The sequence below is a fragment of the Cyprinus carpio genome, chromosome A18, assembly GCF_018340385.1.
Source record: "Cyprinus carpio isolate SPL01 chromosome A18, ASM1834038v1, whole genome shotgun sequence".
Lineage (NCBI taxonomy): Eukaryota > Metazoa > Chordata > Actinopteri > Cypriniformes > Cyprinidae > Cyprinus > Cyprinus carpio.
Genome location: NC_056589.1, coordinates 8,621,082 through 8,693,170, shown reverse-complemented (window position 1 = coordinate 8,693,170; position 72,089 = coordinate 8,621,082). Strand labels below are relative to the sequence as shown.

Genomic DNA, 72,089 nt, shown 5'->3' with positions numbered 1-72,089 from the left:
ACCAATGTTCATTTGCTCCCTATTATTTCATTTTTTTTGAGGGATGATGGGGGGAAATCAAAAACAAATTGTTATTAGTGATATTTGATTAAATTTTTGGGACCTTGTGCCACATTTAAAGGGGATTTTCACCCAAAAAATGAAAATGGGGGTTTTATTTGTTTACCCCCGGGGACCCCAAGATGTAGGGGATTTTGTTTTTTTCAGTGAACAAAAACCCAAAGTTTTTTAAAAAAAAAACCGTTGAAGTCTTTCACCCTATAATAGAAGTGAAGGGGCAATACGGTTTTGGGGAAAAAAATCAAAAGGTTTGACACGAAACGACCCAGTTGGCAAAAAAACAAAAACAGTATTTAAATTTATTTTTTTTTTTTTTTTTACCTCTGTTTCACTGAAATTTGTCCAAACGGTCCGGAGGAATTCTTGTTTTTTCTTCAGACGGGCTTCTTTTTTTTTCTTGTTTTGGGCGGTTTCACAGACATAAGTCCCTTACCCCCAAACCAATCTCTCAAATGGCCCAAATTAAACCCTCAAAATTTAAATTTTGGTAAAAGGGGAGATCAATGGTCCATTTTAGGAAGCGGGCCCAAAAAGACTTAAAAGGGTCGTGATCCCCGAAAGGGGGGAAGACGGGGCACGCTTTGGGGGCCGGCTTTTGAAATTGCCCTAGGACATTTTGGACTTTGCGGCGAATCAGGGTAAAAAAAAATATATTAAAACTGTTAAGTTTCTTGCACAGACCCGACCGTTTTGTGTCTTTACCCCCTCGTTTATGTCAGAGACCCCGGGTTTTTAATTGGGGGGTTTTTTTTTGTGTATTTTTTTTGACTCTCAAACCCGTGTTTCCCCTTTAAAATTTCCCTTTTTAAAATGCCCGAAAAGGGAGTTAAAAAATTTTTTGTTTGTGTTTACGAAGAAAAAAAAGTCCCCCCTAATCTTGGTTTGCCCGGGGGGTAAGAAGTTTAAAAACACCCAAAATTTTCATTTTTTGGGAACAAATCCCTTATTTAAGGTGAATTTTTTTTTTTTGGGACTTCATGTTAATTTTGTTTGGGCTGTAGTATGTATAAGACACAAAATTTTTGGGCCAAGTTTTTGTTAATTTACATTGCACATTTTAGGTAGCTACAAATGTTTGGGAAATCCTAAAAAAAAAAACCCTGCCCCCTTTAAATAAAGAAGTGGGTTGAAACAGTAAAAGTGAAAGATTTTTAAATTTAAATAAAAAGAATTTATTCAACTTACAAAGGTAAAACTTTTTACCAGAAAAGAACAACCCGTTCCTTCAGAAAAAAACAAACCCGTGTTTTTTGGGGTTTGCATTTTCCCCACACGCAGAAACAAAAATGGCTTTTCAAAAATACACCCTCCGGGCCCAACGGTTTTTAAAATTTAAAATAGCACAGTTGACATGGTGGGCCCGCAAACAGACAGAAACACAAATATGATTTTAAAAAAATATCACATACATCAAACTAAATATACAACTATTCCAGCAGTTATGCTAAAATCAAAATATAAACTAAAAGTATTGTGTTTGTACAAGCTATTGTCGAATCATTTTTATATTTATATATATATATATATATATATATTTATTCATTTAAACTATCACTTACTACTCGCCACAAACAGCCAGACATTCATTTGTAAATAACAGTTTCCTAATAGAGGTTTTCATATTTATATTTAGTAATTTCCATGAATGGAGACTTAGTAGATATAAGGTGGAATTTGGACATGAAAAATAAATAAAAAAACAAAAAAAACAAAAACAAACCTATTCAGTGTTGCACTCGTCCCAGACATCTAAAACGCATCGCCACATTCTAAAATTAAATATAAATACAAGAATCTAGAAGAACAAACTAAAACTAAAAACGAGCAAACAAACAAACAAATATTTTGTGCAAAACCATGAAGCGTTTTCTGTTCAAAGTGATGAAATTTCTGGGCAGAGAGATGAAAAGGTCAAAAAGCGTCATTTCCAGGAGCAAACATCATCATCTTGCATGGAATGTTTAGCTGTTTCATGTTGCTACAGAAACAAAGCGTGTCAGCGAAGCGTGTGCGTGTGGAAGGAGGAGGTGTGCCTCTGGGGCCGCGGCGCGGTCGCCTGGGCGCCAGGGAAGGTACTCTGCCATTTTTACACTCTGCACATACATTAGCTTAATAGGAGAAAGCGTGCAGTAAAAACATCATTAATCCAACAACTGGACTTACACTGATATCAGAAGCACAGTGCTGGTATTTAGATGCTAAAATGGGCAACAAAATGAAGACACACACACACACATACACACTTAAAAATGGAGCTTTGAGCACTTTACACCGAAAGCACGACCAATAACCTGGGAATGGAGTCACGATGACTCAAACAACTCATGCATACGGCTTTCCCCTACCAACATTGTTATCTGGATTCATCTACAGAATGACAGTAGTCGGTCGTTAGAATTGAGGGACCTCATGCGTGTCTTCCAACATCTTTTGTGGGCGGGGTGTAAAGATATTCTGCAGCGCGGACATTTGTTACCTGTTTACAATTCACAGCTAAGGAAACGTGGAGTGCCCGATGAAAGCGTTGCGTTCTCTACGGGTGCTCCGTGTGTTAGAGGATCGGAATATACTGGTCGGGAATGTTGCAGCTGTCGGGAAGGACCCTCATTTTCAGGGTCCCGTCGGCTCGCGCGGTGAAGATCCGGTTGCCTGGGCAGGTTTCAATTTTCATCACGCCTTGGCCGATGTTTGAATATGGCCTGTTTAGCGTGCTCGGTGCTGAAGGAGTGCATGAGACCGCGGACCCGCCAACTTCCAGACCTGAACCAGAACAGGAATGCACTTTTTTCCTTAGCACCCAAAGTTTAAAAACCAAAAACCGAAAATAAAGTTTTATAAATCATTTAATCAATTCAATGTATTTTTTTTTTTTTTTAAATACACTGAATTGATTATACATTGGGGTATATTGACACCACATACAAATAAAAAACTGAAATGTACAGAAAAAAATTAAATGACAATTGCTTTATGCAATCTCACGTTTTTTATATGAACTTTCTAATGACATAATTTGTTACTGAAATATCAAATAACAAACATTTAATAGCTTATTCAACAGACACTCATTAAATATCACCACTGTTATGGCTTAAACAAATTATTCATTTTTTTGGGCCAAATATTTTTGATTGCCAAAATTTTGGTGCATCACTATATATTAGTTTTAGATATATTAGCCCAGGTTGATTGACGACAAATTTTTACCCATTTGAGATTACTGAATGCTGTTCAAAAGCGCTAGCAGACTTGCATTATTTCGCTAACACAGTAAAATATTGCATGCATTTTTTTTTTTTTTTTTTTTTTTTATAAATTGGCATTTTATGCTGGAGCAAGAGGTGATCTCAACACATTATCAAAGTTGTTTTATCATATGTAGTAAAAATAAATGTCCTTAAAATCAAAAACTGAAATGTTTTAGTATATGTACGAACACTATTCTGAATTCTTTACATGGCATAGGCTGAATAGAACAATTCAGTTTGTAAATGCATAATCAACAGAGATGTGTTACCAGCCTAAAGGCTTGTTTACGCACCCAGACAAGTATTCAGTGTTCAAAATTATATGTTATAAACATTTGAATGAACAACTGGTTAATGTAATCTGTTCAGACTGACAAGAACATTCACATGCTGTCAACGCAACATTCTTTCACTGAGAGGTGTTGTAATTTTCTCATTTTTCATTCAGGTTGTCTGACATTATTTTTTTACACATCTTCCCAGTCTTTTATCAAATGACAGAAGAAACACAGCCTTGGACAGAAACAACAAAAGATATGAGAAGCATTTCTCCTCCCATTTAAAAGCTGATAAACAACTTTAAAATTCAGCCCTAATTATTTATTTTTTGGAGTTATCAATGTTTTTAAAATAAATCTTTTTTAATGTCACTTTGCTTTTTATGTTTTTAGCATAAATATCCAATATAACAGCAACAGGAGATGCTTAAGATGAAGTGTGTCATTTAGGGGGGAATATACCTTCATGTTCCCTTCAGCTGAGCCCGGTGACAAAGAAGTCTTCAGTGGAGTCCATGGCCATTGCTTTGATGGTTGAATCATGTGCCTGGAATGTGTGGAGCAACTGTCTCTGGACGGATGTCAAAAATACAGACTAATCCCTTCCGTCCGCCCGCTGATGATGAGCTGCTGTTTAGGAGCATATTGAAGAACCGTTGCGCCGTTCTCATGGCACTGGAATGTGCTGAATATAGAGAGATACCAGAATAAAGAGGGAAGGGTTATATATATATATATAGATATATATATATATATATTTCGTATATATATATATATATATATATATATATATATATATATCTATATATATATCTGATGTGTGGTGTAGTATGTGTATGCTAACATATATATATACTTAATATATATATTATGCTTGTGTGTGTGTGTGTGTGTGTGTGTATACTATATACATATATATAAGATATATATATAATCAAATTTAAGACAGTTTAAGACATTTTTTAAAATTAATATCACATCCATACAGAACAAACCCATTCAATCTCAAAATAAATCATGTATCTCAGATTTCTTTTACATATTCAAGCTGCAAAACAGAGTAACAAAATTAAAAAATTACTTCAAGACATTTTTGTTTTCTCTCAATATGTTTTTTTTTAAAATCGGTTTAAGTACTAATATATTGATGCATACAAAATGACTGGTCGATCGATTTTTGATTTTGCTGCCACACACACACACACACACTACCTACACACACACACACACACACACACACACACACACACACACACACACACACACACACACACACACACACACACACACACACACACACACACACAAAGCAATAAAAAGATTATTGTACTAATATCAAAAAGTTCTAAATACTGAATGTGTAAAAAGTTGATCTTTGCCTTTCCCTTCTTTTTATTGTGATATGGCAGCCAAAAACGCCACACACATCCAGAGAAAACATAAAAATCATGTATAATGGAGAGACTTATTTTTGAAAATCTATGCTTTAACTATTTCTGTTCATCTTCTCCGTGATGGTGATAACATACTGCACTCTTATGGCAATCTGCTACAACATAAAAAGGCAAAACAAACGTAAAACCCTAAAGAAAATATTATCATAATTCATCGTCAAGAGGTAGAAGCATAAACAATCTCTTTGGATAAATGGAATGGTATTTATTGATTACAAGACGGCTCTGAATGATGCAATAATTGCCTAAATAAATAATAATAAGAATCTCCTTTGTGAAGTTTAATAATCACATTAGGCCATATCACGATTTCCATTACTTATTTAAGTGCTTTTAAAATACTAAAGACTATTGCTATACCATTTATGATTTTAATAAGAACTTTAAGACCTTAAACCTCGATCAAACTGAATTTAAGACTTTTAAATGAGCCCACAAGAACCCTGTAAAAATTTACATGACAGTACATATAATTGTATATACCTATAACTAGCAATAAAAGTCATCTTCAACAAACATAGTACAGGGATGGAAATTGTCCCATTCCATGCTTTTGTAAATGTCTGTGGTGTAGCTCTGGTATGGAGGTAGACAGTAATATTAAAATATTCCATCCGGTTCCTCCAGGGGTCCAACGCCAGACCGGAGTTTATTAAAAACTAAGCCATAAAACAACAAATTTAGAAATATTCATGATAAATGCTACACCACCATAATAAGAACATTAACATGACTACCCAAAACATGAACACCTATATTCAGCATTTAGATGAACTTAAAAGAGTGTGTAGAAAAATGTTCACCTAAAAACAAAACTTTTATTTTTGTACAGAACCATGCCATCATAAGCTAACACAAATTAAATAAAAAGAAATAAATATACTAAATCACCTATTCAACATATAAAAAAAAAAAAAAAAAAGAAAAACACTCTTCCCTTAAGAGTCTGTGGACTCACCGCGGTATCATATAGAGTTACTTGAGAGACTGAGTGTCCTATAAACAAACATTCCTGTGGGAAGAAAGTGCGAAAACATTTTCTTAAAAACATAACATAAAAAACCTTTTTATATGGACAGAAGAATAAATCATTTAACTGGACCTGCCATCGTTGGACTGTCCTGCTGTGGCAACTGTGACTGAGGATCGTGAATGAAGGCTAAATCACTGCAGCTTTTTTACTGTGATACATTGCCAGCTCTGGAAACAGACACACAGAGATGCTTTTATTATTTCATATTATACATTATTATTAAAAAAACAAGTATTTAACAGGTAAAGTAAGCTCTCATAAGTTCTGTATTATCATTTTGTTTGTAGATGCCAGGTTCTGTATATTATATCTACTTCAATCACACTGTTCAGTCACGCTATAAGGGTAGTTTGTGCCCACATAATGGAAAGGTTTGTGAGTACCAAGATAAAGCTCTTACCAAATAAGGTTTGGGGTTTGAGGAGGTCTGATTGACTTGCCAGAGGCTGAAAAGCCCTCACCATCTGCAACACCACACTGCAGACAGATGGCAAGAATGGAGATATTTAAAGCCACAGACAATAGTTTTCAACTGTATATTGCAAATAATTCATATAAAGGACAGAAGACACAACAGGATGACCTTTCTGAACAGATGTGCTGCTGTCTGGACTTATTACATAACACCACAGACAACAGTTAACAGCACTGACGTACTCACTCTATTCTATAAAGTCGACAGCACATGAACAGACACAAAATGAGCATGGAAATTATTATACACTACATAAGTTACAGTTACTGAAGGTCAAAAGCATTTTCATGGACAATTAACAACTTTTCTTTTAATATTTTTGTTTTAAAATATTAAATTATTCCTGTATTTTCAGAAGTCTCAGTGTCACAAGATTTTACAGGAAAAAAAGGCTGCCGGGGTTTGGGTTGGCCCCCAAAAGAAAAGGGCATTATTTAAAACAAAAAAAAATGTAACTTTTTGATAATTTAACATTTGTGTTTTAAAACCCATTTATTTAAAACTTACACCCAAAAGAAAATAAAAGGGTGCTTAAAAAATTTTTCCAAATTGGAATTGGGGGTTAAACCCCAGGTTAAAGCTCTTCCAAATTGTTTGGGTTTAAAAGGAGGCGGGGGGTTTTCCAACAAAAAAACCCTTTCCCAGTTTCAAAAAAAAATGAGCAGCGGGGACAAATTAATAAAACCAAAAGCCTTTTTCCAACCCCCTTTTATTTTGGGAAAAAATTCAAAAAGGGAACGGGAAGCCAAACAAAACCCCTAACAGTGTTTGTGTTGTTTTTAAAACACCACAGAAACGTTAAAGGCATGAATTCCCCCATTTCTTTAAACGAAACCAGGCCAAAAATCTTTTTTATCCCCAGAAATACCAACGAAAAAATTTTCTGGACTGTTTTTTTTAAAAAAAAAAAATTTTTCCTGAAAAATTTATGTTACCTTTAAAAATATTTTCCAAAGAAAAAATTTTAAAAAAAGTTCCTTTTTATATTTAAAAGCCCCTGCAAAAAACATTTATTTAAAAATTTGAAACCAAAAGGAATTAAAATCAAAAAAACATTTTTTGGGGTTTTACCTTTTGGGGAAAAACCTTCCCTTTTCCCGGGGTTAAAAAACTTTTGATCGGGTTTTAGCCTGTCAAAAAAAAGATTGTTGACGTTCCCAAAACTTAATTAATGCCAGCAGTAATCGGAAAAAAAAAGGTTTAAAAAGGGAGCTTAAAAACCCAAGTGTTTTTGGTAAAATAAAAATAAAGGTTGATGATGGAGGTTGTCCTTCCGCCACGTTTTCGGTTCCTCCTACCTCCAAAAATTTTACACCAAACAGAAAATCAGAGTTTTTTTTTAAACCCCCAACCACGGGTTTTGTTCTTTTTTTTACAGCCCAAAAGAAAAATTTTTAGAAAGGCTTTTCTTGGGTGTCATTTCGGGAACTCCCTTTTTAATATTCAGGGGGCTTTTCCCCACTGTAAAACCCTTCCCAATTTAAAAATTTTTTGTGTTTACCAAAATTTTTTTAAATAAATTTTTTTTTACAAAAAAATTAACATGAATTGGAAAATTTTTAAAAGTATTTTTTTTTTTTTCCCCTTCCGGGGGGTTATTAACGAATCCCTTGGGGAAGCTGCTTAAACCCAAAAACCTTTATCAGTTTCCATATTGTATGGTTAAAGAACATATTTTTTGCCTCGTGGAACCCAAAAAAAAAATTTAAAACCCTTTTAAAAATTTTGGCCCCGGGGAAAAGTTCCACAAAATAAGCATTTGTTGGCTTATTTCAAAAAAGGACCCCCCCTTTTAATAAATTTTTAATACAACTTTAAGAAAATTTAAAATTTTAAAAAATTAAAATTTATTAAAAAAATTTTTTAAAAAAAAATTGGCTTTTTTTTCGGGTGTTTTCCGTTCGAAATAAAAAACCATCTTTTAAAAAAATTTTAAAATATTTGCAATGCCGCAAAATTTCAAATTTAAAAACCCAAAATAAAATAAACAAAAACAAAAAAATCCAACCCAAAACAAAAAATTCCCCAAAAAAATTAAAAAAAAAAAAAAAAAAAAACAAAAAATTTAAAAAAAAAAAAAAAAAAAAAATCGTCCAACTAAACATTTCCCTTTTTAAAATTTTTCTTTTAATGTTGATTTATTTTACAAGGGTTTTTTTTTTTTTTTTTTTGAAAATTTAAATTCACATTTCAAAAAAAGGGTCAAAAAAAAAAAACCACCATCACCCCAATTTTTTTTGGGGGTGAAAAGCGGGCTAATTTTATTCCTTTTGTTGGGGGGGGGGGGGGGGGGGGGGGGGGGGGGGGGGGGGGGGGGGGGGGGGGGGGGGGGGGGGTTGGGGGGGGGGGGGGGGGGGGGGGGGGGGGGGGGGGGGGGGGGGGGGGGCAAAGGGGCGGGGGCCCTTTGGGCGTTTTGGGTGTGGTGAGCGATAATCCACATCATCAGAGTACAAAAGAGAAAAAAAGGACGTTCATAGTAATCAAATCTATGAGCTGAAGGGATTCAAAAAAAAACAGACGGGTTTGAGGAAACCCTGCGAGGACCCTTTTAAAGGTCCCCCGATCCAGGTGTAAGGCTGAGCTGCGACATGAGGGACAGGGCCACTTCCGGGACATCATGGGGTAAGCAGCACAAATTTTCATTATTGTTACCCTTAGATAAAAAAACACAAACCAAAAAAAATGGACTTTTAAAACATTATTGTTTTTTTTTAAATAAGATTTTACTACAGTATGTGATTTAAAAAGGGGCCCTATATGAAATTTTCAAATTTTCCTTTCTCTTTGGTTTTACAACTTTTGGGTGAATAGAAGACCCCAAAAGTTTGAAAAGGGACTAAAGTATCAAACCCCAAAGATATATTTTTTTATAAAATTTAAAGACTCGTCCGGGGCCTTTTAAAAAACCCCTTTTTTAAAACACACCCCCACATCTTTCCTCACAGGGGGGAAAGTTTGCATAATCTGCCCAAATGTTCCCTGAAAAAAAAGGGGGGGGGGGGAAAAAGGGGGTAATTTATTGTTGCTGCCCACTGCGGGCCCCCATTTTGTGCCCCCTTTTTGTTTCGTTGCGAAATCAAAAATACTTTTTTGGGGGCCTGCCAAAAGAGGCCCAGGGCCAAAAAATAAATTGGTTTAAGTTTTTTTTTACAAAAAAACTGTTCCAAAAAACATTTTAAACCCCAAAATTTTCAGATGTTTCGTTCATTTTTGGGGGACTTTTTCCTGATCCAAAGGGGACTAAATCCCGGCTTTTTCTGATTTAAACCGGGTCTGTAAGTACGTTTACATTTAAAAATTTTGGCCCGCTATTCAAAGGGGGTTTTTGGGGTAGTGCTTGTTGTTTTTTCGTTTCCCCGAAAACAAATCAGACGGGGTTTTTTTTTACAGACCCCAATGAAATGAAAAACCCTTTAAAAAAGTATAATCATTATAATCGGAATTATGTCCCCAGGGAGGGCAGCAAATGACCATTTGTAAGGGGTTTTTAATTAAATTTGGGTTTCGTCACGCCGGGAAAACGGAAACACAAAATTTTTGGGGGGCAATCAAATGCACGGATACGGCCAATAAAGGACCAAAAACCTCGGCTTTTCAGAACATGAACTTTGTAAAAATCATCGCGTTCAAAAAGGGGGGGGCATAGGGGAAAGAAACAAAAATTTTGGGTTCAGTAGGTGGAAATTTATGTGTTTTTTGAACCTTAAAAGGGGCAAAAACCCATTTCATTACCCAAATACAAAAAAATAAGGGTTCTTTTAACAAAAAATTATGCCCCCCTTTAAAAAAAAACAAAAAAAAATTTTGCGACAAAAAAAAAATTTGCATTTTATTATTGCAAAACAAAAAATTAGCCGTTAATGCCGGGGGATAAATTTTTTTTTTTTAAAGGGTTTTTTAAAATTTTTTTAAGCAATCCCCGAGGGGCGGAGCAAAGGGTTGGGCCACCCCCAATCACAACGGGCCTTTTTGGTCTTTTTTTTTCCATGACAAAAATTTCCCTTTTAAATTCAGCCCCCGAAAGTCTTTAGGGCCCGCATAAAAGGGGGGAACTTTTCAGCCCACCCCCGGGGCAGATGAGAGGGGAAAAAGAACTATGCTCATAGCAAGGGCTTGTTCAACTGCACGAAACAAATGTGCTGATGCTTTCTGTACCTGTAAATTTCATATAAAGGGCAGAAAAAAAACGAGACCCACGCAAGCCCATAGTTAGGTCGTGTCTTAAAGTCCCAAAAAAAAAAATTAAAAGCCCCTTTAAAAACCGTGCATGCTGTTTTTTGTTAAAATGATCACATCCTTTCTCTTTGGGTTTAAAGCTCTTGGTGCAAAAAAAAGTCGAAATCTGTAAAAACAAAAGTCTCAATCCAAAGAGATATTCTTTTAAAAGGGTTAAGAGCCCAACCACGGCCCCCAAACTGCTATTCAAACATTCCCCCCGTCACATCACGATGGGGGAAGTTTTGCAAATCACCCCCAAATGTTCATGAAAAAAGAAAGGGCGTAACTTTTTTCTCACTTTTTGCTCCCCGCTGCCATTGTTGTGAAGAAAAACTGTTTTTTTTCATTGTGAAAGGGAAAATACTTTTTGGGGGCCTTTCCCAAAAAAAACACAACTAGAAATCAGGGGGGTATGTTGTATTTGTAAAAAATCCCAAAAAATTACAGTTTGTGCAGCGCATTTTTTTGGAGGATGGGGAAACTGTTTCTTGAACCAAAAGGGCCTACAATGCGTCTGGGGCAAAAAAATTTTTCTATAAAGGGGGGGCATTTGCAACTTTGAAAGGGACGTCTACCCTTCGACTCACAGGGGAAGTATGTTTTTTATTTTTAAAAGAATTTGCCACTGATGATTCAAACCAATTTTTGGCAGTGTAAGTAGCGTTTTGGACTGTTGTTTTTTCCCGATCACAAATGCAGACGGGTTTTATTTTTAAAGACGGGATATGAAACGTTTTAAAAGGGTTAGAAAATAAGCCTTAAATCGAAATTTTATGCCCCTACTGGAGGGAAACCCAAATGAGTCATTTGAAAGGGGTTTTATTTTTTTTTGGGGTTTTGTGCCGGGCACGGCATCACAGTTGGAAAGGGGGCGTAACTTTTCCATCCCCCACGCTTGAGAAAAGGGGGCCCAAACCCACACGCACAATACACAGCGGGCCCAAATCAGCGATACCTCATTTTTTTAAGAACGCTGAGTTTTGAAAAGGAAGGGGAAGAAACCAATAATGTTTTTTTTGGGGGGAAAAAAAAATTTGTTTTTTTAAACCCTTAAAACTTTGCATTACCCCCCAAATAAAAACAAAAAAAAATGTTTTTTTTTTTAGCAACGACAATGACCCCTTCAAGAACTTTTGGAAATGGGTTTTAAAAAACTGCCCGGGGAGCGGGCCCATCTAATTTATCCAAACCCCAACATTCAACCGCCCACCCTCTTAGTAGAGCCCCTTAAGCCCTAGGGGGGCCCAGAATGGGTTAAAGGAGATGTGTGCGATCCACACCAATTTTCCACCCGCACCCTCTTAAAGTAATAGACCCCAAAAAACCTAAAAACCCCAGCTGCTTTTGGTGTCTTTTAATAAAAGAACAAAAGGGAAAAAAAAAGGGAAACCAATTTTTGTAGTTTAAAAGGGATTCATATTTTTAAAAGGGAAAAATTTTTGGGTGTTTGAAAACTTTATTCTTTCCGGAAATTTTTTCTGGAAATTTTTCATAGAGAATCAGAGTATTAAAGTACATCAAAATAAAAAAGAAGGCCTTTAACAAATACAAAAAAAAAAAAATACCCTGTTCTTTATATTTTTGTACTTTAATTTAAATATTAATGCGTTTAAAAAAAAAAAAAAGCCTTTTTGTTTTTAATTTTTAAAAATTTTAAAAACCCGCTTTTTTTTTATTTATTTTTTTTGGGGGAACCTTTTAAATTTTATAGTAATATTAGCTTTTTTTTTTTAAAATTTTTACTATAAAATAATTGTATTTGTATTTAATACTAGGCCTACCTTTTATTTTTAATAATATTACAACACATTATTATTTAGTTTATTATTTTATTAAAAAAAAAAAAACTAAATAAATGAAGTGCAATAATATTATAACTATTATTAATTAATTTTTTATAGTTATATTTATTGGGTCACGCTATATGCAGTGTGAGGATCAAACCAAATCTCCAGGTTCTCTTATGAGAACCAGGCTAAAAAAATGATGTGCACCCCTGACTATCTTAAATTTATTACAGTGTACAAAACAATCGTTCTGGCAACAAGATGAACACTTCAACTAGTACCACAGGCCTACTATTAACACTGAAGTCTTCCGGTTTCATTTTACAGTAAATACAGTCGAGCAAAACTAGAGAGAACGCGGCAATGTGATATGAGACATGAAAGAAATGCCAGCCTCAAATACACGGATGAGCTGTAGGATATCAGAGAGAATCAGACAATTTAAAGATTCGATCAGAACCATGTGAAACAACACAGAGAGCCAAGTTTCACAAAGAGGCCATGACAACATGGGCTGGCGCTCGTTCAGATACCTGGGGAGCCAGCAAACCTAATAGCAGATTAAACAGCTTGCAGCGTTAAAACCATACACTTAGTGATAATTCAGACACAGGAAGGATGTTGTCAAATTTGGAGCGAGCAACCCAAGATTAATGGTGAAGAGAAAACACATCATGACCTTCAAATAAAACCCTGAGAGAAAATCATGAGTTAAGACTTACGGGACTGGTTTTCCCTCACTCAGGACAGAGACCAGACTTGTACTTGTTCTAGATCTTTTGACCTTTTGTTTGCTCACCGAGCACATCCTCACAACTCATAGAATGGCACAGAGACTGTCATATGTATCTATATTATATATATATATCTTATCTAATGAAATTTGACATCATGCAGCTGTGCATTAACGATTTAATGCACACGAGAGGTTGAAGACCGACACGACCAAGCGGAGGGAATAACATTGGCCTCTCAAAGTGCATTCATCGTACTGCAACGCTAGCGGTGGTTATCTGCTGTATGCCATGGTCATTATTGCCAGCATTCACATATTAAAGATGTGAGAATAGTTCACAACCGAACATAAAATTAGGTTTGTTACTAATGGTTACCAATGTTATGGAAGCGCATTAACATAGAATGCGATTAACTCGACCTTGAAGTTTAACAATTATCAACACCTGCCAGCCATCGAGATCGCGTATTCAGACCGACATGCATATATATCATATATATATATTATATTATCTATATATATATATATATACACACACATCAAAATTATGCTAAAATTACTTCTAAACGAATATCGTCCCCTGCAAAACGCCGTATCATGATTTAACCCCCACATTTCAGTATCATGCTCGAATTACTCATATATATGACTTTGAATACTACTGAAGTCGTTTAAGTGTTATAGTTTGAGCTTTGGTCATGTTGTGGTTTGAAAATATCTTCCTAAAACTTTTCTATCAATCAATTATTTGTAAAATGTTTTTCGTATATTTTTATTATAGAAAGCATGTTTAATTATCTCTCAATAGCAGGAAAATTTCAGACCATGTGACTACCTGGATAACCGCACTGATTGATGTACGAGGAGGAAACAGAGCACACACCGACCCCACGCAAGAAGACAAAGTCTAAATGTCAAGACACCATTTGGGATTGTCCCAACACCGAGTTTAAAAACTCACTACACAAACAAATTTGCTTTTGTCCACTGTTTTGTTTTAAAAGCTTTGTGTTTTTTTTGAGTGCTCTTTCAGCTGGTTTCCCTGGCCTGTTTGCCTGCTGCTCCCACCATCTGAGGTGAAAAAAGCCATCATAGCCATCACACCCTTCTTTTTTTCCCACTTCAGTTTCTTTACTTTTTCCGTTGAGGGTTTGTGTTCTGATTTAAATTTTGCCATAAGATATGCTCAAAGCGACCTCGCTGTTCCCCCAAAACTTAAACCAGTCCACGACTCTGCACAAATCCTTCCCCACCCCGATTTTCCCCCCAAACATCACCCCAGATGCTGAGACCGGAACCCAAATGACAAAAAAAGGGAGCCCCGTAACACGGTAAAAGCATGTTAACCTCCAGATTCAATCTTGTGCATTTAATATAAGTTCCTAGAAAACCCTATTAAAAAAAAATCAGGGGTTAATTAAATGACGTTGGGTTTTTGGGTAAAAGAAATTGCAAAATATTCATAAAGGGGGGATTTTAATGTTCACTCTCTTACAAATTTTCCCTCCTTTCTCTGTTTCTGCAATTTTGGGTGAATGTGTGATGAGTGTTTTGTGTCAGTTTAGTTTGTCTTAGAATTGCCCGCAAAGTCTTATTTGTATTGAAAATAAGTATCTTGTTTTTTGTGTTTAAAAGTTAATGCTTAAATGCCGACTATTTTTTCATACTTTGATATTTATAGTTGCAGAGTTATCACGCCTCATTTCGTTTCCCTGGATGATTTGTTTTCAGGTAATAAAACCTCCAATGTTGCAACTGACCAATCAAATAAAAATTCCAGAGAGCGTGCATTAAAATATTAAATTATATTTTAAAACGGGTTTTTAACTGTGTTGGTTCAACACTGGGGCATTTGAAATCCTCCCCCATGGGTTTGCTGCTTAGCAAATTATTCAATAAACTAATTGACTATAAAAACTAAACCTCAACCATGGCCCTTTGGACGGGGGAAACTCCCTATAATGAATTAGAAAATAGAAACCCCTTTAAACCCTTGTTAAGGCAACGCCATAAAGATTTCAGATTCTTTAGGGAAATTTTTTTGGTTTTGGCCCTCCCGGGAACCCCATATCAGCCTCCACCTTTTAACCCAACACCATAGGGAAAATACACACCTATTAGTCGGGTTCTTTTTGCTGTTTTTCAAAATAAGCCCCCAAACCCACATCCACACACAGCAGAAATAGCAGGAAGTTTTTTAACATGCAGGGGGAGACCCTGTACACCCTTTTCAAGGGCAAAACTTGAATTAGTTATTACTTGATCTCAAAACAGGTGTCGAACGAATCCAGTCTGATCTTTTTAACCGCTTTCAGTGTTTTTGGGCGGTGAGGGGAAAAGGAGCTTGCCGAGCCAACGAGTTTAGTGGAGGGGAGGAAAAAAACAACTTTGTGTTTGTGTGGTGTGTGTGGGGTTTCCCCAAGCGGGTTTAAAAGAGGATGAACCTAAAGTTTAAGGGGGTTTTCACGAGAGAGAGCCCCCTGTGACTCGGGTACCTTGTTGGTTTTTCGAGCTCCAGAAACCTAGTTTTTATGGGTGGCCCACATGTTCATTTTAAAGACGACACAATACACCCCAAACCCCAAAATACTTTTTACAAACAACACAGGGCACAGAACAAAACCCAAAACCCCAAATCCGAGTGAAAAACATATGGAGAAAAAAAAAATTTAAAAAAAAGACAAAAAAATTATTATTTTTTTGGGAGCTCTGACGGGAGGGGTGGTTTTGGGAAAATAAACACAACCCCCTCCGCGCTTTTTGGTCACATTAGCCTAAACATAAACTGGCTATTTTAACCACAGTTCGGAAATTTTTTTAAATAAAAATTTTTGTTTAAAAAACCCGCTTTTTCTCTTGAATTTTCCCCCAAATCCTTTTTTTCCCAAATTTAAAAACCCCTTCTAAAAAATTTGTTTTTTTTAAAGTATTTTATGCGGGAAAACCACCCTTTCAATTCAAGCCCTTTTAAACCTTTCCTTCTTGCTTTGTCCCTACCCCCCTTTTTTAAATTACCTCACTCTGGCGCCCCCTTTCCATCCCCCAAACTCGGGCCCCTTTCCCGGGTTTTTACCTACCCGGGGGTCCCCCCCTTTTTCTACCTAACTCGGCCACTCCCTATTTGTTACTTCCCCTCGCTCCCCCCTTCCCTCTTCTCACATGCCCCCCGCCCTTTTAAACTACAAAAACTGAAATCTAAAATCACATATTTCCCAACCATATATTTTAGTGGAAAACAGAGGGAAAAAAAAGTACACTCCGAAATCACTTTTTTCAAAAAACATTTTAAAGGCAAATGTCCTTTGGATGTTTTAACACTAAAAGTGCAAAACCTGATGGTCCTTTAGCCATGGGAGAGGATTTTTTGAATGGCTTTAAATTTGGGCCAACTGACGTTTGGGGGTCACTTAACAAATGACAGAAATTTCCATTTATTTTCCAAAAACTATTTAGAAAATACGTTCTGTTATTCAAAAGAAGTCCTATTCAGAGAAAATGCTTTTTTGGGGGTGATTTGGTACCCTCCTCGGGTGATTTGGCCCTCCCCTTTTAAAAAATTCTCTCCCCCCCCTTTTTTTGGGGTCGGGTTCGGGGTTCCACCCACTGTTTTCCATATTTACCTCACTTTTCCCCTTTTTTTTCCCCTTGGGAAAAATTTTATCGAATTTTAAAGTTTTCTCCTTTGGAGAACCTCCCTTCCCTTGACTAAAAATTCCAAAAAGACGGCGAGCGGGGAAGGGGAGGGCGGTGCTTTGCCCTTTACAGAAAAAACCCAAAAAAAAACCAAAACATTTGGAAACCTTTTGTTTAAAACATTTTTAAAACCCAATTCTTTAAAAAAATTTTCATTTCTTTTTAAATTGAATTTTCATTTGGGGTTATTTTTTGGGAAAATTGAAAAATCCGGGAAAATTTCACCCCTTAAACCCGGTGGGGTTATCTGGTTTTTTAGCATGGTTTTTGTGTCTGAGTAAATTTAGCCGCCCCCCTTTTCCCCGGCCATAAATTTCGGGGTTTCCGGGGGAAGGGGGTTGAATGATTTTGGGGGGGGCTTAAACTTTTTTTCCCTTTTTTTCCGGGAGAATCTTTTTTCCCCATTTTTTCCAGTGTTTTTTAGCAAAAGCATTGGCCAGGGGGGGATGTCACGGGAAACCTTTTAAAGAAACAAAGGGGCCCAAAAAATTTGAAGTAAATTTAAACTTTTTGATTTACTTTCGGACAGTTTTGACATGTCAAAGAAACATTACTACTACCATGCACCTGTGAATTCCGGGCCGTCGGGGCCGGGAATGTTTGACATTTTCAGGGCAATTTTTGCCCCATACAAGGGGGAAACAGAGACCAATGCAAAGACACAAAACCCCACACCCTTTATTCTCGAAAGGGATAGGATCAAAAAACCCTTTGTTTCGGGTGCACAAAAGGACCAATGTCTAACAAAAAACCCAAAAATTTTTTTTTTAAATTTAAAATTTTAAAAAGTATTTCACAGAAAAGTTTTCTTTACTCTTTCAGGGAAAAAAAGCGAGTTTAAAAAAAACCCTTCTTCACAAATACAACAAAAATGCATTGCGGGGGAAAATTTTTCCCATAAAAACCTTTTAGATAAATACAGCAAATTACAAAAAATTTGGTTTACAAAATTTTCCAACCTTTTTTTCCAAAAAGGGAAAATTTTTCATAAGGGTTTTTTTTTTAAATTTTTCAACCCCTTTTTTTTTGGGCTTTGGGGAGGGGCATTTAAAATTTTTTTTTCAATTTCCCCAAATTAAAAATCACAATAAGTTTTCCCTCATTTTATTTTTACCTTTTTTGTTTTCTGTAAAAACCCTTCTTTTTTGGGGTTAAGGGGTTTTTATTTTTCCCACCTGTAGATTTTGGATCAGTTTGTTTTTTTCCCTTTCGGTGTTCCTGAAGGGGAAAGGCATCTTTCATCATCACCTCATTTTTCCTACCACCACTCCATCTGAACCTACAGTGCCCCCCTGTCAAGAAAGGAAGGAAAGGCTGGGGAAACACCCAAAACCCCCCAACCCCACAAAACCAACCCCCTTCACACAGGAAGAACCCCCAAGAGGACCCCAGACACTCGAATTTGGTTGTTTTTTTTAAAATAAATTGGTTTCCCAAATTTTTAAAAAACCCCATTCTTTTCATAAAAGCCTTAGAAAAAAAAAAAAATAACAACCCTTTTGTATAAAACATTGCATAAAAATTTAAAATTAAAACATTTTTTTTGGGGGTTTAATTAGTGTTTTTTTTGGGTAAAAATCAGAAAGAACGCAGTCCCCTTTTCCCCAAAAAGTAACCCCCAAAATGGTGGCCCCCAGGTGGATAAATTTTTTTTCCTTATAGGTCCCCCGGGCCTCAAAACAGGGTTTTGGGCCGTTTAGGGTTTTTGGCCCTTGGTCCCCCCTTTAAACGGGACGTCCGGGAACAAGCTGCGCTGTTAACCCGGCCCGCCCGGGCTTGTGGGGTCCCCCGCCTGGATGGGGGTGGAGGGGTATTTGGCTTTAAAAGAAGAAAAACAGGGGTGAAAAGCGTACATCCCAAAGATAAGAAAAGAAAAAAAGGTATGTTTTGAAAAAGGCCCCATTTTTTTCCCAAAACCCCTACTTCGGGAAAAAAAGGGGTTAAGGTTAAATGTGGTTGTGTCCCCTGGGGGAAAAGTAGTGCTGTAACCCCAAACCAAGGCAAATGAAAACCCAAATTTGACCCTGGATTCCCAAAAAATTTTGGGCACAAAAAACCGCACAAAAAAATTTTAAAGACTAAAATCTTTTTTAAAAAATACTATAAAAACAAAATTTAAAAATTTTTTGTAATAATACAAAAATCCAAAAAATGAAAAAAACCCATTTTAAAAAAAAATATCTACAGTGGGGAAATATTTATTTGATCCCCTGCATTTTTATTTCCCACTTAAAAGAAATAAGGGGTCTTAATTTTTTTTTGGGTTTATTTTAACGACAAGAAGAATCCCAAACCAAAAAAAATTTAAAATGTTAATAATGTTAAACTTAATAAAGGGGGGAAATTTAAATTTCTTTTAAAATTTTTTTAAATAATTTTTTGTCCCTAAGAAAAACTTTACATAGTACTTTTTTCAAAACCCCTTGTTGAAAGCAAAAGGGGAAAAAGGGGTTTTTTTTTTTTTTTTTTTTTTTTTTTCTTTTTTTTTGTTTTGGGTCCCCCGGGTTTTCACACACCCCGGAAAAGGGTTTTTTTTCCGCTCCCCCTTTACAGTTCCTAAAAACCCTTAAGGTTCCTTGGCTATCGTTTGGTAACTTGAAAAAATAGCTCCCCCCACAATTTTCTATAGTTTGGGGGTCGGAGCGGCTAGGCCATTCGATGTTCTTTGGCCTCTTTAAAACAGCCTGTACATGTCCCCTTCTGGCTGGGGACCTTGGGGGCGCACGGAATTCTTTCTTTGGCGTATTGTTACCAGGGTTTGCTTGGGGGGTTTAACATTAAATCTTTTAAAGCCTCCCAATTTTTTTTTTGGGGCGATTCCTATTTCCCCCAGGAAAAATTCACCCCCCCCTGAGGGGGAAAGACTTGCACCGCTCCAGACCAGGGGCCCCCGGGGAAAAGCATGTGTTTTGTTTTTCTTCCATTTCCGAAAATTGCCCCCAAAATTATCCCCTTTCCACCAAGCTTTTTTGTTGTGGTTTTGGGGTAGCCCTTCCACCTTGCGCAGTCTCATTTTGTCCCTGAACCCCTTTGCAGCTTTTTGTCTGCCCTCGTGGTGGAATGGAATACAATGGTGGACAGGTCTTTTAACACCTAACGAGCTGAATTATTTAAAAATTCCTGAAAAATCTTGTTCCACATCAACATAACCAACTGTGAAGCCAAATTCTCGGTTGGTAGGGGTCAAATCTTTTTCCCTCCAAAAAATGCAAATCAATTTCAAACCCCTTTAAATACATGTTCTAAAACACATTCCTGGGGACCCACAACCCATTTTTTGCAGTCTCCTTAACAAACACACCTGTTCAGGGGCCTGCTCATTAAAAGGCTCCAAAACTTGAATTTGTCAACAAAGAACTAAAAATGTGCGTTTTGGGGGGCCCCTCCGGGAATGTGGTTGAAACCACTGTTTATAAAATTGTTTTTTTTTTCCCCTGGATTTTTTTTGGTTGATTTTTCTGTGTCTATCCATTAAATTTAAACCCCCATAAAAATTCGACCCTTCATTTTTTTGCAAGTGGGCAAACTTACAAAATCCAAGGGATAAAATAATATTTTTTCCCCACGTACGTAACAGGCGGTTCATCCCTTGATAACTTAAACGGGATTTTTGGGGAACGGGTTCATAGGAAATAATCTGAACGGCCCCCCTGACCTTACAGAGATTTCCGGCCCTGAAAACCAAACTGCTAAAACAACAACAAAAAGAAAAAACACCCAAACTGTCAAAAAACAAAAAAAAATTTCAACTTTTTGTGAAAGAAAAAAAATTTGGGGTTTCATTTTAGTGAAGCTGGTGGTTTGCTGCTGAGTTTGGGGAGTGATTTACCATCTTTTTGATTGATTCATTCATTTATTGTGAAAGCACAGATTGTTCGAGAACCTATTTGTGGAACACTGATATCACATTATGAAAACAAAAAAGGGGTTAGTTCACCCAAAAATAAAAATTAGGCTGTGTTTTACTCCCCCCGAGGCATCCTAGGTGTATATGATTTTTCCAGGGCAGGGGGGTGGGGGGGGCTGGGTTGGGTGAACAAAGGGTCCTTAGTGATTCGATGCATTTTTTGTAAGAAAAATATCCATTTCAAAACGTAATGATCATTTTATTCTAGCTTGTGCCACGCTGTACACGAACAGTAAAGGAAAAATGACGTATGGGGTCAGCGTTGCGCATACGCCAGTGAGTCTCGTGAAAACCAACGTTTGTTTACAGGATCAAAAGAAGCAAAGTTTCCTTACTTTAGTAAAGGAAAACTCTCCTCTTGCTTATATCAAAATCCCAGACATTCTTCTTTACAAATCCTCGTTTTGTACTTCTAATTAGTGCCCCGTTGTTTTGTTTTTGATCTCTCCCCTGCATTTCCATGTCCGTCACTTCTGAGGGGAGCATGTGCAAAGCTGACCTCATGCAGTAATTCCCCTGGAACTGCTTCCATTTGCAACTTAGTGGCGCGAAGCTATAGATTCCGAGTGTCTGATTTTTGAATATGAATCGCCCTCTTACAAAAAAACTATCGATTAAGCTACAGAAGGCCTTTATTGACACCCCGTTGACTCAGCGGTGTGTGAGACACTTTTTTTTATGGAAGAGGCGCATTTTATGGCTGGGTCTTTGGATTGAATGCAACCCCGAGTGAAATGATAGAGGCAGAAGAATCAGACTATTTTTAATATAACTCTGTCTAGTTCATCTGAAAGAGGAGTCATGTATACACCTAGGATACTCTGGGATGGGCATTAAAAACGCAGCCCAATTTTTTTCATTTTAGATTGAACTAACCCTTTGGCTGATTCCACACTATTTTTTCACATTTTTTCGAAAAATAACCAGTTTTTGTTCATAATTATGATTGTGGGTGTTTTTGTTAAGGAATACTAGCTTTTACATTTTCAAACCAGCTTCCAAAATGTAACACAAAATGAGGTCTGAGCATCTCATCTGTTCTTATATATCTCTGTGTTGATGTGTTTTCTTTTAAGCTGAGTTTGTCTCAAAGTAAAAAGCATTTAGAGCCTTTTTGATTCTAAAAAGTGTGGAATGTTTATCTCCCATGTAAGGGAGGGACAGATCCTGAAAAAGAAAAAATACATCAAACCATCATCCCCTTCAGGAGTTATGTTCAAAAATTCCCCTGCAGTAGGGATCTGACAGTGTGAAGTACAGTGGCAATGATGATGTGTGTGTGTGTGGTAGGAGGGGTACTCTGGAAACCAACAGCTGATAGGGGAAACAGACAGTTTGGTACATTTGAGATGATCAAATGATCTCCTCTTTGGCTGCTAGAACACCTTGACAAAAATGCCAAGGCGACTAAGTAGAAAACAAAATCTTAATCCACTAGGTTATTGTTGCATTTGTTTTTATGATTGTGGTCCTTTTATGTGAGCAGTAAGCACTTGGTAATTTGTCTATGTTGAGAACCAACTAGATTTTAGATTTTGAGATAATAAGGACTTGTCTAGACGGCTTTTCTGACATACTACACAGCAGTTAATCCATTCAGAGAGGGACTTAGGTAACTGAAATAAAGCTAAAAAAAAAAGATAAAAAGTAAATATTGGATGAAAAAGTCTAAATAAAAAACTGGTAACTAAAACGGTGGCAACTTGAAAGAAAGGCCTTACAAAATGGTAAAATTTCAGTTTGACTCATTTTTGAGCGTGAGACCATGGCAGAATGGCTGTAGAGCGAAAACACCAAGCAATATCAACAGAAGCGCACATAAACTCCATCATCTCTTACCCTCTAAGATAATATATATTGTGAGAGATAAACATGAGTTAACATCAGAAGGTATGCGAATTACAGAGTACAACTTACTGAAAGTTATACATCGTCTCCTTATAAATTAAGCGAAATAAATAAAACCAACTTGTAAACAATTTCATGTAAATGTTACCTTTCACCTAAGTAAATGCCATGTCAGTATTTATGACGTTGATTAGGCAAAAGAAAGTTAATTATGTTGACAAATATTTTCACTTGTAAGTAATTTTTGATTTCAGATGTTGGTAAGCGAAACGAACAGAAAAAGTAATAATACTAATGATATGTGTGTGCGAAGGCAGACGGTGAGCCAATTTATTAGGACAGTAGCTTTTTCTTTTTATTTTTGAAGAACTGAGAGCCTGTTTTGCCCTTCAATTAAAACAAGCATAATCAAATTGGGTTCCATTATAAGGTCTCATCAGGTTCTAGACAGAACGGAACAGAAGCTTCTGAATGTTGACCTCAGACAACTGGTGAGCACCTGGAGCCTGAGAGGCACTCACTGCACTTCTGCACACGCAGAGGGGAGGTCAGCTCTGCTACTCTCTCTCTCTCTCTCCCTCTCTCTCTCTCTCTCACTTCACTCACACACACACACACACACACACACACACACACACACAGATACGCACCTACATCTAGACTAAGTTAGCGTTGAGTACTTCACATTGACAGGAGAATGAAAATGGTTGCCCATCAACTCATTCGGGATACTAACATTTTTCAGTATATTTAGCTTTGTGTTAATAGAAGAAAGAAACTCATTCAGGTTTGGAACAAGTGGAGGGTGAGTGAGTAAATGATGACAATTTTCATTCTGAAGTGAACTACTCTTGCTTAAAAGCAGGTGAACAGATTTAAAAGGCTGAACGGAGAGAAAAGTGGAGGGGAGTGTGTGTACCCTGGTGTTCTTAGACTGGAGCTCCATCTGCCTGTTTGACTCCACACACTGGCTGTGATGGTCACACACAAACACACACACACACACACACACACACACACACACGAACACAAACACACATGAGATGATGAGATGAAAGTGAGACACAAAAGCATAATATGAAAACAAAGGCTTGAATTTTAAAAACACACACACACACACAAAGTAACAAAGAATGAAATATAATACATAAAGAACAAACGTCACTGCAAACGCTCATGCAGCACCTTCTCACACACACAAACAGGGAATGACAACACAATGCCCGCCAACTAGAATATATGGGTAACTCTAAGCATAAGGTCCCATTAGTTAACAAATAGTTTATCCATTAACTAACAGTTAATAAATATCAATACATGTATTGTTCATTGTTAGTTATGTGTTAATTGTTAATTTTAGCTAATAAAGAAATTACAACTGTTCATTGTTAGGTAATGTTAGCTCAGTTCCATTAAATGACACAATGATACAGATTAGGGGTGGGTGATATGGCAAAAAAATACCATATCAAGATTTCTTTCAGGAAAATCACAGTTCAAGATTTTATCAAGTTGGTTTAACTATTTTGAAAGTTGTACAGCTAAACTAATTTCACTACTTTAAAAACAAAGCCTTACAAGGTGTAAAATAAAAAAAAGAATGTCAGACATTTAGGCCAAAGATTAAATATGTCATCATTTTATTTTTGTTATTAAAAATTAACAAGAAATTGAATGAAAAAAACGTACAAATAAGACTAGTAATACATTTCACTGTATAATAATCCATTTATGCTTATTAAAATAACTGTATTAAAGGGCCTCAAGTCAAGAGCAGTGAGTGAGTTTTTCCCCCTCTTGTGTTTAATTTTTAATTGACAGTAAAGGGACAGTTCACTCACCCCAAAAAATGTCAATTCTGTTAATCGTTACGCACTCTCAAGTTGGTTATCGAACGGAATGCGTTTCTTCTGTTTCAACATAAAAGTTATGTTTAACGAATGTGGGTAACCCAAACGTTGCGTGCGTCCCTAGTGACTTCCATATTAGTTTGTTTTTTTATTTAAATATCAAAGCACAAGACCACAACTGTTTGATTACCTACATTCTTCAAATATTTCGTCTTTGTGTTTCAGCACACACAAAATAAAACAACGGGTTTGGGACAAACATGAGAGTGAGTAATAATGAAGGGAATTTAAATTTTTGGGTTAACTACATCTCGTTAATGACAAGGGCAGCATGTTTATTACTAATTAGTCATTTTACAAAAACCTGCACACATATACTAGACAAGCATGCATCTGTTTTTCTTCTCGATCACTGTTTTCGTTCCACTTTAGTTTAAAGCAGATGTGGTTTAATATTTAAACCTAGTATGTTTTTTTGACATTATTAGCACAATCAGAAATGAAAGATATGAAGTCCAGTAACAGGCTTTTTGTGTGCACAGAGCTTCAGGGGTGCATGCTCTCTTGAAAAAGTTCATGTCAGAACACAGCACGCAAATGAAAGGTTTAACCAGCAAGGCTTTAAAAGCACATGCAAATAATATACTTTTGTGATTGCGAACAAGTCCAGTGGTCCTGTGAGTGTACCTACTCTACCGCTATGTTAACATTTATGTGAGTGTATGTCGCGCTGTACAGTACATTGAGATACGGTAAATGCCAGAACTTTGCAACTGATAGAATGTGGAATTGTGGAGACATTTTAATCATTCAACAAAAGTTAAAAAGTCGTAATATCGTACACCACTATTACAGATAAAAAGTGTTGATTTTTGATAATATATTAGTAACATGTTGAAATTAACATTAACTATATGATGATCAAAAGTTCTTAAGTAATTTTTAATCAACTTACGCCCTATATTACACACAGGAGAAGTCCATCATTCCTATCTCATTTCCTGTTCACTGTGTGGAGGCAACTGCCTCTGAGCTCTTACTCCAGCTCTCTGGCTGTGCTGTTCCCATGTTTAATGTTACTGTGTTGTACCCGCCTCGGTCCAAGGTGGTACTTGGATTGACAGTACTTGGTCGGGGGGTCAGAATCTGTGACCTTTACCCGGCCCTCTGACCCTGCTGCCGTGAGAGCAGCTGACAGGAGAGGCAAATCTGTATTCATGAAATGAGGACCCAGAGCCCATTTTCAGACGTTTAAAAGACCTGGCCGCCCCCCCCAACCAAGCACTTAAATGCACATACAAAACGGTATAACCCCCTTCTGCCTGACCACCTCTAAAAAATGCTACTAAACTTCTGACAAAGGCCGTTAAGTCATATTGTGGACTTTGTTTTCCAGGTTGCACCATCAACAACCTCCTCTGGCAAGGCAGAAGACTCACCTGGAGTGATTTCAGGTGGCCGCTGGGGTCTGACAAGAAGTTTGGCTCCCACCCAAAACACGGCTGCCCACATGCGGTTTGTGTCAAGTGGATGAGGCAGCCACCCGGAAGAGCGCATTTCAAGAATGTGTTCCAAGACCGTGAATCAGCCGACGGAGATAGCCACAGCCACCACGGCCTCACACAAACCATTACGTTCAGACGAAGTGATCCTCACCTCTGAGCACTGGCAACAGCCAGCAACTGCTCAGAGACGGACACACCTCAGACAGAGAAAACAAATCAATGCGCCTCCCAGCCAATCATATCTTCTATAAAAATTTCTTCCTTCTCTACTATCAGTCTATCCACTATCAATTCATCATCCAAACGTATATTTTGTTAATTCATTCTGTCCCTATATCAGGTCTGTTCCTCAATGCATCCGTCCATGTCAACCCATCCAGCCTCTCCTTATCTGGTCATCATCCGTTGTCTTCTCTCCTCTATTCCTCCATCCATCTGGTACTACATCCTCTTATCTTTTTAGCATCCATCCAATTTATTTCTCCTCGTTTACCCTCTCCGGCCTCCATCATCCCTCCATTCTCCTCTCCATCAATCGTTGGTCGGCACGCCACACACAACTGACATCGCCTGGGGTTGACCGGCTTACCATCACAGTCCTAGTACACAAGCTCTAGGTGTGACAGCAACCCTTTAAATGGTACTGGGAAATAGTGTGTGGAACATCTTGTCCGTACATTCGTCCTGGAAATTCGTTCTGGCACACTAAGCGGTGCGCAAGGCCCTATTTACTGATAATCCAGCACGCAAACACTTTGCATTAAGAGCCACAGGGTTGCAACCCTAACTTTGAACCGGCTGACAGATGTCCGCCTTTTTCTTATGTAGTACTATGCTACTTCTGTTTTCATTTAGTACTGCCGTGCAGAAGCAAACAGCAGAGTAATTGCATGTTTCCCGGCAAACAAATTAAGTTACAATGTACCTTGATCTTAAATCCAACGTTTTCACCCCCCGCTCTTAATGAATTGTTTTTTTCCTTCCGGAGGCTCAGTGACGGGTTGCACCCTTTTTAATAGTTGTGTTAAGGCCCTCAATTGTCATCACTTGAGAAAAGATGGATCTCAAATAATCATCACAGTCCCTGCTGGAACGGTTAAAAATATGCACACGATGATGGCCCAAACTCAAGATTCTGCAGGCCCCCCGGTGGATTTTGTGAAGAAACCGTGTCAGTTTAACTGTATAAGAACAAACAATGGACGCGTGCAACAACCCTTCCAAACCACACACCAGTATTATCGGGTCTCCCAACTTTTGAAGACGGGTTTATTTCATAATTTCCATTTTTTTTGTTTTTGTCGTGTGGGCTCAATGTCAACATATTTTTATGTCCAATATCTTACTCCGGGCCGCACTAACTCAAAAAAATAACCATGCATTTGGTATGATCGCTTCTTTTGTTAAAAAAGTTACTCAGTCCTTACAGAGTCTGCAAGCGGTTCACAAACTTTCAAGTGGCCTGTATCTATATATTAAGTAGATCATATAATTATATATCTATCTATATAAATAGATTTTTTTCTTTTTTTTTTTTTTTTTTTTTTTTTTCTTTTTTCTTTTCTCCTTTGTTTTTTTTTTTTTTTTTTTATAATATATATATGTATTCGATAGACGATATCGATATACATTTCCACTTGTAATACTCGAATAGATAAGTATATATATATTACAGTGCATTGAAACTGGAAACTCTGCCCTTCTGTCCCGTCTTTGTGATCTTTGACGATCTTTTCCAATCCATCCATTCCACCCATTTAGGGATGCTCCTTTTCGCTTAATTTTCCCGACCGAACACCCGCTCCGCTCGGTAATCTAGGATTACACCGTCGCCTCTGATTAAGATTATAATCGTGAATTTGCCATTCACTCCAAATCACCTTGACGCGTTCCTGTGACCCTATTTAAAAAAATTATAACACATTTTTTTTTTTTTTTAATCAAGGGTGTATTTTCCCTGTGCCTAAGTGCCCACCCGACAGCCCCCAGACCAGACTCACCACCCAGCACCTGGATTCGTTTCACCTTTCCAGGCCCCGGCCGCCGTTTCTGCCAGTGAGAGCCAAATAGCATAAACTAATACCCCCACACCCCCCCCCACCTCGGCATAACACTACATATTATTTTTCATCCTTAACTCACTTCCCAAATTACGATGAACCAAAAGCACAACACTGAATTCCGTTTGAACGAAGCTTCCCACCACCGGCACTTTTTTCTCGTTCGACTAATTTTTTTTGTTAACTCAAACTAGCAGCCCTACCTCAACACCTTGTCTACTTTTATTTCCAACAAGCAAACATATCAACGTGATGTTGGGTCAGTCTGGAGCGGCGCCTGTTGCCAATTAGACCGCGGCAGAAGAAAACCCTTCTCCGTATGTAACAGATGTACGGGGACTACCCAGGTAAACGTCTTGCTAGAGTTGCCAGCTTCGGGAAGCGCTTTTCCAAAGCAGCACACATTTCAATAAGTTTTGCTTTTGCGGCTTCTTTCTCCGTTTGTGCAAAAAATTACCATTGAACAGCTTCTCTGCATTATCTCCTCAGATCGCCGTTCATCGCATCTTCTCCCTGATAACATGGAGGGCAAAGTTTGTTGCCCTTCATCACTCGAAGCTTTAAGGTGTTTGCTTCGTAAATGGTACTGCATCGTACTTGTGCTACTGCTGTATTTTAATACGGCCCCGCATAATTTACAGGTAACTTCGTCGCCCTTTCTGTTAAAAATGATCCCACGCAGTTTGCTTCTTTTCACTCGCTCGCTTCTGCTTCTGCTTCCCCTTGCTCGGAAAAAAAAAAAATCAAAATTCTGCAGGCATGTGTCACGTGTGTGGTTGCGCGTGCCGACGCTCTCCGTGAGTTAATAAATATAGGCTAAGCTATATAGTAGGCTATTTTATTTTTAAACCGCAGCAAACTAAAAAAAAGAACCTTAAAAAAACGTTTTTTTAAACCGTTTAACTGATAGTAAATTAATCGGTCAAAATTTTTACTTTCGGTTAACGGTTTTTAAACGGTCAATATGAGCATCCCTACATCCATCATTATCCTTTAAACTTCCATATAATGAAAAACAAGATTATTTGCCTATTCCCCATTACTGGTTAATATATTTTTGCACCATCAGGGACTTTAGTAATAAAGGAAACCAAATTTGGGTCTTTGCGATGGAAACTTCCTCTCAGTACCAGGATGAGTCTGAATGTTGCTATTTTCCCTGCATGTGTTCCTTTGAGACTGATCTAATGTGTGTTACCTGGCCACTGTGCAGGGGCAGAGGTGGGCGTTGCATGTTCCTCAATGCTCTCAGTGCGAAGTCTACGCCTGTCGCTCAGTAACAGCCCCTGATAGACCATCCCTGTGAACTGATTGGTCTCCGACTGCCTACTAAACACACCACAAACACAAGAACAGGTGGGTATGAGTCAGTGAATGTGTGTATATGTGTGTAAGAATTAACAGAATGGTATGCTGTTCACAGTAGTCAGACAATCTAAGCAGCTACAACACCTTAAGAAGCATTTTAAGATGAACAATCATCAGTAGTGGCATGTTTGTACCTGTAGCTGTGGCTGTCACACAGCGATTGGTAGATACACGCTGATAGAGAGAGCAGCGAGTGTGTGTAAAGCATTCACCTGAAATACACATGCACATATTAGCAGAAGAAGCACACCACACACACACCACACAAGTCTTCATACAATCTTTCTACGTGTGAGGGAGTCGGTGCATTTTTCACCCGGTCGTCCAGAACGTCTGGGTGAGGTGGAGCCTCCATCTGGACAATGGTGTAGAGGATATCATGTATGTGGTTTCTGAGATGCAGGACAGGGTTGGCGATGACAGTCTTGGTGGGGGCGATGCTGGCCGACAGCAGTGGCAGAGTAGTGGGGAGGGGGAGTGGTGATTGAAGCTGCTTCACTGTCATTTCCTGAGGAAACACAACCAACAAATAACGTTAGAACGCACTCAAAAGCCAACCAAACCGCTTGCATGAGAGCAGACACATAAATCAATCAACAAGTTGAACCATCATGTGAGGACGCACTTGTTGTGATTCCTGCAGCAGAAAAGAGTAGCTCCATTCTGACAGAAGTCACTCCTCCACCCTTGGCTCCGTGTAGACTGCCAGTAACTGGGAGGAAGACTCTGAGCAGAGCCTGATTCTCTCTCAGCCAGGATTCCTTCGCTCTGCATGTAGCTGCTTGGCCTGCAGGACGCCGTCGCTCCATCTGATGACGTTCGTATGCACCTGCTTAACCACGGATCTGTGAGTCTTCCAGGTCCAGAGATGCATCATCTCCCCATTTCTCCAGCTGACCTGCGGCAGCTTTCCCCTCAAACTGAAATACACACACAACGCTCGGGAACACCTAAAACACACACAAAAACACACACTCACACACACACACACAGAATATCCAGAACAGATCAGGAATGGCCAATAAGGATTTTTAAATAAAATACAATTGATGGTCATATGATGCGATTTCAAATTTTCCTTTCTCACAAGATCTTTACAAACAAATTAAACTGGTCATATGATGCGATTTCGAATTTTCCTTTCTCTTTGGAGTGTTACAAGCTCTTGGTGCATAAAGATGATCTATAAACGTTTTGCAAAGACTAAAAGTCTCAAATCCAAAGAGATTTTCTTTATAAAAGTTAATAGTCAACCACGGCCTCCTAAAACGGCTCATTCTAACACGCCCCCACGTCTACGTCACAATGGGGGAAGATTTGCATAATGCCACCCAAATGTTCACGCAAAGGAAGAAGGCTTAACTTTTATTCTCACTGTTGCCGCCGCTGCCATGTTGTGGAGATGCTGTGTGTTTTGTTGTGAAAGCGAAACTACTCTGTTTGGCCATCACAGTATGGTAAGGGGCGTAACATTTCCGTCACACACTTGAGGCATTCGGCCAATCACAACGCACTGGATAGCTGGCCAATCAGCGTATACCTCGCTTTTTTAGAATGATGAGCTTTGTAAAAATAGTCACGTTTTTAACCTTAAACCGCATTAACACAATGCATTACACCAAATACACAAAATAATGTTCTCTTTAGCAACGTCATATGACCCCTTTATTGTACTTCTAATCAATTCAGTTTCCTTGACTTTTGGTACACCAGAGTCACCAGAGACTCATTTTTACTGGAAGGTGCAGTTATTATTTTTTCAATAAACATTAAGTCAAAATGAAACATATGCATAGATTCAAAACAAGATCTATAACATTAATTTAGAAAATATACAGAGTGAATTTTCATTTCATGTACATTTTTAAATATTATGATATACTATACACTGCCAAAATGTGAAACAATACTGAGATTGACCATCTCACGGCATATAGTAGTCCTTATATAGTACAGCATATAGTAAAGTGGTTTATCAAAATCCTAATCAAGGTTCATTCTGAGATCGAAATCAATGCAACGTGATGGTGAGCATATACCTTATAATTGCAGATGTAGTGCATGGCCTCGATTTCCTTCTCCAGCCAGTTGTAGAGCTGAAATCGCAGTTTGCCACCATCCACCTCATATCCTGTTGCCAGCGTCCGCAGCTCCGTCATGAGGATCTTCAAACAGGCTCGGAACTTCAGCTGTTCGGCGATCACATCCACCTCTGACTCACCCTTTGAGTCTTCACGCTGCACAGCTGCTGATTTGGATGGCTTTTTGGCATCCATCATCCTCCACCTCTGGTTTCTTCATGGTCAGCCCACCCTCTTCTTTTTTTTTCTTTTAGTCCTCATCTCCTTCTTTATCATAACCCCAATCCAACTGTAGACCCTCATCCTCCATTTTAACCATTGGTTGACTCCAGTCCAACCCGGCAGAGGACTCTGTTCCCCAGGCGAAATCTGAAGCCTTTCCTCCATTCTCTCTGCGGCTGGGGGGGCACTGACATTGGCCACAGATGAGCCCTTACTCAGAGAAGATGCTTTCTTAGTGACTTTAGGGATTTTGGATAAGACCTCAAGGGCCAGAAGTGGGCAGCCCACCTTAAAGTGAGCATTAGCGGTGGTGAAGAAAGAGGTTTCCGCTCTATCGGGTTTATTTCGTCTGCGCAGTTGCGTTCTGATGTTATACCAACTGCAACCCCAGATGCTTCGGGCTTGGCAAAAATGCCGTCTAATAATCAGAGGGTGTGCGCGCAAGTAGTTATAGAAACTAAAGACGACAGGATTGCAAGATTTCACCAGAACATCTGAAAAAAAGAGAAACGTTTTAAACTGCTACTAAAATTATTAGTTACAAATTAACTCACTAGTTGATGGGGTGTTACATGATAAGTGGGGCATGTTGTGATACTGCTGTTAATATTTTAAGCATTCGTTGGTAGCTATCATATAGCTGGTTACTGTAATGCAGTGACTCTTTACCAGGGAGTTCACTGATCATCCTCTTTGTAAATCTGCTCCAGCAGTTGTGTCCAGGGCTCTGGTGTAGTCCTTCATGATCCAGTACGCAATGCTCCTCAGGAATGGGTCAGGGTGCAGTTTGGTACAGGAAAAGCCACTTCCATCTCTGTTGCAGCCGAGAACCTTCTCATACAGGATACCCTGACAGGTGGAGGAACTCTCATAATCAGCCTCGTGAAGACGAGCAACAATCATCGCAAGCTGGATGTCCTCCATTTTCTCCAGACAAACCTACCAGAGAGACAGACCAACTTGTCAAGAACATACACCGGTCACAGGGCTGTCAATAGATTTAAATTTTTAATCAGATAATCACACCCTTTTTCTGTGATTAATCACACAATTCATTTACTATATCCAGCAAAGTAAATCAAAAGACCAAAGGGTGATTCTCACAAATCTCTTTTTTCTACAAGCTCTTTTCAAGATTAATTTAGAGAAGGACACTTAAAGACTCCAAAAGTACACCAAAGAACCGAATGATATAAAGACCACATAATTGATACATTTATGCACACCAAAGCACACATGAAAGAAAAAAAATCTGAATCATATGGTGTCAACAGTTGTTTACATTTTAGACGAGTCCTAGACTGCATGTATCTACTACAGTACACAGATCCATTCAGAATAACTAAACACTCATACAAGCATTAAATATAACGGACTCACATGTTCTTACTGTATGACTTCTGTACGCTACCGCAGTAGTCTTTCCCTTGACTACAATCTTCATTCATTAAAACTTTACTAGTATAACTAGCTGGTTATCAAGCTGAGAAATGTAGTTTGCGTATCATCTGGCCATACAGTGGTGGGATGTTTTCAGTCTGTATTTCACACAGCGTGATGTGTGAGGGCTCGCGCTCTTCAGAGACAATCACAGACTACGACAAAGCTTGTGTTTTAAAGTGAAACACTTATCACTGTGTTTTGACTGTGTGCTGTCAGACATCCAGCCCAAGGTAAATTACAGCTGTCATATGTCCATCAAGGGAGTTTATCTGTGATGTTTAGACTAAATTCAACTGCTCATGGCTGTTATATCACACTCCACACTTCATAGACAACCACACGCTCTATGACGTCACGACCAAACCAAACCAAACTCTGCAGACTCCACATCTAGGAAATCAACAACAGACACTTTCTATATTCTTCTGGGAATGAGTTTCAGCACAGTTAAAATAGGACAGTGCAGACCTCAATGGCGTCTTTCAGGGAGCCAGCGAGCAGGAAAAATGCAGCTGACTGCTCAAAGCGCTGTTTGCCCAGGAGGAGAAGGCGTTCTTTAAAGCCGCCTTCCTCCAGCGATCCTCACCTGAAGTTATGGCTGAAAAACTGGGTCATCTTCTCATCATGTTGAGACCTACACAGAAATCAATACATTAATAAACAGGCAGAAAGCCCACAGGACCACAGCAACACAGCATCAAGAGAATATCACACTGCATATGAGATGCAGCTTTATGAAGGTAGCACTGTCTGTATGAATAAGAGTCCGTGAGTTTTGAAGTACCTAAAGAGACCCCAGAGAACAGCCTTCTTCTTCATGGCCAGATAGAATAGAGCTGCATCCAGCGGATCACTATGCCTCTGAAATGCTGCTTTGGCTACCTAATGCAAAGAGGCAGAGATGTAGTTTTTATTTATGAACTGTAATATCACCATTGCCATACAGTATGTACTCAAAGAGCTGTTTACACCAAGAAAGATAACTATAAAGATAACTATAATTATAATTATATTAGCATCTACACCAGTGGAAGACTAGTTTTGGTTTAATCTAAATGCCACTTTTAATGCACAAGCTCTTTAAATCAGGATTTACTCTGATTGGCTGTCACTGATTTTATCCTTTATCAGCTGGATAAAATCATTCTGGCAGTGATTCCAACAATCATTCAGGTGCATTTCTTTTAAACTTAGAATGATTTTTAAAAACTATATTGTTACCCTCTTTGGTGTGAATGGGTCTAATATTAACTGAATAAAAGGACAAAAAAAAAATAGATAAATAAATAAAAGGTACTAAAATTAGACTACATTTCAACTGAAGTGAAACTGTATAGAAATGCAATGAACAAAACTGAACTGAATTAAAGTCAACTGAAATTTAAAATGAACTGAAATTAAATGAATTAAAGCGAACTGAAACTGAACTTGAAATGGAGCAGACACTGAACTGATTAGAAATTGAATTAAATTTAAACTAAACTTAACTGAAATTAACTGAACTGCACATAAGTAAAAAATTTATGAATTAGAAATGAATTTAATTTAGTGAAAGTGAAACAGAAACTGAAAAAGGTCACCAGACTTTAAATATTTTGAAGGCAGGAATCAAAATAATTAAACAGTGGTTAGTGAAATTCTCCTTCTGATATTCCTATCAGCCAAAAATATTAATTAGACTATTATTGACTTTATGATCACTACTGGTTAATAGCAGTGGTTCTTAACCATGATCCTTTCAAAAAAAAAAAAAAAAAAAAAAAAATTAATAATAATAATTATTATTATTATGGCTGTCCCATTTAAAAAAAATAAAAAATAAAATAAAAAAAAATAAAAACAAATGAGAGTGAGATTCAGATGTGCTTGATTTGAGAGATATCCAAAATTTGAATGGTTGGGGGACCTTGAGGAACAGGATTGGAAACTACTGGTTTCTTATTTGTAAATAACACTATGTGTGTGCAAGTATGTTTTAGTGGTCTCACCTTCTCCACCATCCGCCTCAGTGTATTTATGTTTCTGACCCACCAACCGGCGCCCACAGCCCTGAGCTCAGACCACTGCGGATCTCCTCTCTGCATGGCAGGAATCATGTTCAGCATCTCCTCCTCAGCTTCTGAGTGGAACGCCCATGCAAAGTGACATGTGGACACACCTGGACACACAAACACAGTATAAAAGCAGATTCCCACCAAGACCAGAGATATACATGAAGCTTTCAATCCTTAATAACAAGTGAATGCATTTAGGACAAGCAAGCAAAAAAATAAAAACAATCTAGATGTCAACATTTAATACACACACACACACACACACACACACACACACACACACACACACACACACACATTTCTTAGACTGAAAATTCAGAATTTGAAACCCCAATTTGTGTTTGTAGGGCACATACAGTGCTGCTTGAAAGTTTGTGAACCCTTTAGAATTGTCTATATTTCTGCATAAATATAACCCCCCCCCCCCCCCCCCAAAAAAAACCCCCAAACAAACAAAAAAAAAAAACATCAGATTTTCATGCAAGTCCTGAAAGTTGAAAATGAGAACCCAATGTTTTATTTAAAGAACAGCCATCAATCTCTAGGATTACCTGTTAATTTGAAGGTGAAATTAGAGTCCATCTGTTCAAAGGTGTTTTTAATCAGTGAGATGACTATCAGGTGTCAGTGTGTGCCAGGTTTTATTTAAAGAACAGCGATCTATCATAGTTTGGTCATGTTTGTGGAAGTCTATCATGGCACAAACAAATGAGATCTCTGAGGACCTCAGAAAAAGAGTTGATTTTGTTCATCAGGCTAGAAAAGGTTACAAAGCCATCTCTAAATAGCGTGGACTCCACCAATCCACAGTCAGATATACTGTGTACAAATGGAGGAAATTCAAGACCACTGTTACCCTCCCCAGGAGTGCTCCACCAACAAAGAACACTCTAAAAGCAAGACGTGGAAAAGTCCACTAGGTTTCAAAGGACTGCAGGTTAACTTCTAAGCAACTAAAGGCCTTTCTCACATCGGCTAACGTTAATGTTTATGAGCCCATCACCAGGAGAACACTGACCAACCATGGTGTTCACAGCAGAGTCACAAGAACAAAGCCACTGCTCTTCAAAAAAAGAGCATTGCTGCCCATCTGCAGTTTGCTAAAGATCATGTGAACAAGCCAGAGGAATACTGGAAAATTTTTTTGTGTATGGATGAGACCAAAAAAGATCAAATGAGCAGCGTTATGTTTGGAGAAAGAAAACACTGCATTCCAGCATAAGAACCTTAAGAATCCCATCTGTGAAACATGGTGGCAGTAGTATCATGGTTTGGGCCTGTTTTGCTGCATCTGGTCTAGGATGGCTTGCCATCATTGATGGAACAATGAATTCTGAATTATTCCTCAAATTCTGAAAAAAAAATGTCAGGACTTCTGTCCGAGAACAGAATCTCAAGATAAAGTGGGTCATGCAGCAAGACAACAACCCCAAGCACACAAGTGGTTCTACCAAAGAATGGTTAAAGGAGGACAAAACTAATGTTTTGGAATGATTGAGTCAAATTCCGAACCTTAATCCAATTGACATTTTGTGGAAGGACCTGAAGCAAGCAGTTCATGGGAGGAAACCCACTAACATCACAGAGCTGAAGGGGTTCTGTACTGAGGAATGGGCTACAATTCCTACAAACCATTTTGATCAGCAAAACAGCTCACAAACTGATCAGCAGTTACAAGAAATCTTACTTGCAGTTATTGCTGCAAAACGGGGTCACACCAGATACTGAAAGCAAAGTAGGGCTGGTCCGAATACCATCTTTTCAGCTCACAGCTTCGGTAGTAATCAACACCGAATAATCCAAAGCTTCGGAGGAGAGGGGGGGCTGAAACATATTCTTCTCTCTAACACCGTGTCTATACCGGACAGGAGTGGCGCAGCGCAACAAAACACAATAGAACCTATTATGCTGTCTACACTGGATGCGGTGCGCTCGGCTGACAAATTCCCAACAGTAAACTGCTGTTGCGTTCTATTTACTATTTACTTTATGTACTGACACAAATTTCAAATGATTTTCAACGGTCGCTTTGTCACGTCCAGTGTAGACAGACTTTAGCTGTTGCACCGCGCCGCGACATGAGAACTGACCTCCAGTGTAGACACTGTGTAATAAAAGCAGGAATCTCTGTGTGTGTGTCTGTCTGTCTGTTTGCAGTTCACTTTATGCTTTCATGTGGTGACAGGCTTTATGGAGATGCTGATTTGATTTTGCAGCAGGACTTTAGCACCTACCCACAGTGCCAAAACCACTTCAAAGTGGTTTGCTGACTTTTATATTACTGTGCTTGATTGGCCAGCCAACTCACATGACCTGAACCTCACAGAGAATCTATGGGGTATTTGTGAAGAGGAAGATAAGTAACATCTGAAAAACAATACAGAGGAGCTGAAGGCCACTATCAAACCAACCTGGGCTTCAATAATGCCTCAGCAGTGGCACAGGCTGATCACCTTCATGCCACGCCGAATTGAAACAATAATTTGTGCAAAAGGAGCCCCAACCCAGTATTGAGTGCATAATTAAACCTGCTTTGGAGATCTTGAACATTTCTGTTTTGTAAATCTTTTTTTTTTATTTGATCTTTGAGAAAATATTCACATTTTTTGAGATACTGAATTTTTAATTTTCCTAAGCTGTAAGTTGTAATCATCAGAATTAAAACAAAAAACTCTTGAAATATTTCAGTTTGTGTGCAATGAATCTAGAATTTAAGAAAGTTTGCTTTTTAAATTAAATTACAAAAAATAAAGAACTTTTCCATGATATTCTATTTTTTGAGATGTACCTGTACATACATACAGTGGGTATAGAAATGAATACCCCCCCCCCTTAAAATAACCAAATTTTGTTGATTTGCAGCCTGAAATGAAGATGGACACGGTTTTTGTTTTATCCAGCTGTATTTCTGCAGTGCAACTTATAACATCCCAGTGAAAGATATAACACCACCAACAAAAAAAAAAACAAAAAAAACCAAACAAACAAACAAACAAACAAACAAACAAACAAACCCCCCCCACCCCGAATTACTGATTTGGAGAAAGGATCACCCCCCTCTTAAAAATTACTTGTAAACTCAATCAGGTTTAGCTAATCACCTTCTCAATGGCTTACAAAGCCATTTGACTCACCACAAACGTGGATTATATGGGAGGGTTGCAAGAAAAAAAGCCACTCCTCAAGAAAGACCACATGCAGTCACAACTAAGCTTTGCCAAAACACACCTTGAAGATTTTTAGGCAGATCTGGTGGAAATCCAATACAGCTCACTATCCAAATAATACCATTCCTACAGTAAAGTACGGAGGTGGTGATATCCTGTTCTGGGGGTGTTTCTCTGCAGCATGGACTGAAGCACATGCCAGGATAGAAGGAAAAAATGGATTGAGTAAAATACTGTTAAATTCTTGACTAAAATCTGCTGCCCTCTGCAAGAGAGTTGTAAATGGGAAGAAGTTTTACTTCCAACATGACAATGACCCAAAGCACACAGCAAAACTCACAACATAGTGGTTGAAGGAGAAAAAGGTGAATGTCCTTGAAAATCTATGGAATGACTTGAAGACTGCAGTCCACAAACGCATAGCATCAAATTTAACTGAACTTGAGCAGTTCTGCAAAGAAGAGTTGGCAAATATTGCAAAGTCTAAGATGTGCAAAGTTAGTAGAGACTTCTCCCAACAGACTAAAGGCTGTAATGAAAGCAAAAGGTGGTTCAACAAAATACTGACACACGGGGGTGATCCTTTTTATAACTCAGTGATTCTGGTTCTTATTTTTTTTCCTGATATGTTGGTGTAATATCTTTACTTGGATGCAATAAGTTGTACTGAGTAAAATACAGCTAAAACAAAAACTGTGTCAGTCTTCATTTCAGGCTGCAAAGCAACACAATGTGATTATTTTAAAGGTGGGCGATTCTTATATATATATATATATATATATATATATATATATATATATAATATATATATATATATATATATATATATATATATTTAAGCATACTATAATATAGACATACATATATCAGGTGCAACAACATAATATTCAAAATATCAGCACCTTACAAAAATTATTTAATAAGAAATAATTTTATGGTTAAGTCCAAAAAAACGTGCACTGTTGCAAAAATACACCAGTCTATTGTCTTTATAATCATATGTTCATAAATTATTAACAGAGTTTAAAAGTTTTTGTTTTTTTCTACACATTCATTTTTTATGCTGGGCCCTTTACTGGGTGTTGGAAAAGCTTTGGCACCCTCTTATATGAGGGAACCATATACCGCTTTGTGTGCAGATGGGATTGTGATGTGTGTATATGTGTATGTAAGCGAGTGTGTGTTACCCTGATGCAGTAGCTGCATCCTGTAGAGTGGGGGCAGGGATGTCAGCAGACAGGTATGTAACCTCATGGCCAGCAGGTAACGTAGACCACACTCATCTAGAGCATCTCCACCTGCAGAAACACACATTTACTACACCATAACCCTTAGAAACTGTGTTGCATTTTTAACATCTGATTCTTTATCTACACAGCAATTCCACTGCATCAGTTTTGAAAAGCATGATATGAGATCGTCACTCTCAGACATATTGCTTTATCATCAAAGAGTGTTAATGCTCAGAGCGCACACAGTGAAACATTTTAACAGTACCAAAAAATCCACCACATCAAAACTCAGAGACTAATTAAAAATTTCCTCTACTGCAAAATTGCGGATTGAACTTTGAAGTTTATCAGCAATCTAATATTAGGTGAATAAGAACTACGGTATAAACACTTGCATGCTGTATGATTTATCCTACTGTCCCTGATCCTTTCTCCTTGCATCTTGGCTCTAGCAAGCACTGGAACACTGTGTTATGGTTTAGCACTAAACAGACTAAATAAAAAAGATCTGATCTATAGGTAACATGGATAAAGCCTGATATGTTTAATGTTTCCAATAAATAATTATACCAAGGTTAATCCAAAAAATATTTATTAAGGTTCTCTCTATAATTTACTTGGTTAACTCCACTGAAATACTAGACATTGAGCCAACACACCAAGTATATCACATTCAAAATATACTCATTAATATTATTAGAGAAAAAAACTAATTTTACTTCAACTCAGTGTTGTCAAAAGTATCGATGTCGGTACCAGCCATTAATGAAATTTAAATCAGAGGTGTTTAAAAATCCACACAACAGTGCTCAAAATCTTAGTGAAAAAATGCTGGTATCATCACTTTTTTCAAATTTGTCGGTACCGACATCTGTATTTGACAACACTAATTCGACTGTTAAGGACTTTGTTTATTTGTTTAAATAATTACATTATTTAAATATTTAAACAGAACAGTATTATATACTGAACTGAAATACAGCTCCTATTTTAAATTATATGTCCTTTGATATCTCAATGTGGCCCTATACTGCCAGTCAAAGGAGGAAGATGCTTGTTGGGGTCAGATGGTATAATTACTAACTCTTCCATACTGTCTTGATACCACGGACACCACTGTGGTGTACAGTTTGCATTTACAAGCAAGTTTGATCATCTAGATAAATTCATTGCCTTAAGATTAGTGCTGTCAAACTTAGTGTGTTAATGCAGGTGATGATTTTTTTCAGTTTAACATGTTAAAGATATTTAACGCAATTAACTCAGGGGCAGAGCTAGGGTTGGCCATCATACTCACAACTGCTGCTTCTGTCTCTTTTTTTTTCTTGAAAAGAATTGCATTTATTTAGACGCAGAAAGTCTTTGCGACCATAATTTTCAGAACAGTATCTTCACTGTGGGTGTCTATCCCATTAGTGTAAGGGTGTGCAAATCTGGCCCTCAAAAGTCCATTGTCCCGCAGAGTTTAACTCCAAACTTAAACAGACTTGAAAATGCTAACCAAAATCTTCAGGAGTACTTGAAAATTACAGGCACGCATGTTTAAATGAGAGCCAGAGATTCCTACTCCTAGTAGTGTTTTAAGGTGAAGCTTGTAATTCTTAAATTTACAGAGACAACTATAAGAAACTCAATCGTATGTTATTTTCCTTTTAAAATGTAAAGAAAATGGTTCTGTAGAACCAAAAAACAATGCTTTGTTTGAACATCCAGATAAGCCCAATACAGCAACATTGGCTCAACCAATGACTTTATCTATTTGTTTGACCAATGAGAAATGGGGGGGACTGTTTGAAAAAACCTGTCAAACAGTCTTTATATTTGCAATTTCCATTTGGTAACACTTGTTTTAAAGTTGGTATGAGAAGTAAACTCACCAGTGTACTGTTTATCTGTGGGTCCTGCTACTTCTGCACTTGTAGTCGCCACAGTATCGGCAAGAGCCACGAGGAACATCTACTCAAGGCGTGTGAGACCTGGCAGGCTGGAGTGCATAAGATGTGAAGACAGCACTTGTGCGTGTTCAGGGCCAAAGTACGTGGGGCCGTACTGTGATAGGTTAATCACACGAGACTTCTTCTCTGGTTTCTCTGCAGCAAAGCTCACAAAATCGTCAGTGGTGACAGTCTGCACCTGAAACAGATCAGAGTACTGATCCTCTGGTTGTTTCTGTGTCTCACGATCTGCCCCTTTTCCCGCTTCCTCTCCCATCTTGTAAGAGGTGTCCTGGTCTGCAGACAGCAGGGCGTATAGCGGAAGAGGGGGAATGGAGTTGATTTCGGTGTAATCTCGCCCACCATCTCGGCCAGCAACGATAATGTCTTTTGCCGTGCTACCCGTCACGCTGATGGTTCGGGATAGATGCCTCCTGGCACCACCCTCACCTGCTTCCACATCCCTCACCACTGCAACTTCTCCAGCAATGCACTTAACCAGGTGTGCCAAAATGGCCTTAGCACGACGTACCCTTCCAAGGTCCATAAGCTCTAGCAACTGGGTTGGATGGTATTGCGGAAGAGTGGGCGACAATGAATGGGCAGCCTCAAACAAGCCTCCATCTTGAATCACTGCTGGGGGGCGGAATGCATCATCAATTCCTGCACTACCCTCGAAGACACTCTTAGATCGTGCTCTGCCCTCATTTGAAACAGACACAATGCGACCTCCAATGCCCTCTGGGGATGAGATAATGTTGTTGTCTGAGTCGCCCGGTTTTTCGTCTTGCCTCCACTGCGCAAAAACCTGCATCTCGCAATCCATGCCCACCACCAGAATGCCATCCCGCACCCAGGATAGGGACACCGGCAGGGATGGGGTACCATCCACGGAAGAGACGAGGTTTACAGATCTCAGAAGCACCCAACGAGAGCGAAGTCCCTGCTTTATACTGCCCCCTAGAGGCAAGGTGACTGCCATGCCATCCTTCACTCCTGTCTGCTCTGTGACAACCCCTGAGATGCGTCCATACATAAGGATATTGGATCCAACCCCCCCCGACCGTCAGGATGTGCGACCCATCTTCTTTTGACAGCCAGTCCAAGTGCACAAAGTGTTTGATATTAGGGCTGTCTTTGGTTACAAAACAGATCTGATTTGCTATTAGACAACTAAATTGCTATCAACACTGACACATGGATCTAGCGTTTTCACAGGTTTGCTAAAATCATCGAGGTGAATTGTCTGTTCCAGGACCCACTCCGAGCCACCCGTCGACTCACACTCATAGATGGATACAAGCATGGAGAAGTCCTGAGGCATGCCACCCTCATTCTCAGGCGACATCTGTTTGAACGACACAGCAAGTCTTCCCGTGTAGGAGCAGCTGACTGCAACGGGTCGGCCCGCAACACACACAGAGCTGTCGATGTCTTCTTCCTCTTTCAAGAGACTCCATTGCTCCCACCGATATGAACGTGTCTCTTCGGGGTGTGGTGCTGATAATTCCATGTCCACCCTACAGTGCCAGAACCTGACACGTCCATCAGAACAGGTGGTCACAATCAGGTATGGAGCCAAACACACAGGGTAGATAGACGAGGAGCTCAAGTGACCTTTGAAAAGAACACCCAATATTTTATCACCTACATGATGCTTTAACAGTAGAACACAATTGACAAAACACCTAGTCCAATCATACATACCCACAAATGGCTTATTATGATATTTTCTTTTCAATATAAAATGATCCAATATTATAAATACTTCAATGTTTAGAAGACATTTTTATATGACCATTAAGACAGAGACCATGAGTAGGCTGCTAGTCCAATTACAAACAGATTATTAGGGTCCATGTGAAATACAGCTATAGTTACAAATGCTTTCATTCTAGATAGGGTACTAGGGATGGGCGATATGGGCTTTAAAATGTATCATGATAATTTCTGATATTTATTGCAATAACGATATCAATGACGATAATTTAGGGAATCCTGTTTTTTTTTTTTTTTAGAGAGAGAAAAGTATTATATTTCCTATTTTTACACAAAATAGGGTATTGTGAGCAGTACACATGACTGTTTAATTCATACTGGAAGCCGGAGGGCGCCCTTGCGCAGAAACTCCACATATGCATAGTAGAAGTAAAGCAACACGAAATCAATAATAAGTACAGAGTTATCCAGTGATCGCTGTAGCTGAATAAAACGCAGATAGAGAAATCTTTACTGAGGAAACCTAAAGACAATAAACATGCGATTGCACAAAATACATGATCTTTGTTCTTCAAGCAATCTTGGGTATTTGTAAAGTGTATTTATAAGGCAATGGTAATCGACATAGCCTTTATCACTGTATATAATGCTATAAAATAGTATGATTTCTGCCTTATTCTGATACGAAAGCACATCTGATCTCAAAAATAAGTTATTTCAAACACTCGACTATGTTATTAAGTTAATATGGAGAAAAAGCATGTCAATAAATAATATCTTGTTGGACAACAGGTTTGTAACCGACTCATACACATGTAAACTGTATTGCACACGTGCTACTGTAGTACATTTATTCAAGGCTCAGACCGATTTCTGTCGCACTGTACAGTGTTATCCAAACCTGTTTCAGATTGTAGAAGAAGCTGCTCAATTTCATGTTCGCCTTCCTTCACATCACTCCACACAGTCGCACACAGAAATATGTCAACAACTAGATTTTATCATTATTATCGCGGGAAGACTAATTCTTATCGTGGGGAGAATTTTTACCGGTATATCGCAAACGATAAGATATCGCCCATCCCTATAGGGTACTTTTTAATTTTGGACGATATAGTTCAGTCATATTGTCCTATCGTCAGCCTGTAAGATCGCCGATACATCACATTATCATGCTAATTTATTTAATTATTTACTTAGTTTCATAGCCGGAGAGTGAACCAACTCCAGCATACAGCTAAATCAGCCTAATGTTACTGTAATCTATTAACTACACATTATATCTTTTTAGTCAAGTTTTTAGTTTATGATGAGAGAATTTCACAAAATTCAGTCAGTGAGCGTGTGCACCGAACAACAAAACGGTGTTTATTTGTTTGCGATGACTCGTCTGAACGCCTCTGACTGGCCATTGCATTCATAAACTCAGCAGAATTGTGTGTGATTGGTTATAACATGCAACACTGTAAAAACTTGTAAAAAAAAATATGATAGAAACAAATAAGCCCTAATAATCATTATATAATAATACTAGCCTGATAATAATCGGCTTGATATTATCAAAGGCATCAGTCACAGGCGATATCTCTGACTACCATCAATACACGATAGTATCGTCTATCAGCACAACCTTACTACTTTTCACTTCATTTCAATAACCCCTACATTATCATACACCTGTGAGTAGGGTATTTCTACAATGGCATCAGTAAACTGAAATATTGGTGCACAGTAATACATCTTGAATATCAGGAGAATTATATGTTATTAACAGCCCAAAGACCAGAGTAAGTATAACCACACAGAACTGATCTGCTGTGATTAATTTTAAGATTAAAAACTAGCACGTACAGCTCATATAACTGCTATGAGGCAATTGATAGGGCAATTTAGTTTGTTAAAATGCATGTGTGCATATATATATGTATATAGGTAATACTTTATTTTAAGGTGTCCTTTTTACACATTAGATGCACTTACTATTATAATAATTAATTATGCATAATTACATGCAAGTAACCCTAATCCTAACCATACATATTAAGTACATGCAATTATTTAATATTACTCAGTACTTAAATGCATAAATACACTGTAACAAGGACACCTTAAAATAAAGTGTAACATATATACACACACATATATATATGATCATACCGGCAGAAGGACGTAGCACTGATTAGCTCCACCCCTGGTGGAAGGTCTAGACGCTGACTGTAGACCAGTTTAGAGCTCAGGATGAGTTTGCTGGCTGACTGCAGGTTGGCAGAAGAGGAGGAGCGAGGCAGCTGACTATGAGCTGGAGTGTGGTGTCAGGAGATGAGTCAGCCATAGTTCTGACTAAAAGGAACTGTCAGCTGGTTCTGGAAAAAAACATGGTCATTTACTGGCTCTTCTGCAAAGATTAGAAAGACAGTAAAATGTAACCGTAATCAATCATGACATTAATTATATTGAATACATCTCAGACAGAGACAGAGAAACAGAGATCAACAAAAAATATAGACAGACAGTACAATACACATTGCAGATGTACATTATTGATGCTCAACGGGTAAACTAGGGCATCATTTCCTTCTAAATTATATCTATCTCTGAAAATTAAATTAGGCATTAGAGGAAGTATCCGCTTTCCATTCATGAGACTCCCCTCACAATTTCCTCTCATAAGTTGTCTGCTGACAGCTGTGTCATCATTTCATAAATAACCCACATCATACGCACCCACACATGCCTGAACCGAGCGCAGATGAAGATGCCACATCTGTAATACGGAGTTCTGATTTGCATCCTTCTCGATCACCACCAGGTAGAACTTTTCTGAGAAAGGAGGGGGCTGGTACTCTAGAAACAAAGATAATGCAAATGTAATGTTTTGTCAACACTGTTTAAATCAGACTTAAAAAGAAAGAAAAGGTTTTTGTACCTTCTGCAGAGGGAACACTAGTACTGCTGAAATCTGGTATGTCTTCATGTGGTTTGTAGCCTAAAATAAAATCCTCCTGAAATACGTGGAGCAGCTGTGTGTTTGAGCCACACTGAGAGACACAAACATGAATTCAGTATTACACACATGATATTTTCAAATTGCAACATTAACAGAATATGTTAATCACACACCAATTTGCATCTGCACATACACAGATGTAAAACCCACCTGGTTAGTAATGACATCCAGCTCTATGATGCAGCCGGGTCGGGCAGTGGACTGCTGACTCACAATGTTGAATACTTCACCCACCAGTTTCTGAATATAAAAGCAACCATCAGAGATCAACTCTAATTATATTTACCCTACATTTATCGGCAGACAAGGGCATTATTTTTATCAAATCTACTCTTAGAGGCTCTTACAGAGGTCTCTGGGTCGGAGAGTTCATCCAGCAATTTGCGGGCATCCACCACAGCCTGATACAGACGCAGGTTTTTACCACTCAGATGCCACAAAGCACGCACTAGCTGAGTTACAGTATGATCCTGACACAAACACAAATATTTTTATTAACCCCAACATAGTAACAACTAGTTACTATTAAAAAATGTTCCTTTAAGGCAAGTCATTTCACTTGGCGGCCATACTGAAAGACCTCTCAGGCATGCAAGTGCAGCTCACATCTCTTTAAATGGGGAGACATCTAATCTCTCAAAAAACTCTTCGCCAAGCTTACAATTAAATTTCACATTTGAAATCACCAATGAAAACTCACAACAACAGTCTCATAAATTACGTTTCTTTTGCTCAAATAGCATAAAAAGAACAGCAGCTGCAGTGATGCGAGGGCTTTACCGATTAGCTCTTTTATTCATAAGGCAGGGCTTTGTTTAATAGAGCACTATATTGGGTGTTGCATTTTTGCCACATGCAAAACTATACAAGTGAAACGTCTTGGGTATTCTGTTATCTATAGCCCTATTCGTATGGTAATTGTTTCTCATGTGGACTATAGTAATAATTTACGATAATAAAAGTACATTTGCATGGCACCTTGCATGGTTGCATGGTTGTCTGCTGTAAATAAAATGGCACATGCTTAGAATAATCAGAATAAATAAAAATTTAATGTAATAATTAATATCACATGTCATTTGATTATTTAAATCTCCCGTTTAAAAACAGAAAGACAGACGCGCCTATATAGGCTAGATGAATGGTTTGTCTTGCAATTCTCTTAAATTATGTCATTTTTAAAATGGGGAATTTAGCAGAAATAATAATGCAACCATTTATTTACATGAAGTAAGCATGAAGCTGCTTGGTTTATATTTTTAATGCAATAATTTATAATAGGCTATGTATTTTAAAATGGTATTGCACAGGATAATGGCCCATTTTAAATGTAATGTGCTTTATTTCTCTTTCTCCTTTTTGTTCTCAACATCTTCCAGCCTCTGTGGTATAACAGTGATTAAATATTGTTTTTAAATACTTTCCAACATTTCTGTAATAAATGTAGACAATATCTTTAAAATGTGTGCAAATTACGGTGAAGCTCTGCAGTGGACAAAAAGATTTAATCAATGAATTTTATATTGATTTCTTTTTGTAAACTCGATGTGGATTCGGACGGTTATTAAATCACTGCACAACCTTGGTGTTCATCAAAAAACAGTAGGTCATTTGGCAGGGGATTTTTACAAAGGTGGTCGTAGAAAAACACAGACATTCTGGATTCGGACGGCAATAAAATCACGACTACCCCCTGTAAATGGTGAAAATCCCTTATGTCCCCATGCTAATAACCACTAGTAGCTCAACATAGTAACATAACCATACTAGATTCCATTTCCAATATGAGGTTTGCTTATGCTGAACTCTCCACTATGTATAAAAGGGTATTGCTATGTAGAGTTTTTTTTGTTTTGTTTTTTTTTCTGCAGTACTAGGCAGTGGTTTAGTGTTGCTAGGCGATTACGCATGTTTTAGGTTGGTAGCTAGGGCATTGGAAAGCAATTTTTAGAATGTTCTGTATAGCCAATTTCTTGTATTGCAACAATGTTCAAGGTGGTTGCAAGAGCATTGCTACACAGTTTCTAAGACATTGCTAGGGCTTTATTAGGCAGTTTCTGGATGGTTGCTACAGCACTGCTAGGCAGTTTCTGGGTGGTTGAAAGGATACTGCAAGGTAGTTTCTAGGGTGTTCTGGGTTGTTGCTAGGGCATTGCTAGGCACTTTCTAGGCACTTGCTATGGTGTTCTTGGTGGTTGCCAGGGCATTGTTATGTTGTTTTTGGGTATTCGACAGGGCATTACTAGGCATTTCTAGGACATTGCTAGGGCTTTGCTAGGCAGCTTCTGGGTACTGCAGTATTGCTATGCAGTTTGTAGGGTGCTCCAGGTGGTTGCTAGCACAGATATGTATAGGTAGATGCCGCATTCGACAGCGCCAAGCACGTAGACACGTCCGCCATCTTTAACTGTCAACTTGACGTCATTCACCATAATAATCAATAAATATTCAAAGATGTCACAATCCTACGCAGCCGACGGTTGTAAAAACCGCCGGGATTTAAATTCCCAAAGAAACGGGATAAACTCTCACAGGTGAGAATGTGTTGATTTGTGTTTTTAAATGTATTAACTCAATATTACAAGTTTTGAAACAATTGGTAACTTATGTTATGTTATGGTGAATAACGTTCAAGTGACCCTTCAAATATGGTGGACAGCTTACGTATAGGGGCCCATAGAAACACCCACAAAAGACTCATCAACTTACAAACAAATAAGGTTGCTAGGGCATTGCGAGGCAATTTCTAAGATGCTGCTATGATGTTCTGGGTGGTTGCTAGGGCATTGTGAGGTAGTTTTTCTGGGTGGTGATAGGTCACTTCTAGGCATTTTGTAGGGTGTTCCGGGTGGCCAGTAATGCATTGCAAGGGTAGTTTCTGGGTGACTGATGAGTGGCATTGGCATTGCTAGGCAATTTTTATGATGCTCTGGGTGGTTGTCAGGGTATTTTTAGGAATGTTCATAAGGTACTGGATGTTATAAGGGAATTGCTCTGTGGTTGTTAGGGTGCTACTAAGCAGTTAGAAGATTGATGGCAGCAAGGACATTGTTAGAGTGTTCTGCTTTTTCACTCGTCAGTTGAAAAGTGACAGCTCTCATCAGTTAGCAAAGTAGTAGTGCAGGTATGTTACAAAGTTTAGGGTTTTGTTTAAATTGCTCTCCCTATATTATCCAAAAATAATGGATCATATGTCAAACTAAACTTTTTGATTATGAATTTAGTATGGATACAGCTGTGGTGTTAAACTCACCAAGCACTGAGCTAGGGACGAGTGTTGGCAGCCAGGCCACGTTGGAGAACGCAGATGTGTGGAGCGAGTTGATTCGTGCTAGCTCTGACACGCCCCCTGTGCAGGAGAGTGGGCCAATATGATCGACTCTCCAGAGGATCAGCTCACTGTAGATCGCATTCGGGTCATGGAACGTACGTGTGGCTGCATTTCGCAACTGTTTACAAGGAACGCCTCTCATTGGCCTGGTGGGTTGTAGAGCTACGCCCCCATTCTGATCTCCATCAATGCTTCCAGATCCAGAGGGTGGAGTCAACAATGCATTGTGATGAGATGATGTCAGCAGTAAGGGAAGGACCGTGTGACAAGCCAAATCATTGAGATGGAAACGGTGGCCGCAGTAACGGAACTTGTGCGAAACTGTGAGGACGTTTGAAAAGGCGGACTTCTCAGCAAAGGTTACAGCCCATTGGTTGAGCGATCCATCAATGTGTTTGGACACCATCATGACAGCTGGGCCGATGACAGCAGTGAGAGAGTGTCCAAAAGCACTGAGCCCCGCGGACGCAGATGCACTCTGAGGAACCCGCCGCTCACTTCTCTTATCCTCCAGAGCGTTACAATACTCTTGGTCCATAAAAGTACAGGTGTACATCATGATGTTCTTACTGAGGGAGTTAGCATCGCCAGTTGGGAACGCCACTGGGATACGAGAGGAGAATGACACCTGAAAGAGAAAACAAATAGATTTGATTTAGTTTATCATGGTAATTTGTAGTGTAAGCGTATTAGTGTATTAAAGGGGACATCGGATGCCCATTTTCCACAAGTTGGTGTGATTTTTTAGGGTCTTCATGAAATGTATGCATCATACTTTGGTTAAAATTCCTCAATGGTCGTGTAAAACAACACCCTTTTTACCTTGTCAAATGCTACCCGTTTCGGTGCATGTCTCTTTAAATCATAATGAGCTACTGCTCACCCCACCCTTCAGTTTTTTTGTACATTCAGTGGTGCGTTACCATTAAAAACAAAACTAATCCAGTGCGTCCTTAGTGGCTCTGATGTCAGAAAAAAATAAAGACTCTTATGTTCACTTTTACTTCTGTAAGGATGAAAGACCCTCAGATACTTTGATCTCCCAAGAAACAGACAATACAAACATACACGGGCATCTTCGAGACACCCCACAGAGTGGAGGTGCAAGAAACGCTTCTCTCACATATGCCACAGTTCCTTCTCATTCCCTTCCTTCCCCTTACCTATCCTCCCTCAGTTTGGTTCACTCAGAATGATTAATAGTATTATGTTCTACATGAATGCAAGTAATATTTACAGTCATGTTTGGTATCAGTTGAATAGTCTCAGGGCAAATGGTACAATGGTCTCAATCTTACAAAAGTAGACTAAAAGATAATACAGATCCTTAGAGTTAAGAGATATTTTGCTTACTGTAATGGGAGTGCCCTTTCCCAGGGTCTTCCATGTAAATTACCTTCTGTGCCCAACGAGGTGTTAACCACCCAGGTCTGGGGCCTAGCTTAATGCAAATTCTTATTGTTTGTACATGCCACCATTTGGGGGATGTTTTATCTTGGTGTTGTATTTAAAGAGCACCTTTCATGGAATTTTGAAATGTAGTGTGTAACATAGATAAAAGAAAAAAAAAAACCCCAAAAATTTAAAAATAACAACACACCACATATAAAGTTATTGTCTTTCAAAAGAAGTAAGAGTCGACTCTGAGTCATTTTTATGAATCGTTAGAAGACCTAAGCTTTTTCTTGACTAGATGACGTCAACTTGTCAAGTTATTTGAATACGATACGCCCACTTATTGCGCTCCAAGACGCCAGTGAAAACTAGAAAACATCATGGCGATGAGACGCTGTGTTCTGAAGTGCGCCTCAAAAGCAAACTTTTTTCATCTGCCCAAGGATGAGCCGTTTGAAGACTAAGTGGCTACAATTCATATATACAACTGTACCACAGAAGTATAGTCCGAGCCTTGTGCTTTGTTCACGCCATTTTGGAAGACGATTGCTTTACCAACTTAAATGCAATCAAACTTGGATTCGCGAGCCCGGCCGATATTGAAGGAAGGTTCAGTTCCAAGTGTATTTGCATCAGCTTCCTCCTCCGTATCACAACCTGTAAGTGTTATTAATAATTGTTGCTTTTACGTTTTATGTAGCATGCTTAATAATTGTTTGGTTTGTTGTGTAAGCACCGTTTAGCTTCTAGGTCTTCAATGATAATTGTATTGAGATATGTGAATTGTTTGTCGTTGTGTTGTCTGATCAGTATTTTAAAGTTGCAAATTGTTTCTGTGTAGTTGTAGCCCCAGTTAAATAACTATTACTATGTTAATTTTTTATATATGCTTTTCTATCTTTTCAAAAGTACATATAATGTGTTTCCAGGTAAAGCACGATATTACTGTCTTACTGAAGTAGTTCTAAAAATTCACAGTGAACCTAAGAATATGTCGATTATTGTAGACTGATGTTGTTCTAATAACTTTGTTTAATAATAAAGAATGTAGTGTAGCACACAGACTTTTAAATAATTGTGAAACTGCTGTTTATTGTGCTGCACGTGGCAGTTACAGGGTTAATGCGGGAGAGATGAGTGATTTCGGCTGGTGCTCCTGTGAGCGTCTTTTGTCTGTCGTTCTTCAAACATTACAGTATTGTTTAATCAGTTAGTCACGTTAGCACTCGGCTAACGTATCCACCTAGTGTTCACAGTTTAGCAGCTAAACTTTAGCTGTGGGCACGATTCGCTTGCATAAGTGTTTTTGTATTTTATGTCATTATAAGAACAGATTGACTATATTATTGTTTTATGTAAAGGTGCTTTGTCAATGGTAATGCTGGCTAACTGGCTCAAGGACTCATCTCTGTGCCAATCACAACAGGTTTGGCCAGCTGACCAATCAGAGCAGAGTAGGCTTGAGGAAGGGAGGGGCTTGCTCCAAACTTGCTTGAAACAAATCATTTCCTAATCATTGGCAAATGACTCTAATATTAAATGTATATCTGAGAAAATTACAATGTTTTCTGTCCTTAGATGCATTTAAACCTGATGTAGGGGACTCCAATACAATATTGGGACACTTTAAAATACCATCTGACCTGCTCTTTAAAGGATTGCAGCAAAAGGATCGGTGCGATTCTGGAGCCAGAAAGCCGTAGTATGGAGTGTGTCTGCACACTCTATGCTATGTATTTTCCTGAAGTCAGGTATGCATCCTTTTCTCCTAGATTTATCTTTGAGTATTTGATTTCTTGTATTGATTGGATATCTTTTGAATTGGCTATGTAAAACTGGCCATAATACAAATTTACCTGACTGATAATAAATTGTTGCATTTGATTCTATTCTGTTTTACTCTGTAATTATTGACTCAAACAAACTACACCTTATCCTTGTTACCGCATTTCCTGCGCCATTTTAGTAACGGGCTAAAATTCAGTTGAGATGAAGCATAGGGCACACCAACTGTATCTTTAGGTGATCCGGCTAACACTTGGTATTAGTTCAAGTGTACTTAGATTGTAAGGGCTTATAGGGAATTTCCATTTAGGTCAACTGGATGTTGTTCGACCAACCTTAATAGGATGAGCCTAAACTCTAACATTACTCTAGCTAAATGTACATGGGAAACCATGGCATGACCATACCAAATCTACTATCAGGGAAAGTAATGCTAGTCGGCTTGGTCGGCTTATATCTATAGTAGTGGTCGTGACCTCTGACTAGAAATAATGTTGCTTGATTCAAGTGTGTACAAATATATGGGGGCTAATTAAAAGTACTTTTAGAATGAGCAAGCATAGGAGCAGCCGTCTAAAGTATTAGCCAATTACCTCTGTCTAATTACCAAGACTGACGACAATGTGACCATAAAATATGTTAAATCCAAAGCGATATTTTTGAGCGACATGAACAACCTGAATGAACGATTACAATAATATTAAAGAATAAAATAGAATAATCAAAATGTCAGAATAATACTAATTAGAAATGGTCAAGCAAACAATTCGTGTGATGACAATCTAAATTCGAGGTCATATCAAAATGGAGTCAGATTAGAATTGTAATATAAATTAAATAACTTTGCACTCTGAAAAGACTGAACGCACAAGAAACCTTCAGCCAGCACTGGATACCTTCCTTGGGCACAGTGCATGGACCTTACACATCCAACTACAAAACACCTGCATTGCTTACAAGATGTAGCTACAGCTGCATTACGTGTCATTACCATGGTTTTTGTCGAATGAGTGTTTTACCTGAACCTGTCTGAAGATGCCAGGGTATTAAACTCATCCAGGTACTTGACATGCCAGACAAGGAAAGATCCATCGAGCGGGTGAATAGTGAAAAGCATGTCTGGACTCTTGTTCCACTCCAGGATGAGAGCATCCAGCTTCCGATCCAGCAAAACAGAGGGCAGAGGAACACTGCTGCTCGAACCTGGAGAAGAGGCCTTGGTGCTGCCCCTCCTGATCTGCCTCCTCATGCTCTGAAGAGCCCTTATCAGACATCTCATCCAGATCTAACAAAAACACAAAAAGAGAACATTATACAGTTTACTGTAAATGTGCAGCAGAGAGTCTTAAAGACACAATAATGCCACAATTAAAAACCCCATGAAATGTTCTTTACAACTTTTAGCATTAAGTCTAATCTATATGCTAACAGGTTTATTTATAATAAGGCAGTACCGAAGTCAAACTTGGCTGTCCCCTCCTGCTCAAAGTCTTCAGTGGGCTGTTCCAGGTGTTGTTCAGAAAGTTTGCGCAGCAGCTGCATGAACAGGTCCATGGAGGTGGTGAAGCTCAGATCTTTATTATTCAGCCAGTGAACATAAACCCCTCCCACTGATGTCCTCAGAAAACAGTCCCGATCCAGCCAGCGCTGCGGGGATATCTGATGACAGAAAGAGAGTTCACACTGCTGTCCGTGCATGTTTGTGTGAAATGCATACATGTACAGTATCAGATGATCATACTTCTATCTTCTAACCCCACCCATAAACTGGAACATAAAACTTTTGACAACTTTTGGCAAGAATGTTTAGTATGCTCTTTTAATAAAGCTTACTGTATCATATTTGACACACAGATTTCTAAGGCCTCTAAATTATAAACATGATCAACTTTACTGAAAAAAAAGGTCTATGCAATCTATAACATATCTTCTTTTTACAAAGTAAAAGGGGTTATTTTAGAATAATTCTAAGAATGTCCAACTTCATGTCGTAGTACATGTCTTTTTCTTGTGAAATCTTTAATGATTCTCATACAGTAATACATTTTTGAAAGCTTTTAAAGGGGTGGTTGATTATGATTTTACTTTTCTTTTTTTTTTTTATAAGTGTGTAATTTTGCTATTAGAGTATATACAAACATTTGAAAGTAACAATGCTCAAAGTTCAATGCAAAGTTTACAAAAAACCTTCCCTGGGAACATGCAACTACCAGTAAAGGTAAGGGGGCGTGACGTTTCCTGACAATGTGCACTACTAGTACGATTAGCGAATCAACACACTGGGCCAGCTAACCAATCTGAACCCGACTGCATATTTCTGAGGAAGGGGCTTCATAGAACTAGGAACTCAACAGACCGTTTGGACGAGAAAGGAAACAGTGGTGTAAATAAACATAAAATATGTGAAAATAATGCATTTTTTAAAAACAAAGCATGAACACGTGTTACACTGCACGCCATAAACAACCAAGCCTTCGAAAAAAGCTGATCAACCACCCTTTTAAGGAACGTTCATTTGTGCATCTCTCAATCATCGCTGCATTGAATTATATGTCTTGTCCCCCACAATAAAAAGTACAGAGCTTTGATAAAAAAAAAAATAATAATAATATAAAATAAAATAAAATAAATCATTTACATATCATCTTAGCAAGATATATTATTGGGAACAACTAATAATTATAAGAATTTTATGTACTGTAAGTAGTCTGCTATACTGTTATAAACACCTCACTGATTCACATTAAAAGCAGCCAGTCTTTTTGGACAAAAAAAAATATCAGCAACTATTTTTGGTAGTTTTTGGGCCTCATTTTTTTTCCTCCTCAAGTATGAGCTTCCCATTGTCCTATATTAGTTTAAGAGTTTACTATATTAATACTATATAGTTACTAGAGCCATAAAAGCCTGATGCATCAAATATAATAATTAAAGAAAAAAAAAAACCCTACACAAACTTTTTTAAAGGGGTCATATGATGTGATTTCATGTGTTCCTTTGTCTTTGGAGTGTTAAAAGCTGTTCGTTCATACAGTAGAAATGTAAAGATTTTCAAAGATTAAAGTCTCAAAACCAAAGAAATATTCTTTACAAAAGTGAACGCTCATCCACACCTTCCAAAAACGCCTCGTTTAAACATGCCCCCCACATGTCTAAGTCACTGTAAGGTAAGCACAACACAACACAAACCAAAATTAAAAGAAAAAAAACAAAACTTAAATTCTAACCTCACTATTGTTGGCGTCACCGCCATGTTGTGGAGACGCTGTGTTTCCTACTACTTTGTTTGGCCTTGGCTTCCAAAAGAGAGGACACAACTAGAAATCAGTGGTTAAGTTTTATTTACAACACTGTTCCAGAACAGTACAGGTCCTTCTCAAAAAAATTAGCATATTGGTGAAAAAGTTCATTAGTTTCCACAATGTAATGATAAAAATTAAACTTTCATATATTTTAGATTCATTGCACACCAACTGAAATATTTCAGGTCTTTTATTGTTTAATACTGATGATTGTGGCATACAGCTCATGAAAACCATAAATTCCTATCTCAAAAAAATTAGCATATCATGAAAAGGTTCTCTAAACGAGCTATTAACCTAATCATTTGAATCAACTAATTAACTCTAAACACCTGCAAAAGATTCCCTGAGGCTTTTAAAAACTCCCAGCCTGGTTCATTACTCAAAAACCGCAATCATGGGTAAGACTGCCGACCTGACTGCTGTCCAGAAGGCCATCATTGACACCCTCAAGCGAGAGGGTAAAGACACAGAAAGAAATTTCTGAACGAATAGGCTGTTCCCAGAGTGCTGTATCAAGGCACCTCAGTGGGAAGTCTGTGGGAAGGAAAAAGTGTGGCAAAAAACGCTGCACACCGAGAAGAGGTGACCGGACCCTGAGGAAGATTGTTGAGAAGGACCGATTCCAGACCTTGGGGACCCTGCGGAAGCAGTGGACTGAGTCTGGAGTAGAAACATCCAGAGCCACCGTGCACAGGCGTGTGCTTTGAACCAGAAACAGCGGCAGAAGCGCCTGACCGGGGCTACAGAGAAGCAGCACTGGACTGTTGCTCAGTGGTCCAAATTACTATAATCAAATGAAAAAAACCCTTAAGTCCAGTGTCAAGTACCCACAGTCAGTGATGGTCTGGGGTGGACTGGGGAGAAGGAAATGCCAAAATGCCTGAAGTCCAGTGTCAAGTACCCACAGTCAGTGATGGTCTGGGGTGCCCATGTCAGCTGCTGGTGTTGGTCCACTGTGTTTTATCAAGGGCAGGGTCAATGCAGCTAGCTATCAGGAGATTTTGGAGCACTTCATGCTTCCATCTGCTGAAAAGCTTTATGGAGATGAAGATTTCGTTTTTCAGCACGACCTGGCACCTGCTCACAGTGCCAAAACCACTGGTAAATGGTTTACTGACCATGGTATTACTGTTCTCAATTGGCCTGCCAACTCTCCTGACCTGAACCCCATAGAGAATCTTTGGGATATTGTGAAGAGAACGTTGAGAGATGCAAGACCCAACACTCTGGATGAGCTTAAGGCCGCTATGAAAGCATCCTGGGCCTCCACAAACACCTCAGCAGTGCCACAGGGTGATTGCCTCCATGCCACGCCGCATTGAAGCAGTCATTTCTGCAAAAGGATTCCCGACCAAGTATTGAGTGCATAACTGAACATAATTATTTGAAGGTTGACTTTTTTTTGTATTAAAAACACTTTTCTTTTATTGGTCGGAATGAAATATGCTAATTTTTTGAGATAGGAATTTTGGGTTTTCATGAGCTGTATGCCAAACTCATCAGTATTAAAACAATAAAAGACCTGAATATTTCAGTTGGTGTGCAATGAATCTAAAATATCTGAAAGTTTAATTTTTATCATACATTATGGAAAAATAAGAACTTTTTCACAATATGCTAATTTTTTTGAGAAGGACCTGTATAACCCCAATATTTGAGTGCGTGCCAGTGCACTAAACTGCTCCATTAAAAAAAATAAAAAATACAAAGACACATTTTATATGTCAGGCTTAACAGGTTATTCCATTCATGAGGACGAAGGAAACATCCTCATAAACCATGCTCACGGTGTAACCTCTATGTAATTATATAAAACTGTGTTCTCGTTAGGGGTGTAACGAATCACTCGGTTTCTTGATGCATTGATTACAAACCCTGACGATGCATATGCATTAAAGGGATACTCCACCCCAAAATGAAAATTTTGTCATTAATCACTTACCCCCATGTCATTCCAAACTCATAAAAGCTCTGTTTGTCTTCGGAACACAATTTAAGATATTTTGGATGAAAACCAGGAGGCCTGTAACTGTCCCATTGACTGCCAAGTAAATAACACTGTCAAGGTCCAGAAAAGGTATGAAAGTCGTCTTCAGAATACGCCATCTGCCTTCAGACGTACAATCTGGGTTATATGAAGCGACGGGAACACTTTTTGTAAGCGAAGAAAACAAAAATAACAACTTTTATATATTCAATAATTCCTTTGTCAACAGTCTCCTCTGTGTCTCTCCATATCAACGTATGCTCTTCTGTGTCCGCGCCACAAGGATGCGCTGTTTCTACGTGTATTTAGCTTTGATTTGAAATAAAACAGTGCATCCTTGTGGCGTGGATGACACAGAAGAGCATACACAGCATATGAAAATTTTCATTTTGGGATGGAGTATCCATTTAATCTTGAAACATGGATTTTTTTCAATCGTGAATCGTCGATTTTGGACAGTAATCGATTTAAAATGCTAAGAATCGTTTATGAATCGCGATTCTATAGCGATTCAATGCTTTTAAAATATATACACATTAAATTACTACAAGCACAAAATTAATGGAGACCTTAAACAGTGTTCGTGCCCTCGCATCTCTCCTTCACGCGCTCCATGATTTAAGGCCTGTGACTGTCACAGGATTGCGCTTGCGCGCCGTTCGTTTCCCTGACACATTTTTTGAGCAGCTGATGTGTGATCTCTTCTAGGACTCGTGCCCAGTAATGCTAAAGTGAAGTAGTTTTACTTTTCTGTAGTTTTTCAATGGGTCTTGGGTCATACCGATGACATTACCTAAGCAGTTGAAGGCTGCATATTTATTGCATGGACAGAGCAAAAACGTATGTGTCTAAAGCATATGCACAGCTCTATTGAATGATAAATGTGTTTTAACAATGTTGTTGAACTGAATGTACGAAGAAAACTGTTAAAATAACCACAGCATTAACAACAACCTTGCAATAAGAGCGCAAGGTTTATCTGTTAGTCAGATGCATGATAGTAGCATTCGTTGCTATAGCAAACAGACATCGGGTATGTTTTCTTTCAGATTCATCATTCGCCGATGGAGAGGAAAAGTTAAATACTATAGCATTTTATTTTATGAAAATTATATCAAGAAGTTTTTGCACTGAAAGAGAAGTGATCTCGCGCTCATAGAACTTAAGACGTGCCAGGCTATATCTGCAGCTAAACGGAATAAAAAGCACACTGAACTGATGAAACGTTAAGATAATAAACACAATAAATAAATAAAATTTATGAATGATGCAGTGCTAATTGACATATTTATTACAGTACAGAAACTATAAAGTATATTTTCTACCTTGTTCTGTGCAGAAAATGGGTGGTTGTGTATATAAAACGATAAAATTGCCAATAGGAAAAAATGACAGATTACAAATGATTGATTATTGTCCAACAGCGTATTTGATTTCTTATAGCAAATTCAAAGTAAAAGATAAGAAAAGATTAAGAGAAAAAAAATAAATCCCATACATACATACATAAAATTATTGTAGGCTATTTGATATTTCTGTCACTTCTGAAATTATGGCTATGCCCCTGGTGTGAAAAAATGTTAGTCTATACATAATACTTTTTTTTAAGTCTTTAAAATCTTAGTATAAATTAATATAATGTCTTAGCATAAATTTCTACATATGTCATGCCATAGCATCATTAAACTAGAATCTAACAATGGACAAAAGTATTTTTTTTCTGTAACCTATGGTTCTCTAACCATAAAGGCTGTTGTGTAATTTGCCCACTGACTAAGCATTTAACGAATTTAAGGAAAGCATTTAAATAATCCTGTGAATGCACTTAAGAATGCAAAATCACATTTTTTAATTGAATTGAATTTAATTGTGAATCGAATCGAATCATTCTGAATTTGCAAAAATTGTTCTTGAATCGAATCGAAAACCTATGAATCGTGAATCGAATCAATTCGCTGTCCCTACCCAAAGATTCACAGCCCTAGTTCTCATATACCATGTTTACAAACACAAGTGTGTGTGTGTGTGTGTGTGAGCGCACCTGTGTTGGGATTGATGCTGGCAGAGATGTGGAAATGGCAGAGGGCGTTGGCGTGGTGTGAAATGTGGCGGTGAGTTTCGTGGGATCCCAGCTGGCTGGGCGAAGCTCTGTGTGGGCTACCAGGGCAGACGATCTTCTGCGGCCCCTGCGCAGGTGCTTGAGGTGGTGGATAGACTGAATGGAGACAAGCAATTTTTTTCGATCGCAAGTGCAACTCATGTACAGCAGGCCAACATGAAATCGAGTTGTACTCTGAGCTCCAAAAACACACTTTGTCATGTGTCATTAAATTTTCCCTCCCCTAAAATCAGTGCAGAAAAATGCAGATTCCATATGGGTCTACAGAGATGGCACATGGAGACAGGTGAGAGTGTGGTGATGCTCAAGATGCAATATTAAATAAAAATACACTTAAGGTGTGACACACCCATGCATGATTGCTAAACTGAAAAACCAAAAGCATGTGATTTTTTTAAACACAAATATATGTCTGTATATTGTGCAATACAAACTCACCAAAATTCGGTCTAAAATTGATTTAAGAATAGTCTAACACCTAACATTAAAGAAATAGACCTAAAAATGAAAATTTTGTCCACACCCATTAAATACTAACACAGGAAAAATGTGTAACGGGCGCCTTGGGGGTAAATAATTTTTCCTATAAAAAAAACTATAATAAAGTTTAATCGCATAAAAACCCCCCCACCCACAGTTATTTATTACTAAAAAAAAAACCCACAACAAAAAAAACCAGAGCCCCATTTAAGCCATTTGAAATTCACATCAGAGTCCATTCAGCATGCTTCTGTTTTTCGCAATAAAACCAAATAATCCACACAAAGATGAAATCAGATTGAAAACAGAGTGCACTGTTATAATATAAATGTGTGTGTGTGTGTAGTATTTTTTTCTACTACAAAAAAAGAAAATAACAGAACAACTAATAAAAAAAACAAAAAAATCCTCTGTTTTTTTTTCCTTTTTTGTTTCCCTGAATTTTGAAACACACTGCCATGTAAAAAATCCATGTGATTGCTTTAAATGAATACTGATAATGAAAACTGCTGAAACATAAGTTTTTATCCATCTTTTTTTATTGATTTATTTAATTTTTATTTTAAAGTTGAAAACATCACTGAATAACAAAGCTCCATTAAACTTCCACTCTAACCAAAGCATCTGTGTTTTTTTCATCAAAATTTCCCCAACTTGAGTTGATTAAGGTTCTGCAATCTGTCTAGATTTGTGTGTCAGTAACAAACTGAAAATAAAGGATGATATTCACAACACATTTTTTTTTCTATATATTTCTTGTGTAGTACATCTGTGCACTTCTAATTTTATATATATATTATATATATATATATATTAATATATATAATATATATATATATATATATATATATATATATATATTATATTATATAGCTATAATATATATATATATATATAGATATAATATATTATATATATGCCCCTGTTTGAAGCTTGATGATTTAGATGTTTCAACAAAATATGATTTAGTTATTAGACTCAATGTGTTGATTGTTTAGTTTTTGGTTTACACGGAGACAAAGAGTAGGCTACTGCTTGCTAATGTGCATTTCACACACACCACACTATATAACAAAACCTGAGGATGAAAAAATCTGGTGCAAAAATCAGTCAATACTTGACCACATATTTCAATATAATTTAATAACACAGACATTTATTTGCATTTAAGGTGTGGTTTTAGCCTTGATATCTAAGTAGATATGATTTTGATATGTAAGGAAGACATATGTACGCCAGAGACAACATTAGCAGGGAGTAGTTCATTTTAAAAAGTAACCCAGTTAACACGCATAGTACATTATTCTTCATTATGGCCTTGGGCGCCAATAATTTAGGGCTACATAAGAGTCCTTATTGTGTGGGGTATGAAAATTTTAGACTGGTTGGGTTATGATCATGTGTGTTGTCTGCATGCTGACCTCGATGAGCGTGCTGTATCTTGTCTTTCTGAGCGATGTGTTTGGCAGAGAGAAGCTGAAGCTGGTGCTGTTTTCTCCGAGATCTGCCCCCCCAACAGACTGTCCTCAGGCAAAAGGGTCTCACGACCACAGACGACAGATCTGCCATCCGCCTAGGACGTATCACCACACGTTACACACAGAGCCCCCCTACGACATACACACAATGAGAAATAACACAAACATGGGTGGGGATTTACAGTGTTGAAGGGTTTAGAGGGTGGGCGTATAATAACTAAAATCTCAGCAGTGTTTTCCTGCACTGCTAAAATCTACAGAGCCTCCAACAAAAAAGAGGATTGTATGTTGAAGAAGGCTTGGAAGTCCAAACTGCATTGGAATGAGTGGATGAAAAGAATAATAGCTGACCTCCGGGAAGTCTCCGACTCAATCTTTTTTTGAAAATGACAGCCAAACAACTTTTTCAATTTTTAATTGGATTTGATATTACAAACTTCCTTCTGTCCAAAAGTTTTGAGATCCGTAAGATTTTTTTTATTTAACTTACGTTAAAGAAAAGCTCTTTATGCTCACCCAGACTGCATTATAATTTTGATTAAAACAAATAAATTACTGAAAAAAGAAAAACAGTAAAATATTTTGTTTTGAAATTATTGATTGCAATTTACAAATAACAGTGATCTATTTTAAATGATATACTATAAAATACACTGTATCGCTGGTGGGCAAATGTAAAGTAAGTAAAATTAGTCGTTTTTTTTTTATTTTTTTTTTATTATTTTGTTTTTTTTTTTTTATTCATCAAAGAAGCCCTGTTCAAAAAAAAAAAAAAAAAAAAACACAACAGCACAACTGTTTCCAGCATTGATAAATATTTCTGATGGATCCGTGTGACCCAGTGGAACAACTTGGAAGTAATGAATGCTGAAAATTCAGTCTTTGGGGGGCATCATACATGATAAAATTGAAAATTTTTTTGTAAATCAAAATAATGCAGCCTTTTGAATAAAGAATAAGAGATAACTTATCACTTAGATAGTAATTAAAAATCTGTTGTTCAATATTTTAATGTTGGTCAGATAGACTATTTTGGGCAAAACCCAGATATCGCGAAATTTAATTATATTTTAAAATCTGTGGTAAAATTGACTTTGGAAATTTTATAATATTTTTCACATACACACTTTTTCATATATAATATCTCAAAGCAACTAAACACTTAAACATGTGATTTTTTTAAAGGGGGTGAATTCAAATTTATATTAAAATAGTTACTTTCATGATTAAATCTTTTAAAACTTTTTTTTAAACCCAAAAAAGTAAATTATTTGGAGTCATTTTTAGTTATATAAAATTATATTTTATATATATATATATATATAATATATAGATTATCAATATATATATATATATAATATATATATATATATATAATATATAGTATATATATATAACAAAAAATAAATACAAGGTTTCTGTTTAATTTTCGGGATGATAATCTAGTTTATAGTGTTGTTGTAATTCTTTTCTATTTTTTTTTTTTTTGGTTTTCTTTGATGGATTTTCTACTTTTTTTTTTTTTTTTATAAAACTAATGATCAGGTCTGGCATCATTGGCCAAAAACAGTAGATTCACATTATGTAACAACCGAGTTTAATAAACAAAACGAATATTTTAAATACTGACTGAATATGAACCCACCTTTGAAGTCCACTGCAAAAATAGTCAATCATGCACACTGGTGAATACACATCTGTTGAATTTCAAGCCCCCATACCAACATATATCTACCAAAATGGTATACAAAGGGTTTTTTAGCAATGTATCTATTATTTGACATTACTGCTTACTACTGCATGGTACATTCTGTCATACCACCCACCCTAGTTCCCTAGTTTAAGGGTGGAAAGAGTCTGAGTGGAATGTGGATGTGTTTGCCATACTTTGGGCATATATAATTTGATTTACTGGTCTTTCCTCCAGGAGAAGCCTGTGACCATACGTGGATGTGCCAGATACACAAAGGAAGAAATGAAACCCGCCTGGGGATCTTTTAATCAGTCAACCGCTGTCCGGCCAATCAACCACTGCAGACTTCCACTCCTGTGGTAGTCTACCACAAACCGCAAGCAGGCCAGTCCATCCTGAGACCGAAATGGTTGTGCCACTGTGGATTTCTCAAACAGTTTCATTCAACACTTTGGGGGACTGACATGCAAATCACTTTTCTCTTGTTCGAGTATGAAAAAATAGAACAAAACAATCAATATTACATATCCGAAAGGAACCACTATTTACAACAATCACTATATTTGGACTCGCAAAGAAGATCAGAAATAGTTTTGGGGGGACTGAAACCTACCAGTATGACCACTGGAGTAACTAAACTATAAAGCCAACCGTATAAGCTGTACTTCCCTCGTTTTGTGTTGCCACTCCTGGCTCTTGGCCAGTTTGTGGTGGACTGTAATTTTTCACGAACAAAAACACACACATGACATATACAGTTAATTTTTTGTGTCTGCACACACAACTATCGTTTTGACAGAGCTCCCTATGGTGTCCCCTAGCTTGTTAAACACACACGGAAAGTTTAGTTAAAACTGTTATCCATCCATAGCAGATAGCCATTGAATTCCATGTCTTCAATGCAGGCACCCCAATAAAAACCGGCGTTTCTTTGAGCTGGCCCATCAAAACCAAATAAAAGTAGCAGAATGCTTCCTCTAGCTTTTGATGGATGTGCTTGTTAAAACCACGCACACGTCATATAGTACACGTTAGTTAAAACTATAAAATATGTTAATCATAGCGAGTGGGGGCAGTTTAATGGTGTTTCATCCTTCAATGTCTTCACTTGTCTTCAGACTAAAAAACACTGTTAGGATAAAGCCATTAACCCCCTTAATAGCCTAAACATTGTTTAGGGTAGCTAAAAAACGTACAGTTCGCTAACTTATTGCTTTTGACAAGTTTTTTGAATTTACTAGTTGAACCCGTTGCTTACCGTGCGACTCATAGCCATTAGAATTCTCCAAATAACAGTTTATGGCATCACATGTTCAATATGGAAACCAAATAATGTCTTATTTTACACATATAATGATTAAAAGTTTCTGTAAGGGATAGGTCTAATGTGTAGTTCTTAATAATTAGCATAGTTTAAGACCAACTTATGTCCACCAAGGATCCCTGGTACCTTTTTCCAGCTGTGGCGAAGTATTCCCCATCTGGAGACCACTGAGTGATCTGAACAGCAGCAGCAGTTCCTGACACAAAAAACACACAAAGCACATAAAGCATAGTAATTTAACACACACACAAACAGGTAAAAATTTCTGAGACATAGTGACGTATTTTTATACAGTGTGCATTGGTTTTGAAGACCCACATTACACCTGCATAAAATTTTCAGGCTTTTTCACATTAAAAATCAATTTCTTTCTAATTGTACTACTCTTATAAAAAACAAAAAAAAAAATAATAAATAAATTTAATTCATTTATGTAATAACTTTTATAATTTCAGTCAAGCTGTGTAGGCAACAAATTTCAGAATTTGATGTTACCCTGACCATTTTCTATCCTCTCTCTAACCCTAATGCCTGTTTCAGTCCAAGATCACAACTAAGCTAAGACCACACATTAAAAAAAAAAATATATATATAATACTATCAAACTCTGCTCAAACTCTAAGATAACAGCAGGCACATAAAAAGGGGTAGAACTAGAGGAGATGACTAAAAGAAGTGAACAGGGTAACGCTTAGTAAAAGGGCAGGATGGGGAAACACTGGGAAACAGGAGGGGGAGTAAAGCTGACGGTCCTGCAGTTAGTTTAGTTCCTGTGTATTAATTAATTAACATTAATCAAATGTGCTTTAAGACATTCAGTAAAATCAGACAAGCGACATTAAAGATTTAAGTACGCGCAGACAGAATGTGGTTAAGATCTTCAGCTGCACTCCACGCTGCACTGCCAGACACACTTTCCAGTCGTTGAGTATGGATCTCATGAGCTGATGTCATCATTTCAGCTGACTGTCCTCTTCCTCTATCAGCGTGTCACTGTCGGAGGAAGCCCACAGCTGCAAACACTCAGTTGGCTGCCAAGATACGATTGCCTACATGACAATCATTATGTGTACTTAATTCAAAAAGTTTTGGCTGCACTTTCTAGTGAAAATAGTGAAATAGTTAGTTCATTCACTGACAAAGTGTATAGAGTTCAAACAAACCCTTGGGGGTTCCCCAGGCCAGATTGTAGGTTATAGCATTGGAGAAAGAACTGACCCATCTTTTGCCATTGGTATTCCATTGCTTAAAAAAAAAAGAAAAGAAAAGAATAAAAATTTTTTAACACTAAATAATTAAATGTACATCAAGATAACCATGTTCTTAAGTAAAAATTAATAAAGAGTTGTTTGTAAAACATACTATTCAGATCCAGTTAAGTGTTCTCAGGAAAAAAAAAAAAAGAATAATATATAATATATATAATTTTACTATGGTCATTTTTGACATTCTTTAGTAAATTTTCCCCAAATGAATATATATATAGGGCGGTCGAAATGATTTAATCACGATTAAGTACATCCAAAATACAAAAATTTTTGTTTACATAAGATATGTATGTGTACAGGTTATATGTATTAGGTTAATATATAATACACTACACATAAATGTATATTTTAGAAAATAGTTACATGATATATACATTTATATATTTTTAATTCTTATATGTTATATTAAATATAATATATTGAATAGATGAAACATAACATATTCTTCTTAATAGATACATGCATGTGTGTGTATTTATATATACAACAATAAATATCCACAGTACTACACACATAGATTATGTCAACAAAACTTTTAATTTTGGATTGTGAGTTTCATGATTTATCATTTGACAGCCCTAATATATAATATATAGATAATATATAATTATATAGTATATATGACAACACACACTATATTTGGGTATATTACTAATAGATTTTCCAATGACCCATAGTAATTATTTTTCATTGGCTCGCTGAGTCGAAGATCCCACTTTCCTCCAGTGCAAAACGCAACTTGTAACGTTTGTTTTGGTTGGAAGCAATTGGTTCAAAAATCACAAATATTTTCCCATAAGAACCAGCAATCTAAAAAGAAATAATTATTTACAAAAATGTTTTGATCAATTAACAATATATAAAAGAGCAGTTCCACCATTGGCCAAGAGACCGTGCAACACAAATCATGTCCAAAAAACACATTCATAAAGATTAACTGGGATATAGATTGCTCATGTTGCTTATCAGATCCACAAGCACATAGTGTCTACTCATCAGTAGGGGAGGGAATCTATAGGTACTCACGATTCGATTCGATTATGATTCAGAGGCACCTGATGCAATTTGATTACAATTAACAATGCATGCGCTGCATCACAATGTTGTCATACTCCTGTAACATCTATTAGAGGTGGGATCTTCAGCACGTCACGATCTGATCCGATCCGATTCCGATTCTGGGGACGTCACGATCCAATTCCAAAACGATTCTTGGTCTACATTTTTCCCCAATCAATTCTTCTGCTGTGCAAATACATCTTGACATCTTTACGTCCTTGAACACAAAATTGCAGTTATAGGCCTTTTGTTTATAGCTGGCCTCTCTGTATGTCCCGTTATGCCATCTTACCCCAAGGGGTGTGATCCTGGTTTCACAATTCAATTCCAATTACATTTATCAGTATCAACTGCAATATATTACCGATCATGTGGTGACTCCGTAACGGAGTAGCTTTTACCTTCGTTACTGTACTTAAGTACACTTTTTCAAGTATCTGTAACTTTAACGGGGGAGTAGTTTTCTTTTCAGTAACTTTTCCTTCCCTTTACCTTCCACACGCATAAGATCGTACTTTTTTACTTCACGACATTTCTTAAAACTATATTGTTATCCTTATATATACTCACGTGCTTGAGACGCGAAGAAGCGGTTTTCTGATTCAAGAACGAAATGATTCTTTTCAATGATCCTTTTCAATCGGTTCGCAATATTCGACACTAAAACGATTCATTCACGTAATTAGAATGAATTCTGATTGCAGCTGTTTCTCGAGTCTAACAACTCACTGATTCAAAATGAACCGTTTAGTGCGAGTCCTAGTGACTCAATTCACAACCGGGAAGATCTTGTGAGCGCGCGTGAACTGATGCTGCTAAAGTAAGGTACTAATGTCGAATTTTGAGATTAAATTCTGGTAACTGAAAAATCATATTTAGGTCAAAATTGTCAGTTGTTGTGAACTAAATCTTCGTTCTGTTAAAGGTGTGATTATTTAAAGGCCCACTGAAATGCTTGAAGCAGCACAACACCAAAAAAAAACAAAACATTGAAATTAACACAGATTAAATAAAATAAAACTAATGCACTTTCAAATGCCCGCTGCCATAACATTAACAGTTGTATTAAAATGTTACGCAGTTAATCCATATGTGACGTCTGTTTTTATATTGTTTATCAAACACTATAAACGTTTATATTGTGTGAATAAACCACCCAAGTAGACTAGATATGAATGTTATTCATAAAACATACTGAAAATAATGTAAATATTGGTTAGCTGATGCTAACTGTCTAGCTAACAAGCTTGCTGGTGCTAAGTTGAGGTTTATTTTTAAAAATAAAGTCAAAATATTTGTATTCAACCACCTAGATATATTATATCTGGGGAAATAAAAAGAGAAAGGCTGTGTGTTGTTCGAACATGGTAAACTACAGTAATTATCCAAAGTTGGGAAGTGATGCCCTCTGGGAGTATTTGGCCAGGGAGTGTTTTACACCACAGACAAGTGTTTGAGAAAAATGTTTTCCTAAATTCAGGCCTTATTCTCATATCATATATAACTGTGATGTTCTGCAAAACAACAAATTTTAAAAACACTTTTTTTCTTACTGGTGAAAATCTGATGATCAAATGTGACCCTGGAGCACAAAAAGCAGTCTGAGTCACTGGGGTATATTTGTTAGCAATAGCCAAAAATACATTGTAGGTGTCAAAAATGTGACTTAATTTTTTTCTTATATGGCAAAATCATTAGGATATTAAGTAAAGATCATGTTCCATGAAGATAGTTTTCTAAATTTCTCTACTGTAAATATGTAAAAACTTATTTTTTGTTAGTAATATTGCATGCTAAGAATTCATTTCAGACAAGTTTAAGCGGTGATTTTCTCAGTGTTTTTGATTTGTTTTTGCACACCTCAGATTCCAGATTTTCCAATAGATATCATCCTTTCCTAACAAACAAAACATTCAATGGAACGCTTATTTAATCAGCTTTCGGATGATTGCCTAAATCTCAATTTCAAAAAATTGACCCTTATGGTTTTGTGGTCCCGGGTCACCAAATCTGTTTTCTCTCAGGTACATCGCAGTGTAAGCTTCCACAGTGAACATTACTACATCACTCTTGGTCAGCGTAGTCATATCAACAACAAAAATATATCTTTGACTCATGTAGGGTGTTATTTTTGAGAAAAATTCCAGGGTATTTGAGCTAGTAGGATTATAAAAAAAAAAATGTGCTAATATAAAAATTAAGTAGCCAGCCTATATATACAAATTGCAAAATAAATCTATCTCTCAGTAACTTTTTTACTTAAGTACATAAAAAATCGAGTACTTTTGTACTTTCACTCAAGTAAAATTGAAAAAGGAGTACTTTACTTTTACTGGAGTATTATTTTATTATACGTATCTGTACTTTTACCTCAAGTACTTGATTTGTGTACTTCGTCCACCACTGATTACGATGGGTCCACGTTCTCAGTTTCAATATTACTGCACATGGCTACATTTTTTCATATAAATTTTAATAAAATTATATTTTGTGCAAAATTAACTTAATGTTTTTTTTTATTATATAACGCCCAGCAGGCTATTTTTTTTTAAAACATTACGGATTTAAAATAAGTGTTCTTTAATTGTCCGAAAGTTTACAGACAATAGTTGAGGATTTTATTTTTTTCATCCAGCATTATTGCCTATTTGATTATTACTGATGAGATCATAGAAAGTGGCAGCTTTAACAGGCTGCATTCACACTAATGCACAGATCTATTTCGATATCAGATGTCGCATTTCTAGCACGCACACATGCCATATGTGGGAAAAATAAACAAGCTCAGAATCAATTCTGAAATGTTCAGAATCGATTCAGAATCGTTGAAGAGAGAATCGTGATGCATCAGAGAATCAATTTTTTTCTCCCACCCCTACTCATCAGTGACTGATGCCTGTGTCTAGAATGTGGCTGCAACAGACATATATTTTATATGTTTCGCTACATTTCTATCTTCCATCCCCATGCATTAAATTCAAATTTGCAAGTTGATTCCACCAAAACGTGTGGTGCTGTCCAAACACTGCTCTTTTAGATTAACTCCACTCCAACCAGCCTGGGCATGGACTTTCTTTATGTCCATCCAAGAACAGATGGCCAAAGTGCAAACTCCATTTGGTGAAGCTTATGATGCAGCAACTCAAATTGATAGCAATCTGTATACTAGCGGTACAAGAATGCAAAACTTAAAATTTCCATTTACTCAAAATAAAAATGTTCATCACTGTTTGTTGGTATATTTTGAAAGAAGCAAGTGCACTTCTGTTGTAACCTTGGCCAGCTAATTAATTTCAATTTGGCCCAATCAAAAGCTGATATTTTGTTTTAGTAATATTCTATTTTAGTCATCATCACTTGTAATGTGCACTCAGTTTGAGTGTTTGGTACTTGCACAACATTATGTTTTAACCTTAAGTAATATCGCTTTGTTTCATAATTTAAAATGCGTTATCAGAAGTAAATTTCCCTATGCTTTTTTTTTTTATTAATTAAATTTTATTAATTTTTTGAGATTTCAGGAATATGTTTCAAGATGTTGGATACAGATTCAAATTCAACAAATACAAACATTTCATATAAATTAAACTAAACAAAGCAAACGTCCACAACAACAAAAAAACTATATTAAAATCTTTTTTAAATGCACTTGTGATAAACTGTGAAAGTCTTTTCGGTGCCTATGTTAAGTAAGTCCTTAAGTAAAAATACGTCTTCAAAGTTTCAAAGATAAAAATTGATGTCTCATTATGCTGATATTAAAAACTAGGCAGACCAATAAACATGGTTTACATGGTTTAAGTTAGTGCTACAAACATTGACATTTTGGAGTCAGTTTCTTTGGCCCTTCAATAAATGCCCATAAGTGCAGTCTACTATGCCATGTATGACACCGTTGTAACAATACACACACAACTTGGTCATGGATTTATATTTTTCAAGAATACTCTGCAATATTTGTGCAGTGACATTTTTAGGAATATGTAAACTAGATAAAAAAAATAATTACATAAAAAAAAATAACCGCCAGAACCCAGCGTCATGTTGTTTCATTTCTCCTATGATGGCGTGATGTGGCGATTTTTTGTATAGTATTCCTCATTTGTTCAGTGCTTTTGTATTAAAGGTCTACTATAAGCATTAATGTAAATGTAAGAACGTGTGTCCGTATAGTCTTACCGGCCGAGCTGCTGAGAGCACTCCACACAGCCCACCTGGATGTTTCCATTCTGAGTCTCCAGGAATAATTTGAATCACATCTCAAAATCACTTTCTGCAAGGATCACGACTATCACAGCCTGAGCCATAGGCATAAAAGACAAAGAAATCACTTTACTCCTTCATAGTCTCAGTTTAAAATTCTTCACACAAGGGAATCTCAAACATTATCAATCATTCAGATTATGCTTCTACATGCATGCATTAAATTACTGAATACGATTTACATAAATGTACACATTATTTATTTTGGGCATCTTCCTGTTAG

The 72,089-nt window shown here is 37.5% G+C and overlaps 1 pseudogene; it reads right to left on the bottom strand.

Annotated features, from left to right (window-relative positions):
* Nucleotides 1-29,669: 29,669 nt before the first annotated feature.
* On the bottom strand, nt 29,670-54,480 carry LOC122134403 (annotated as a pseudogene).
* Between the last annotated feature and the right edge of the window lie 17,609 nt (nt 54,481-72,089).